Source organism: Hydractinia symbiolongicarpus, chromosome 6, assembly GCF_029227915.1.
Source record: "Hydractinia symbiolongicarpus strain clone_291-10 chromosome 6, HSymV2.1, whole genome shotgun sequence".
Taxonomy (NCBI): Eukaryota; Metazoa; Cnidaria; class Hydrozoa; order Anthoathecata; family Hydractiniidae; genus Hydractinia; species Hydractinia symbiolongicarpus.
The window spans coordinates 9,314,107-9,368,132 of NC_079880.1; the positions used below are offsets into that span (position 1 = coordinate 9,314,107).

The window sequence follows — 54,026 nt, forward strand, 5'->3', positions numbered from 1 at the left end:
TCAATACAATTTCAATACAATCTTAATACAAAGAACAAAAGAAATTGGCAAGTTGATATTTTTACCACATCCTTAAAGGCTTTAGAAGCAGAAACAGAAGCAGTAATGAACATTTGGAACAAGCGAATGCAAAACTATATGTGCAAACACCAAAAAGTTCAAAGATAACAAGGAACAGTTAGAAAATGTTAGATTATCTCATATATCTGCCTCCTAGGAATATTTGAGTCTGAAGATTATCGATAATTTGCACATGAAAGTTTGATTTACGATATCCGAGGTTAGACGCAAGTATTGGATACCTCAACTATGACGAACGATGAAAATGCACTTCACAAATTCTTTGTATGTGGACGTTTTCGTGCGATGGCGCTAACAAGACTGCGTTATTAGGAGAATTGTGAAGATAACCTACAGGTTAGTCATACACATATTGCGAGTTTAGCAGAAACGACGCGGAATAACTATCCACTGGGCTGTATCGAAGATGATGTGCAGTCAGTCTAACACTGAAAGTTATGTTTGATTGTCCAATTCACATTCCAAATGAAGAAGAATTAAATGATAATGCAAGTGCCGATTTGAAGATCCGATTTAAGTTATTAGAAGCATGGAGAAAAAAAGAATGTCGGGAAGATAAACCAATAATATTGGAGATATCTGAGCAAAAGACGCAATTTGTTCATCGTAAAAAGAAAATTAGCTTGAAAATAGGCGATGTAGTTACCATCAAAGAAGAAGAGACAGGATTGGAAGACAGGTATTGTAAAGAAACTGATTACTGAAAGAGACAAGAGGAGCACGGTTGCAAGCAGCAAGAGGTCATTTGGAGTGGGCAGTGGAACATCTTTATTCGCTAAATTTGACGTGCGATCGCACAATAGAGAATCAGCCAATGAGAAGCCATGAACAGACGAGCAATAGTAACTGCGATTTATTTAATTCATCAGTACTCTAATATAGATCAAAAATAAACGTAGCAGCACTTGCTAAAATGTTTGATGAAAATTACCAGCTACCATTGTGAATTGACACTCTCCAACTAGACAATATAGATAGACACTTTTCATCTAGACATTGTGGATTACCACTCTCAAGCCAGATATTTTGGATAGACACTCTCTAGCTAGACATTGTGGATAAACACTCTCCAGCTAAACATTGTGGATAGGCACTCTTCAACTAGATATTGTGGATACACAATCTCCTGCTAGGCATTGTGATTTGACACTCTCCAGCTAGACATTGTGGATTGACACTCTCCAGCTAGACATTGTGGATAGAGACTTTCCAGCTAGGTCGCTTTACAAGTCGTTAATAATGGAATACATAATTTTAAAAAGTGTTGTCTAAATTTGCAAGAGATGAGAACAGACTTGACAACGCTTTTTTCGGTGGACATTGGCATTTAATGTATCATAAGGCAAGTAAAGTATGATATGGAAGTCAAAGCAAATCCTTTTCTAAGAAAACATTTGATTTTTTTAATTTTAACGACGCACGTATCAATTAACAAAAAATACATGCGCTCACCGTAGAGTTTTGCGCATGATTGTTTTAGCGTGTTTAGGAATGACCTTCAAGGCTATCGTATATTTGATAACACATGTTGATTGAATAAAAGTATGTAGCTACCATGCAATATTGGCTTTCAGTACATTGAAAGCTGCAAACAAGGTATTTTATTTAACCAATTACTACTATGCAGAAGACGGCTTTTTTTGCTGAAAAACGTATAAATGATATAATTTTTAAAGCACAGTATGAAGAATTTTCTCCACTGTTACAGGTTAGACATAAACATAAACATAAAGCCATAAACAAATGACAATTTCACCCGAAGCCGCGTTGATTGCTCACATTCTTTGCGCTTGTTTCCAGCAAAAAAAATTGTGCAAAACCAAGGCACCAGTTTTGACAATGTTAGCCTTCTCAGGAGTCACGTTTAAAACGTCACTAAATACTCTCCCTCTGTTTGCCAGAATTCTAAACAAATTTTTCTGAAATACAAGTGAGTGTGGCGATAGTTGTAGACTCCTTTTTTCTGAGGTAAGATTTCTCTGTCGTATGGCTTCATTATATACGTTTTCAACGCAAAGGCATCATTTCCCACCAACACAAAAAAATATATTGAGGAAGTCATAAGGTAAGGGACTTGAATCAAGATTATCTAATGCTCCCGATCTTTTCCCGTGGATCAGAATTATTCCAAACTGCATTCAACCATTCATACTCCAGTCCTGCAGCACCAAACAAAATAATAAATAAAGTTTTTTGTAGTTGAAAAAACCCGGAACCTGCTGAGCCATTATTAACACTAAAAATTGGGAAAGTTCCACTCCTGGAGTAGAGTTGGAGAAGAAATTTTCGGTCATTCCTTTTGAGAGGATGATGTTCGTATAAAATCCTTCTCAACTTAATGCGCTATTGCTGCTAAAACTTGTTGAATAGATCGATAGAGTTCTTTCGGAAATCCGGAATTGGTAGCACAAGGAGCGATATGCCTCTCCAGTTTATAAAAAGCGCATGACCAACAAGAGTCTTTCTTGGGCACCTAAAGCGTTTTTGATGGGTACCGTATGGTTAGAAAGTTCCTGAATACTATCATAATCATTCTCATCATTTCTTTGTATGTTGCCGTATCCTCACCCCTCAATCCTTGAATTAGATTTCCAAATATTGTTCTCTTTTTGATTTAGTCCCTGTTTTTCTTGTTGTTTTGTTGACTATTATCATTTTCATCATCAGTGATCAATAGGAAAAGAAAACAAGCAGCTGGTTATTGATTTGACATTGCTTCAAATAGATGTTGTTATTTGAATGTTGCTGAAGGTGTCGTAAACCGCACGAACATGTTGGCCCCCTTTTGCGGCTGGCTTTAAACAACAAAAAGTGAAATAAAGAGGAAGAAACGAAATTTTCAAAAAATCAACAAATTTACTCTGTGCAATCAAACTTTGTACTTGTATATTATTAACTTTATTTCAACAAAATTTTCGGGCTTTTTCCGTCTATTTTAGAAAATTGAAATTTATCTTTGTGTATAGGGAATGCTTTATTTAAGAATAAAATGCAAACGCACCAAATTGCAAAATGAAAGAATGATCACATGCAGTTAGTCAAAAAGTATTCAGCCCTATCAGTCTGATAGAAGGCACTGGTTTAAACTTTCAAAACGCGTGATTGATCTCGAAAATACTTTTGTTTTGTGACAATGACTGTAAATACTTTAATAGATTTAAGAAAACAAAATCTTCCAGGAAGGGATACATCATTACCTACGCAATACATATCTTTTGTGTTCAGCTTCGGCCATAATTGTATTAGTATACTGAAGTCGTTTTCTCCATGTTGATAAAACCACAACCATTTTCCATACCTTACGTCTTTCTCTTAAAACTGTTTTCTTTATACGCCTGATATGTTGAAAAACAAATGAGACGTCATCTTCTTCATCCTGAAACTGTGTATTGGCAGAACTTTAAACCTACAAAAATAAAGGTGAAAGATGTGATGAACATAAACAAGTTGGCTACTTCTCAGCCACACAAAAATATGCCACTGGCTAGATATTCCTCTTATTATGTGCTGTTATAAATTGTCTGTTAACAGAAAAAAACAAACAAAAAAAAAACGCAGGCGACACAACACTATTTTGAATTTGTTGTATGTTGTCACTATAGGTACCTACACCATGGAGCATCTCTATTTCTACCTCCATGCTTACAGTAACAATCTGGGATCAATGGAACTAAAGATAAACAGCTTTACCTTAAAGCCTTTTCATTGGGTTAATATTATGATTTTTATTAGTTCAAGGTCACGCGACTGCTTTTCTTCTGCACTCAAAGGGGAAAGGGAGAGGAATAAACCTTATTTAGTAATATTTCTGCTCTGCAACTTTTCTCAATATTTATTCTGTAATCGCTATTTCAAACTCAGGAAATTCAATTTATTCAATAAAGAGTTCTAATTTCGTAAATACCATTGTTTTTTACTACACTGAGTCCAAAACTATCCCTCGAGGCGCCACTGGTGTATTGAAAAATAAAAAAGGATTGAAATCAGGGTTGAAAGTTAGTCGAGGTTTTCCAGCAAAACAATAATATGGGATGTGTTATCTCTATAATAATAAGCCAGTTCCGTGTGTCTGTAACAGGCAAAGTGGATGTCTTCATTTTCCTTTGATGTTGCCGAAAAATGCATGTCTAATATGTTAAATTTTCTGACGTTACGACGCGACGAAAATAACACTACTTTAACGTCAATATCCTATATTAAATTAATGAAGCCATTACAGTGCACCTAAAACTTTGAGGCCAAATAACTTGGAAACGAGGTGGTGACGTCAATGATTTTTCACCGCGTGGGTAACTAGGGACCAACTAGGACCAATTTGGGTAATTTTCCCAAACCTGGGTCCCCGAATCCGTTTCGGAATGGACGGGTTGATGACGTCATCGAAAAACCTTCAAATCCTAATATCTCTGCAACCGTTTGTCAAAAATACGCGATCCTATACATTTTCTTGCTCAGCGTTTCAAGATCTATACGATGAAGGCAACAGGCATACACATTTCTGAAAAAAAACATTTTGTGTTCTGACATGTCTCTGCTGACGTCATCAAAATTTAAATGACGGTTGTTTTTCTCTGTTATCCTGCCTAAGTGGATTTTTCCACGGGCCTTTTTGCGTTTTAACGGGCCATTGCTGACGTCAGCAAAATTTTAAAACCCTTTTATGTCTTTTGTTGTTCTTAGAAAAGTTATGATCCTATATTATTTTGATCAGCGTTTCAACCTCTACACGTTACAGGCAACGAATAAACTAAATTTTGCCAATTTTTTTTTTTTTTTTTTTGGATTTGCAATGCTGACGACAGCAAACCAACATTTTCAATGTCCTATTGCCTAAGTGGATTTCTCCACGGGTCTTTATCGACTAGTTTATTCTAATACACCTGTCACCTAACATCTGCTTCGGTAAGTGTAGATGATTTTGGTGAGATTTGTCTGTACGTCACAAATCCTTTTGTTTTAACCAGCAGAAGAACTGGGAAAACAAGGAATTAAGAACAATAAAAATATTTATATGCACTGGCATACCATAGAAACCATTGTAATTCGGCAAAGGGCATCAAAGGTCGGCAAAATATCGGCAAACACTTCTGTCTGAAGATTAAATTAGTAACCCGGAGTTTGAGGACGCAGAAGGATTCTTTGTGCGGTTAAGGTAAATGTTTTGTTCAATACTGAACGTGTTAAACATATTGTTTTTTACTTTACCAGTAAAGATAAAGAAAGTATAGATTTGTGAAGAAAGATGAAGCCACCATACTGTGCGTTCAATTAGTAGTAAAATGTTTCCGTTCCGTATATTTATTCAAATTAGGCGCCATCTCATTATAACAGCATTCATCGTTTGAAGCTCGTAGTATGTTATGAAAAAGGGACTTTAAACATGAAAAAAACATTGTTGTTGGTCATGAAGAATATTTCTTAAGTTCAGAAGAATTTAAACGAACGTTATAAAATGCTGTTACTACTATAGCACGTAAAAAACTCTTGGTTATCTCAAGTCAAAGATCTTACTTTTGATATTTACTGGTAAACACATCCAAAACCTACTTATTTCATCCCATACAGCCATGGAAATTCTGTAAAAACGTTGCTTGGAAGATACATAGATATATAGTCGCGATTTTTTTTCTTGCTTAAAATTTATTTTCTGGCTGCCACAAAATAATTTTTTTTCGCCTTTCCTTTAACTTTTAATTCGGTTTGTGTATTCACAAAACCTAAGTGAGAAAATTGCACAAGAGCAAAATCAGAACAGTTTATATTAGCTTATATTAAAAATTGTAGAGGAAAAGTTAACACCGTATATTAAAAAATTTGGTGAATACTTTACAGCGAGTAACATTATTTTATCACAGTACGCTACGTTCGCTTTAATCAAGGCGCAAGAATTAAAAGTTGTAGAAAATAAATCAAAGAACTAATTCTGTGATATAAGTGAATGCAATTACGAAAAAAACACTCATACCACTGTTCAATGCCTCCCTTACCTGTCTTTGTTCTTAAAAAAAAATTAGTAATCTTCAACTACTTCTGATTGTACCTAAAATCAAGAAATTAGAATGGTGTACTGAATATGGCATTTATTTTAATCGATCGACATAAAATCCTGTCACTTCACAAGGCTTCAAATATAGGAGATTGATTAACCTACGATTTACTCAAAAATAATGATAAAACTTGTCATGCTTCAAACTTGACACTTTTCCCTTTCATTTAACATTAACAAAGGCTTCTCCTTATCAACGTGAAATTAATTATTTTTTGTTGTTGGCTAGTTTGATCTGTTTTGCTCGATTAGATTTTATTAAAGGGTACCTTTAGAAGAGTTTCTTAACAGCACTTAGCGTAACCGTATTTTCATAAGAGAATTAAATAATTTTTTAAAAAACACATATTGCACGCAGCTATCACCCAAGTGAGATTTTAGGTGTGTTTATAATTTGTCGTTATTTTTTGTTTAACTTTAATTACGAATGGGCAATTTATGGTGTGCAGTTGAACAACGAAACTGGCGACTTTTATGTTTGCGGTCTTACCTACCCACAGTAATCGTTCAACTAGACAAACGTATAAGAGATCAATCCAATTCTCATGCCGAGCGCTAAGCAGAAAGGATAGATTCACGCTTTATAGTCTCTGGCATGACTCGGCCGGGGCATGAACCTAAGACATCCCGCACTGGAAGCGACCGCTCTACCACAAGGCTACCAGAATTCTAGAACTTCATTTTTCCATCTTGACTACTTTCAAATGTCGCATTTTTTAAAAAGGCTCTGCAGCTTTTGTTGCGACAGAAAACAAGCAAATTGATATTTTCTTTAATGACTTTCCATTTGCGCATGCGTGTTTATTAACGCATTGCATTACAGAATTCCTGTTACCCAAAGGACATTGTCCATTTTTAGTATATTAGTTTGTGTAAAAAATTTAAGATAATCTTGGTTGGAGATACTGTACAATTGCGTGTATTTCCTGTGCACTAAATAAAACTAATGTCGGACCACAACAAAAGCTACATGCACGTAAGGAAGACATTCTTATATTCCATGAAGTTTTGTTTTTCGTATTATTACATCTGACTATTCTGTTATGGTAAAATCAAATAACCATCACAATCTCCACGGACTTAAAAAGTCACGTCTGAGCAATTAAAAGCAAAAAAAAAACGAAACAAACACATTGTTGTTATTTTTTCAAAAAAATGTTTTAACACATTAGTAGAAAGTACTGAGTAGAAGTAAAACTAAAAGCATGAATATGCCCAACCACAAAGTGGAGAAAGTGTACTGGTCTAAAATAGTGATAATTTAATTTTGTTTTGATGACCCAGAAAAAATGTTTTTCAAATAATGCTACAAAAGATTTTCGCTGTGGCAATTTCTTAAAATTAAAAATGCAGCTAAGAAAAAAGGAAATTGAAAACAGGAAAACATGTGGCATATCGCGAAAGAATGAATACGATTTCAAAAAACTTTGTTCAAAACAACTGATACCAAGCAGACATCATGTTTGCTACAAGGCCCTACCAATAAACAAAAATAAAAATAATGAATTTGAAATGCCACATGCACGAATAAAAAAATACTGTACGGAAGTATTAAAAGCTTAGTAGTAAGCAACAAAATTGTTACAAAAGGTTTAAACCAGCACAATGCTGAAGGTGTGTTTTTAGTGTTCCTTTTATTTCCTATAGGACTTTGTATAAACTTTTCTTCTGTCCTTAATACTTTGACTTAAACTTGTTGTCTCAGTGCTTTTACACAGGCGGAAAAATTAATTTTAGTTTGCAATTTTTTAGAAGAAAGTTTTAGAAGAAAGTCTGAAATAATTACTGTTGAATTTGTTCCAATTTTTAAAATTTTATGTGCCAAAACAACAATGTTCTACAATCACCCCCTACGGAATCTAAACTAGTCAAGCTGAAATGGGTCACTTAGCTGCTATATCCATAAACTAGCTTAAAGGTCTGGTAATAAATAAATGTTTAAGAGTTATTTTTAGTTCTGATGGAATTTGTTTTGTAGTCTTATATTTATATGTTTAAAAGTTAAAGTTTAAAGGTACTTTGAGTTTGTTCCAATTTTTATAGTTCCTCGTGCCATAACAATGAGAACTTGTTAGGATTTGTTTTATAGTTTAAGATTTAAGTGTTACGATTAGAAGAAAGCTTGAAAAGTTACTTTGAGTTTGTTCTATTTTTGCTGTGCTTGCACGGCTTACGTATGTTAAACAGATGACTTAAATGCACACTGACCCCCTTTGCAGGAACCTTATTGATTATAATATCAATAGGAACTTAAGATGCCATCCAGGTGAATAATCGTAAATAATATTAAATAAAAATAGCTTATTGTTCCATAACAATGAAAATAATGATTACTCTTGTAATAGTCACTGGGGAAATTTTAGGGGTCATACCATCTACACTGGTCCAACCGGAATAGGTACCTCGCACAAATCACTATATTAATACCAAAGGTTCACATACTTGCTATTTCTACTTTTGTCGCAAAATGGGCTTAAGCTAGCATTACAGATATGCAACATAAAATATACCTGCGCTAGACTCCAACTTATTTTGCTCAAAATTATCTTTAAAATGTCATAAATATGTGTTTTAGCTTTAACGGTCAGAAACTGTACCTTTGAGAAACATTTAAACTTGGCTTTGTTGTTATGATGCGACAAAGGAAAGAAAATGAGAAAATTAATTTTTTCTTTAATGGCTTTCTATATGCACATGGGCGTTTAATTAACGCATTATAATACAGAATTCCTAATACACAAAGAATATTGTTCATTTTGAATATATTAGTTTGTGTAATAAATTTGAGAAATTCCTCGTTTGTTCCATTCACTGAATAAAGCTAGTGACGTGTTTGTCTAACCACATCAAAATCTACACACACGTAAAGAGGACATTCTTTTATTCCATGAAGTTTTATTATTCGTATTAATACATCTGACTGTCTTTTTATGTCAAAATCAATTAAACATCACAATCACAACGAACTTAAAAAATCACGTATGTGCAATTAAAAGCAAAAAAGTACGAAACAAACACATTTTTGTCCTTTCCAACAATTGTTTTACCATCATGTGTTTATTGTTAAAAAATAATATAATTTTTGCTCGTATTTGAGGGTGATAAAAAAACACTTGGGGCGCTGTTCCCTTTTGTTTTCCATCAACGTGATTTCCGAAGACTCTTTTACTAATAACTAGACCAACCGAAATGTTAAAGATATATGAACTTACAATTCTTGGATAACTAGTGTTTATTAAAACTTAAATAATTTCTTAAAAACAAGATTAATGTGCGTAGTCATCAGCTTTTGCTAAAATAAACAACGTGTTGTGTTTACAACAAAAATAAAGATTTAATGAATCGGAAAAAATCTGACAATTTCACCTTTTATCAAAAATTTACCTCGCGAAAGAAAAACGATCATTGGCGATTATTTAGTCAGTACAAACATTGTTAGTCGTCGATTCGGAAAAGTTTATGCACTAAATCTTCTAATACTTTCTTCTTTTACTTTCCATGTGCTCATTAAATTTTCGTAAAATCTGCATACTAAAACTAAATAAGAAGCTTGATTCTTGAAGACTTATGGAATGATTTTGTTTCAATTTTACGTACAATTTTATTTTTAATGCGTCTTACAAAGACTAGTTGTAAGCCTGTGGAAAATCCCACAAACTTACATAAGGTAATGAAATTTACTCGGATGAAGGCTATTATGAGTAATACAAACATAGAACTAAGACCCCAATAAGATAAACACATAGGAAGGCCTAATAAACACTGTGAAAAACGCAAATTAAACGGAATTAATTAAATGGAACACACATGCGCAATAGAATGAAGAACTAACGGAAAAAACACACAAACTCACTAAATTACTTTTTATAAACTACACATCACAGCTGTTATCATCAATATGAACAACTATTCACCACGTCACTGAAAATACTTCCTCTTATATATACGTTCAAACAAAAACCTGTGCAAAAGAAGAAAACAAGACTGAAAGTAAAACGTAACCTCAGTACAAATCTCCTTTATAAATATCCGCTTGTACTTGCCTGTAAAATAATCTTTAAAGTATCTTCTTTATATTAACGTTGCTTGTCGGCTAAAAGCAGTTGGTGTTAAACACGCATAAAATGCGAAATATTTTGCCGACTTTATTTTGACCACTCACACGTAGCAAACAAATGAAAGACTAAGCTCCCAGGTGCTGAGTTTTCCTCTTCTGAATACGATTTTTGGAGATAGAAAAATTTTAAATAAATTTTAGCTAGTTAGAGTCTTAGCCAAACAGCTAGCTATAGCTAGCTATTTGGAGTGTTTGGTTTCGTTTGGTATAAATGCACTTTGTTCTTACTAACTACATTCTTTCTTTTTGTTTCATCCTTAGCTAAAATGTGCCACAAGAGGACACAATTATGTGCTTGTATTCATAAAAAACTGCTACTGGATTTTTTATGCCTAGTTAACTGTGGTTTAGTAGCTGTTAAAAGAGATGTGTTATGTATTATTTTATCTTTCACATGTTACAGCACATTTTTTATATTTCTTATGTTTATTTTATGAGTTAAACATTACGCTTTTTTACAGCAGCACCTTTGATTGTTGATTACCTATTTAATGCTTAAGTGTAGCTAGGTGATACAACATTATATGGCTCACAATTAATTTCAGAACTTTTCTGTGATATAAAATGGTGATGATATGGAAGAGTGCAGAGTACTTGTTTTAAAACAGTATATGTGTCTATCATATTTGCTATGACAATTGTGACCTGTGCGTTTCTTGAAAAAACTTAGGATTGGTGGAACATTCACTAAATGGAATAACTTTTATTGTTCCCTTGAAAGTTTTACTTATCGAGCGGAATCTTAATAAATATTTGATGCTTTTAAAGGGTTTGTTTTTGTTAAAAAAACTGTAAACAAAGGCAGTGGCGTACAGGGATAACGATTGATTGAAGCCTGCGTTGATATTTAAACCAAAGTTAGAATGCGGTTTTAAAACTTTAGCGACAATTGGTTATGCAAATCAGATAGTGCCAGGCGAATGTTGAATGAGATGCTATCTTCGCCTTCGGTTTTCTACTTTTTGAATTTACAATATAATTTCTTTGTTTGCTTGAGAGGAAAATTACTTATGCTATGACGTAGAGACGGTTAATTAATAAATCTCTCTATCACGTAAACATAATCTCCTTCCTCCATTTACCTACCAACACATCTAAAATAAAATTTTCCCGTTAAATTTCTTTCGCGTCTTTACTCCTACTTGGAGAAAAAATTAATCCACAACATTGCTCGTTTGTAGGCACGCGGAGAATTTAAAGAGATTTGGCAAACTTCCATCAGCAATAAATGCTACGTCGGATATTTACGTAAATACCATTAAACTGGGTATTATCTCCGATTAATTTCATGTTATATTCGTTTCATACCAGTAATTGGTGACATCACTCTCTCCGATAATGTATAAAAATCGGTTAGAAACGCCTTCACTTGTCGTCAAAGTTTACAGAGTATCACCACGTAAATATGTTCACAAGGGTAATCCTTTTACTGGCTGTTTCACAGGTGAGAAGTTCTACAACAGAATTAATGTAAACTAACGAATGAAATGCTAGTAGATATTGGTGATAGTTATGCAATTTAGAAATGATTTTTTGAATTGTTTAAATTTTCACTGACTTTTTTAGTTCCACGCTAGGTAAAAACTATTGGCCACATCAATATTTAAACTTCTTTAAAATTACTCAGACGCATGTTCGTTAAGTTGCAATGCAATGTCTTTCTTAGACTTGTGTAAGAATTTACAACAATTTTATAAAATGTAAGAGTAAGTGTTGCGTGATAAAACAGTAATCATTTTGTTATGAGAAGAAATTACAAAAGAATTAAACTTGCAATAAATAACAATACCAACATGTGTGCGTTTAGTTATTTAGCACTTTTACAATTTATTGCTGATTGTATCCGTTGCCATACTGTTACTTATCAGACTATTCATAAAAATTGCGCAATTTATTTCCTTAATAAGTATTACGCTTTGTTAGCCCGTGGAGAGTTTCACGGGAAATCGCCTGTCGTACATGTTTCCCACGTCGTCCTTATTTCATACACTTGAACGAGGTTTATTACTATAACCATACGTTAGTACCCCATGGAAAGTTATACATATAATATCATTTTTGTCTAAAAGATTCTCGGTTTTTAATCTGATTTACAGACAGACAACATGTATTATGATTTAAACAAGTCAGTAGCCCGTATATGATCCCAAGGGTTAGCACGTCCTTTATTTACGCATTTCGTGTTTCTGTAACACGACATTTCATCCACCTACAAAATATACTAGTATGTGATACTAGTGTTATTAAAAGGATTAATGTGCATAACTTTTTACTTTATAGGTTGTCCAGGGAGAAAAAATTTACAGTTTGGTGCCATTCAACACTGCCAATGCCGCAACTAACAAAGCTTTCTTCCAAGTAATTCTACAATCGGATAACGACGACTATAAATTCTCTTCGACTGATTTTAATAACATTTTATTTGCAATGAGCGAGTGCAATCTACAGGAGGGATCCATTTGCCACACAAATAAAGTTATTAATTGGAAATTAAAAAACAAAATCACCATAATCATGGAACATAACAAATATAACATGAAAGTTGTCGGAATTGGGTTTTCCCTAAAAGCTTCCAAAACACAAAGAAGGAGAAGAAGACGAAGTAATAAAGACAGATTAGTACACGTTATAATCCGAATACGAAGGTCTGGCGAGATATTCTTTAAAAATGGTGAAGGTAGCTACAGGAATAAAACTTTTACTTCGCTTGATAACAACAATTCAACTGGTGAGTAGAAACATGGCTATTTAAAGTTAACTGTCTAAACATTTTTTGATCTACAAAGCTCTGAATCCTTTCGTTTGATTTGACAAAATTTCATCATCTTTTGAGGACTATATTTTTTTTATCTAACCTGCACTTACATTTCTTGCTGACCAAAATTCTTCATCTGTTTTAACCGATCAACGGTTTTCTGCAGTTAAGTTTTCGGTGATATTTATTCTTTATCTTTTTGGTGCGTTGACAATCAAAATACCTCAAAAACAGATAGATATTATATATTAAAAGAAGAATTTTTTAAACTTCCTTGCATGTATTATATATTTCATCAATTCACCAAGCATATACATTCAAAACAATGGTTTTTTCTATCCATGTTTTTTAAGTAGTTTTTGCCCTAGAAAAAAATTTCCCGGCTAATTTCTTTATAAGTTGATAAAACTCTGGCAATAAAAAGTGCCCAGGTATGCCATTTTTTTTGAATTTTTATTTTGGCTTTTTCTTTGCCGTTAACATAAGGTTTATTTCAAAGGTTTATGAACTTTCAAACTGTTTATTATTTTCTATCGCAATCAGCTTGGTTGAAAAAAAACACAATGAAATAACCAACCCATCGAATGATTTACATTTTACATCCACAAAATTACAATATTATTCACTTAAGCGTTCTAGTATATAAAATCAGTCACTTATTTAATAATAACACTTGCTTTCCTTATTATTTTCTTGTAAAAAACTCATATAAAAGTATCGTTCAGCAAAAATGAAGTGAAGTAAAGCCATATTAACTATGCCCATGGAAAAATCCAGTCAACATCTAAGAAAGGCAGTCACTCTTTATCGACTATAGCACAGCTTCGAATGTTTTTCTTCATTTAGGTGGAATAAATACTTCTGGAAATGGCTACTACAAACGGTGTTTGGTAAATGGTGTGTGGGTATTATGTCTCGGAACATGGACACCCAGACCAACCACTACCTGTCCGACTGGATTTACATGTTATGGTCGGGTCACCGGTGTTAAAAAGAAGGTTGTTTTATCAAAAAAATTGTCAAGCCAACCAGGAAAAAATGATTCACACAAAAATCAGAAAATCATGCGTAAACGGAGAAGCTTCCGACCCACGTTACCTGCACTGACAGTGAAACAAACCTTAACGCATTTAACTGTAGGTTTGAAATCTATACTACTTATCGTTAGATAATGTGTAAATATTTCAAGTAAGCCAATTTAATCGATGTTTAATACTATGTGTGCAGTCTGTAATACTAAAATTAATCTGAGCCACAGTGTGTCGTGTAAGTCCACATTGTATAAATTAAAGAAATTAATAAGTACAATCTGGTGAATTTTCTCTTTGTGAGAAGCACGAGATTGAACATCAAGCGTAATGTTTCTTAATTACATAACTATGTAAAAATGGCCCTATCAGCGCTTAAACTTAATTTCAACTTTAAGCATATGACAATCTCATGTTAGTATATTCGCGTATATATTGTTTATATATTTATCGAAAACTCATTATAGAATAACTTCCTTTTACCGGACACCTTTTGCACAACAAACTCCTTTCTCAGAACTGGTAAAATCTGTGTTAAACTCTCTAAAGAATACGTCCATGTGAGGGACATTTTATGAAGACGTGTTTTCAGAGTTCCAATTTACATTACGTCCGAGAACTAACCTCTCTATGACAGCCGGGCCTAAAATGAGTCATGAAAATTCCTAAAAAAATAAATGTCTTGATGTTCTAGCAAACAACGATATCTTTAAATCCTCCTGCAAAGCTTAGAGAAAAAGAAGTTGAAATAATTCTTTTATCACATATCAGGTGCCACTCTGTTTGGATAGTAATGTGAATCTCAAGAATAAAAAGAAAAGTATTTTGAAGTTAAAAAAAATACGTAATGACCAACTTTGTAAGGTCCACAACCCTAAATTCCAACAACGCTTCAAAATTCTTCTGGTTCAACATTGGTCAATAATGATAATTATAATAAAAAAGTTTATTTTTGATCAAATCATTCGAGTTTTTTATCATTAGGCAATTCATTTTACCTCATGCTGTGTGTGCAAAGTTCCCTTTTTTCTTAGGCGCTTCAAATCACTTTCCAAGTAAACTATCGAGGGGTCGTGTCAAACTCCAACCAGTAAACATGAGAATAAGAAGCCAGTTGTCTGTTGAGATAATGTCATAAAATATCCTAGATTATAGTTCTTAATTGTGTGGCCAGCGAAAGTTTTTAATGGCTTAAATGAATCTAGTTGGGATTCTTTATGAATTATTCCTTCTTTTTTGGGAGATCAGTTTCATATTCATATTACCGTGCATCAGATAATGCTGGTACATATACATATAAGAAAATACAACAAGTTGAGCATTTCTTTGTATACGATGTTAGAGCTATATAACAAATTTGTGCAAATGATACTTCAGAAAAACTAGACATTAATATTCATAAAAAAGTCAATTTATAGTTATAGTAACGGCTCATGATTGATACTATTAAGCCATAGTTTTGGTAACAGGGAAATTAGAAAGCATCTAATGGAATAACTACTAACTTTATTGCAGTAATTCATCGTTGCCCTGACATTCTGTTATACATAGCAACAAAAATAAACTTGCATCGAGCTGCATGCAAAGTAATTAAAACTTAAATACCACGAATATATCATACCTTACTTTGCTAAAAATAGAGCCTTAATTAAAGATTTTTTTTTGTTTTTATCAAACAGCGTAAAATATGCCACGAAATATAAACAAATTTCGCAGAATATTGAATTTCTGCCGATTTCTGCTGTCATATTTACTGGAGAAATTAAATTTTAGAATCTAAACATTGACCCTTGACACAGTGATTTAGCTATGGTTAAAACTTAAAACACGAAAGACTTAAAGTGGACTTTTATATTAAACTAGTTGATAAAGTCCGTTGAAAAATCCACTGAGGCAGGATAAAAATGAATAAGAAGCGTCAATTAAATTTTGATAACGTCAGCAACCCATCCACTAAAATAAATTTAGAATTTTGTTTTCACGTTGCCTCTATTGTGGAGAGCTTTAAGCGCTGATCAAGAAAATGTATATGAACTGATCGAAAAAATATGTATAATCATTTGCTTTTGATGAGCGATTAATGAGTTATAAGAGTTTAAAAATTTTGCTGACGTCAGCAATGGCTCAAACGCTGATTAAGAAAATGTATATAATCATGTGTTTTTGATGAATGGTTAAGGAAATGTAAGGGTTTTAAATTTCTGGGACGTCAGCAAAGAGCAGTCAAAGCACAAAAAAATTTATTTTAGAAGTTAGTATACCTGTTCCCTACATCGTAAAGATTTTGAAACGCTGATCAAGAAAATGTATAGGATCCTGTATTTTTGAAGAACGGTTGCCGAGATATTGGGGTTTGAAGGTTTTTTGATGACGTCATCAACCCGTTCATTCCAAAACGGATTCGGGGACAAAGGTTTGGGAAACATACCCAAATTGGTCCCAGGTGGTCCCTAGTTACCCACGCGGTGAAAAAACATTGACGTCACCACCTCGTTTCCAAGTTATTTGGCCTCTAAGTTTTAGGTGCACTGTAATGGATTCATTAATTTAATATAGGATATTGACGTTAAGGTAGTGTTATTTTCGTCGCGCCTTAACGTCAGAAAATATAACATATTAGACATAAGTTTTTCGGCGACATCAAAGGAAAATGACGATATCCACTTTGCCTGTTACAAACAAACACAGTCTCAGTATTATTATAAGAGACTAGTCGATAAAGCCCGCGGAGAAATCCACTTAGGCAGGAAAATATGAAGAAGAAGCGTCATTCGAATTTTGATCACGTCAGCAACCCATCCACAAAAAAAAGGAACCTTGTTTTCACGAGTTGCCTCTATCGTGTACAGCTTAAACTGCTGATCAAGAAAATGTATATGATCATGTTTTCTTGACGAACGGTTAAGAAGATATAAAGGTTTAAAAATTTTGCTTACGTCAGCAATGGCCAGTCAAAACCTTAAAAATTTTTTTTAGAAATTTGTATACCTGTGTCCTTCATCGTATAGATCTTGAAACGCTGATAAAGAAAAGTCCCAGGTAGTCCCTAGTTACCCACGCAGGAGATGACGTCAGTTATTTCCACCCGTTTTCAAGTTATTAAGCCTTGAATTTATAAGTGCAATGCAATGGCTTCACTAATCTTAATATACTTTCCTTTGACGTCAATATTGCTTTAACGTCAAAGTTTGCTAATTTACAGAACAAATTTATAGGCCATGTTTTATAGACTTTATCAAAGAAATTTTATCGACTTTGCAAAAATGACAGACAGACAGAACTGGCATATTATTATAGAGTTAAAACCTCAAAAATCTCCACCGTGGTTTAAGTTTCAAACTTAAAGCAGAAATCAACATCTCTTACATTTGTTAATGTACGATATGCCAAAATAACTGGATAGCTTCGGATTCCGCCGTCCCCTTTCGATCTTTTCTAAAAAAACTCTTTCTTTCTCAGCTGCATGGTTAGGATACTATCTAAATTTTAATATTAAACTATAAAGCACCTGTATGTCGAATGTTTAGTTCCCATACTTTTCGGAGATGTGGGTATTGGCTGTTATTCAAAACTACCCCCAAAATGTCTGTGAAAGCTTATAATCGGGAAATTATTATAAAATTGTGTAAGTTTTAGGCACGTGATTAATCCGATGGCTAACATAAGAATACATTTATTGCTGACATATTGCTTTTTTATGGCGTTTCGGAAGTGTACAAGTTTGGGTCAATTTGAACTAATTATTAAAAAAAAGTTATTAAATTCGCACACCCAACTCCTCCCGGTGATAATATGTTTAAAAAACCTCGTACCGAATAGGGGTAAAGGATGTCAGCGTGTGATATTCTGCATCAATTTTTAACCTCTTTAATCACTCTCTTTTAGTTCGATTTGCAACGCCCATATTATTTTATCTAGCTATAATTTCTTCCAATAATTTATTTCCAAAATAGCCTATAAAGTTAACAGCAGCAGGTGTACAGTTTTACTGTACGTTTTAGATAAAAGGTTATTTTATTAATAAAAATAAAGGAATGTATAACAACAGAAAAATATAATGCCATGTTGCAGTAAAATAATTATGAAGGAAAAATAGCTATTTGGGGTAGGGATGTACACTAAGGAATAAAAAGTATGAAGGATGATAAATCGAGACAGGGAATACAAATTAGGGAGAAAGGTTTAAAAATTAGGGAAGGATCACATGTTTGGTCAAGAAAGAACACGTGGTAAAGGTTAATTCGCATTTTAACATTCTTTTTCGAGAAAGTTTTTCTTAAAACATTACTTTATTAAATGTGCATGCAGAACGTGCTTGAGATATATTTCCACTGTTTTAACAGTAATGCCCACACAACGTCTGTTAGTAGTTTTTAAAGAAATTTTTACGTAAGTGAATGACGTTCACATTCTTGCAATTGCTCACAACGTGCCTTTAATTGCATTGTTTTGAGCAGTTGCTTTCTAATCATTAACAACCACAATAATTAGTCACTTTGAGCATGGGAGGTATTCCTCATTGTTAAGGAATTTTTTTTCATTAACTTGTCAACCTTATATTATTTACAATTTTAAGCCCGCCATTCCCCCAAAATCAATGTTGTAAATTGGTTATTCTTATTTGATTTGATTTGATGGAGGAAGCAATACTTCAAGGGGATGACAGGAGAGCAATATTGACTTTTTAATCAAATTTTCCTAAATATTTGTGTCAAGGTTGTATACTTGTCAAAGTGTGTATATTTTTCTTTTTTTTTGTTTTGCTAGTATACACTGTCGCATTGCATAGTCTAATACGCCATATCTCGCAGACTCATGTAAGTAGTACTAAAAGTAGTGTTGCTACATCTGAGCCATCTTCTCATGCTACGCATCAGCAAATCTGATCTCAAGAAAAACACGTGCTTCATGCAAGTTGAGTACCATTGCGAGATTATAGTTACTTTTTATATTTTCTGTAAGGTTTTTTGAGAGTATTTCATGCGAAATGACATTTGAGAATTCGTGTAAGATTTTAAGAACGTTTTTGGAAACAGTCTTTTTTGCATTTTCAGTTCAATTTTTTGGTAAAGGGCAGTATTTAATATACTAAAATATTTGCTGATGTCAATAAAATTTGAATGGCAGATATTTTCTATTGTTCTTCTGACGAAGTGGATTTTTCCACGTACCTTATTAACTATAATCTATAATTATAGTACGACTACCAGACAAACTACCAAACCCAACATAACCAATAATCAACAAAAGCAGAGAAGTAATTATTAGTTTCGGATAAAAAGGTTATCGAGACCATGGAAGATTCGTTGCGTCGAAATACTGCATTTTTTCCCGCTAGCATCGTGAACTTCACGCAAATTTATGCTTATGCTAAAAGCATACCGGGAAAAAAAATCCGAAAATAACCATATCTTGTAAAATAAAGTTGTAAGGAAATCTCAAGCTGTTAAAGTACTTTCAGGCTTGACATTTCTAGTTTTCTCAATAGTTCTTACGTAAGCGTGCATCCGAGCACGGGATAATCGGATATATTTGGATTAAAAATTATTTAATGAAGATTGACAGAAGGGGCAGGGTATTTTTTAATAACCAACCGTGTCTAAAACGTTGCCATAAGCGTTTACGGACGTTGAGAATAATTAACTTATATTATTCGTATATGCGTTTGGTATGCTTTACTGTAAAAGATCATAAAAATTTTCAAGTGATCTTTATGCATTGTCGAAATTTCGCTAAACAAATGTAATTCAAATTTGACTTTGCGAAAACAAAAGGTAAATTATAGTTCAATAAAACACACGGTTTGAACTTTAAAATTTCTGCATTTTGGCCTCAAATAATATAAAATTCTTAAGTGATTTAATTAAAACTGATACAAAATAGGATTGCAATAAAACAGGATCACACAGTTGATGAAAAAACAAATACTTAAGAAAAGAACTTTATATACAGCATAACAAAACCATGGATGTATTTTTGTCAGATTAAAAACGACTAATATTGATACGACTTCCAACTTATGCAAAAATGTTAGGGGCTTTGAGATCACAGGGTTCCTGGGAAGTGAAATGGCCCCTATGGGATTTCGTTTAGAGACAATTATAGTTTGTGTGTTTGAGTTGTCCCTTGTGGTGCGCTAATGTCATTGTGTGTGTTAGTCGTGCGTATCGTAGCTGTGCAGTAATTGTTATGTTTTTGTGTCACTTTTGTGTATAAAAAGAGTTGTATTTCTGTGTAAAACAGTTGCTTAGCGTTGTGAACAGCGAGAACAGTTTACTACGGATTTTGAGGATTTGTACTTTATTATTGGAAAGAAACTGTTAAATCTTACAAAATTCTGTCTTTTTATGTAAACCGAACAACAACGCGCAGTAACATAGTAGTAAACTTGCTGTAGTAGTGGTTCGAGAAAATTTATACGTGGTACAGGACGTGATAAGAAGAATTTACTCTCGACAAAAAAATGATCATCAAAGAAAGCAGAAAGATATTTCGGTGAGCAAATACAACAATTTTCTTTTAGTTTATCCGAAACAGAAGTCAGCGACTAAAACATCCTTCGTTTTTATTTCACGCCTGGTCACCAAACCCCTGACGTCACCTTATCTCCATCATATCCACATTTCGACGTGCTGTAATCTTGGTATTCCCGTGGTCCTGTGCTGTAGTGAGGCAATTTGTTTGTCTCGTGTTCTTCAACCAACGTTCATTTGGTTCTGCTTGGTTCAAGCTGCTGTAGTCTTGGTGACGTTATCTCCGCCATATCCACATTTCGACGTGCGGTAATCTTGGTATTCCCGTCGTCCTGTGCTGTAGTGAGGCAATTTGTTTGTCTCGTGTTCTTCAACCAACGTTCATTTGGTTCTGCTTGGTTCAAGCTGTTGTAGTCTTGGTGACGTTATCTCCGTCATATCCACATTTCGACGTGCTGCAATCTTGGTATTCCCGTCGTCCTGTGCTGTAGTGAGGCAATTTGTTTGTCTCGTGTCCTCCAACAAACGTTCATTTGGTTCTGCTTGGTTCCCAACGAACGTTCATTTGGTTCTGATTGGTTCAAGCTGTTGTAGTCTTGGTGACGTTATCTCCGTCATATCCACATTTCGACGTGCTGCAATCTTGGTATTCCCGTCGTCCTGTGCTGTAGTGAGGCAATTTGTTTGTCTCGTGTCCTCCAACAAACGTTCATTTGGTTCTGCTTGGTTCAAGCTGCTGTAGTCGTGGTGACGTTATCTCCATCATATTCACATTTTGACGTGCTGCAATCTTGTTATTCCCGTCGTCCTGTGCTGTAGTGAGGCAATTTGTTTGTCTCGTTTTCTCCAACCAACGTTCATTTGGTTCTGCTTGGTTCAAGCTGCTGTAGTCTTGGTGACGTTATCTCCGTCTTATCCACATTTCGACGTGCTGAAATCTTGGTATTCCCGTCGTCCTGTGCTGTAGTGAGGCAATTTGTTTGTCTCGTGTTCTTCAACCAACGTGCATTTGGTTTTGCTTGGTTCAGGCTGCTGTGGTCTTGGTGACGTTATCTCCGTCATATCCACATTTCGACGTGCTGCAATCTTGGTATTCCCGTCATCCTGTGCTGTTGTGAGGCAATTCTTTGTCTCGTGTTCTCCAACCAACGTTCATTTGGTTCTGCTTGGTTCAAGCTGCTGTAGTCTTGGTGACGTTATTTCCGTCATATCATGTCTTATTCAGATACTCTCCCACTTGCTCGGACTAAGAAAATGACTAGCAAGGGAAAGGAATATATATTTTCCTTGAAGGAATCTATCAAGGTGCTCCTTGAGATTGATCGACTGATTGCAGAAATGGATATTGCCTTATCGGATGAAAATTATGCCTTCATCTTTAACAACGTGGACATCCTTGGCGTAAAACTGTCTGAATTTTAAGCTTACAGCCATGAATGTATGGCATTAGCGAATTCAGGAGAACTGAAGGAAGATTTAAATGCAGAATTGACTAGACTCGACTCTTTCAGCATCATTGTAATGATTGGCTAAAAAGAAATGAATGGGCGTGGAACCAGTATGAAAAATCAAAGCTTCATGCTGACGAAAAGACAAATGCTCTGTTGAGAGATGACGCTCTTGGATTCACAACTCCTAAATCATCAAAGTTCCCCGTTGTTGATCGGGCAACTACCAGCCTAAAAGCTGATGTTATTATTCACCCGAAGTCAGTTGGAAAGTCGCATAGATCGCACAGATCGCCCTCGGAACGTTCGAAAGAGACAAGATCTTCAGGTCGTTCGCAAGTATCTTCCTTGCGTAGTCGTGCTGCGGATCAAAAGGCTGAGTTAGCGCAACTGAAGACAAAGGCGTCATTTTAAGAAGCAAAACTGGAAGCTGAAGCAAGCATGAAAAGATTGGAGCTTAAAGAGCAGGTTGCCTTGGCAGAAGCAAAACTCAGCATATATGAAGAAGCCAAGGACGAAGATGAAAAAAGTCATTTCTCAAGACCATTGGACACGGATGATGAACAAATCCGCCCACATGGGAAGTGCCAATCTTGGGTGAATAATGGTTGTATAGGTGTCATTGGCTCCGGTTATGAAGGCGCTAGAAGTCATCCAAAGTTGGTAAAGAAAATTCCCAAATTTCTTCTTGATGTGCCACAAAACACCGCGCAACCGCAAGTGGTCGATAATTCAGTTGATGTTAACAAAGACTGGAACATCAACAATGAGCAGGAATCTCCAAACCCATTTGGAAATAACACAGAAAGGGTGTTATGCGAATTACTGCTACAGCAAAGTGCACCAGACATCAAAATTGACCCATTTAATGGAAATGTGCTTGACTTCCAATACTTCATGACCACATTTGAAGCAGTTGTTGAGACCAAGATCAAAAAGTAATAAAGGTCGATTGACTCGCCTGATCAATTACACAACTGGTGAGCCAAAAGAATTGATCAAAAGCTGTATATATGATACATCAGAACATTGCTACTCAAGAGCAAAGGATCTTCTGAAGAAAACCTACGGTGATCAATTCAGAATTGCAAATGCCTACAGAAAGGAGCTCAGAGAATGGCCCACTCTCCGTGCTGGTGATTCTGAAGCGTTCAGAAAGTTCTATACGTTCCTCATAAAATGCTACGGTGGTTTGGAGAGACAAATAAAAAGCGAACTAAACTCTCCAGAAGTCCTCAGACAACTTCAATCAAAGCTCCCACAAGCCTTGCAACAAAGATGGAATCGGACGGTTCTCAACGTCCGTCGGAAAAACCATCACGAAGCGGAGCTGAGGGATTTTGTTGACTTCATGGAGCAAGAAACAACGCTTGAAAATGATCCCCTCTACTCTAGAGAAGCCATCAGTGAATTGAAGAATAAAAAGGATAATGACGTGAAAAACAAGAAATAACCACCCAAACTTAAAACAAACCTGACGGGCGTCACGAGAGATTGTCTTTACTGTTCGAACAAACATAAATTGGAAGATTGTCGAAAAATAATGAAAATAGACGTAGAGGAAAGAAACAAATTTGTTTGGGAGAAGAAGCTTTGTTTCGCGTGTTTGGAACCAATTACCAGCAATCACCAAGCAAGAAATTGCGAAAACAAATTGTCTTGCAAGACGTGCAAAAAGAGGCACCCAACCATTTTGCATGGTTTCATCCGACCAAAGAGGACCAACAAGAACGACAAGGAAAATAATGATAAAAAGGAAGATGAGGAGCCTGAAATCTCAAATGCATTTGCAAGAACGAAGAAATCTGTTTGTTGCAAGACAGATAACAGCGTAGAAATCATCAGCATGTCTGTAGTGCCTGTGGTGTTGTCGCATCCAAAGTCTGCTGAGTCAATCACCACCTATGCTATGTTGGATAATTGCAGTCAGGGTACGTTCATAACCGATGAAATCGTTCATCGCTTGAATTTAACCGGTATTTTGTCGACGATCGTCGTGAAGACTCTCACAAGCGAGAGTCGTGAAGATTCTTGTCTAATAACCGGCTTGATGGTAGAGCCCATTACACGAGATTTCAAAGTAACAATACAGAGTTGTTACAGTAGAAGACATCTTCCAATAGATCCCATGGAAATACCTACTCCCGAGAAAGTTGCTGAATGGCCTCATTTGCGACATATAAAGCATTCCTTTCACAAATACGATCCTGGAATACCGATTGGTTTGCTTATTGGAGCCAATTGCCCACAAGCGCTAGAACCGATAAAGGTAATTCCATCCGATGGAAATGGACCATATGGGTTAAAAACAAGGTTGGGATGGAGTCTTGTCGGACCTGTGCTTCGTCGCAAAGGGGAGAAGCAGAAAATTCGATGCAACAGAATTGCTGTGAAAGATTCATCCACTGACAAAGTTGCTGCACTTCACCTAATTCAACAAGATGAATTACGGGATGTAACAATTGAGGGGATGCTGAAAAGAATGTACGATGCTGATTTTTCAGAAATGAACGCATTCAAGAATATTAAAAGTGATTACGTATCCATTCACGACCAAAAATTTTTATCACTAATAAAAAAGGAAGTAAAATTTGTAAATGAAAAATATCAACTCCCGCTGCCTTTAATAAACCAACTTCCATTTCCAAATAATAAATGTCAGGCCTTGGCAAGGCTGAAATGGATCAAGAAGAAGCTTGAAAGTAATTCGATCTTCAGAGAGGATTACCTCACGTTCATGAACAACCTGACGACCCAAGGTTTCGCGGAGATGGTTCCAGAGCAGGAAGTTGAAGGGGAACCTGGTCATGTGTGGTATATTCCCCACCATGGAGTTTATCATCCGCGTAAGCCTGGGAAGATCAGAGTAGTATTTGATTGTACTGCTACATACAAAGGCGTCTCCCTGAACGGACGACTCATGCAAGGCCCAGATATGACAAATCTGCTAGTTGGAAATCTGTGTAGATTCCGGTTGGAACCAGTAGCGTTTATAGCGGATATCGAGTCCATGTTCTATCAGGTTAAGGTGCCGCCGAATCAACGGGATTATTTGCGATACCTTTGGTGGCCTGATGGGGATACCTCTAAAGATTTGGTAGATCATCGCATGACTGTCCATATATTCGGTGGAAATTCCTCCCCAAGTTGTTCCAACTATGCCCTGAAAAGAAGTGGAACAGACAACGAAAGTGAATTTGGTGAGGAGGCTGTGAAAGTTATTATGACGGATTTTTATGTCGACGATCTTTTGAAATCCGTGAAAAGTATCGAAGAAGCCATCAAAATCATCAAATCAACGATACAAATTTGCAGCAAAGGTGGCTTCCGCCTCACAAAGTTCATATCAAATAGCAGAGAGGTTATCAATTCCATTCCTACTGAAGAACGCGCAAAGAACAAAAAGTCCCTGGGATTTAAAAACGAATCGCTGCCGATCGAAAGGGCCCTCGGTGTTCATTGGTCGATAGAGGACGACAAACTAGGTTTTCGCATAACCATGCAAGACAAACCTCTGTCGAAGAGAGGGGTGTTGGCTACCATAAGCTCAATTTATGACCCGCTTGGATTAGCAGCGCCGTTCTTGTTGAAGGGTAGAAAAATTATGCAAAATCTTTGCAAAGAAAAAACATCATGGGACGAAGAGATCTCTGAACCTCTTCGAAGCGCTTGGGAAAGATGGCGATTAGATATCGTCCTTCTTGAAAAACTGGAAGTTAACCGATGCGTCAAGCCACTTCATTTCAAAGAGATCGAGTCAACGTCCCTCCATCATTTTTCAGACGCATCCAATGAAGGTTACGGAACTGCTACGTATCTTCGCATCAGAGATGTAGAAGGAAACGTCAACTGCTGCTTACTCCTTGGAAAATCGAGAGTAGCTCCAATAAAGATGGTTTCAATACCAAGGTTGAAGTTGACAGCAGCAACTGTGGCCGTAAAAGTCGGAGTAATGTTGAAGCAAGAAATGCCTGTCGTAGACTACGAATGTTATTGGACAGACAGCAACGTAGTACTGGGTTATATTAATAACGAATCAAGACGTTTTCATATTTTTGTGGCAAATAGAATTCAACAAATTCAAGAAAATACTTCGTTGGATCAATGGAATCGCGTTCCTTCCCATGAAAACCCAGCCGATGATGCCTCGAGAGGCATAAGTTTGAAACATGTAGAGAAGAGTAGTAGATGGTTCAAGGGACCTCAGTTTCTCTGGGAAGAAAGGAAAGCATGGCCAGCTGCCTACGATCCAGCGAAAAACAGTGTCACTGATGATCCCGAATTTAAACGTAGCGTTTCAGTATTTGTTTCAGCAACTGATTCTGGAATCTTATGTACATTCGAGAGAAGAATTTCCAGGCTACAGATACGAGTCATGGCCTTTATCGGTCGATTTATCGACATTCTGAGTGCTGTGCGTTGAAGATCTTCAACGAGCCGAAAAATGTTTAATAAAATTAGTACAACAACAACACTTTGCCTCTGAAATTAAAGCTCTTGCTTCAAAGGAATGGAGACAAGATCGACGAAACGACAAAATTAAGAAGTCTGCTTTGAAAGAATGCAGCAAATTATACAAATTGAGTTCTTTCATTGACGATGATGGAATTCTCAGAGTTGGTGGAAGATTGTGCAACATGGATGAAGCGTATCAATTCAAATATCCTGCTATTCTTCCCAAAGAAAGTTGGTTTTCCGAACTTGTGCTCCGATGGTGCCACGAAAACACTCACCATTCGGGGAGAGGAATAACATTGCAAGAAATTCGGCAACGTGGATATTGGATCATATACATTCAACTCAGCAGTACGACAGTTGATTCATCATTGTGTACGATGTAGAATATTGAGGGGAAGAGCTGGCCAGCAAGTCATGACAGATTTACCCAAAGATCGAGTAGACGCATGCCCACCTTTCACATACTGCACAGTGGATCTCTTTGGGCCATTGGTCATAAAACCATATCGAAAGTTTGTAATAAGATATGGCTGCCTCTTTACCTGTTTGGCGAGCAGAGCCGTCCATATTGAAGTTGTCAACACCTTGGAAACTGACTCCTTCATTCTAGCTTTGCGACGGTTTGTTGCTAGAAGAGGAAACATTCGAACGATGAGAAGCGACAACGGCACTAACTTTGTCGGCACCAAGACCGAGTTCATAAAAGCATTAAAACAAATGGACAATGCGAAAGTTAAACAATTCCTTCAAAGTGTTGGTTGTGATAGGATTCTCTGGAAGAGGAATACACCTGCTGCTTCGCACATGGGTGGAGTATGGGAGCGCCAGATTCGATCTGTGCGCGCAATATTAAAAGATCTTTTCAATCATAATGGCTCGCGTTTGAGTGAAGAATCGCTGCACACTATTTTAACAGAAGCAGAAAGTATCGTTAACTCTAGACCTTTATGCGTCGAAGCAATCAGCGATGCAAACAGTGCAACACCAATTTCACCACTTGCTCTTCTAACGATGAAATCAAAGGTAGTTTTACCGCCTCCTGGTAATTTTGAAGAAGCGTCGTTATATTGCAGGAAACAGTGGAAAAGAGCTCAGTATGTGTTGGATATGTTCTGGAGACGATGGAAATGCGAATATCTGTGTTCACTACAGACACAAACAAAGTGGAATAAAAACGAACGAAATTTTGCTGCCGGTGATATAGTGATGGTGCAAAATGAGGATTGTGAAAGAGGACGGTGGCCACTGGCAAGAGTGGTGGCTGTAAAAACGGGTGCATATGGAAAGGTTCGGAGTTGTAGCGTGAAGCTTGGTAGCCGCGCTGGTACAATATTGGATCGACCAATCACGAAATTGATACAATTGTTAGAATATCGAATCCCCGACGAGGAGCCACAATTTTCAAGATGAACTTGAGGGGAGCCAGATGAAATGGCCCCTATGGGATTTCGTTTAGAGACAATTATAGTTTGTGTGTTTGAGTTGTCCCTTGTGGTGCGCTAATGTCATTGTGTGTGTTAGTCGTGCGTATCGTAGCTGTGCAGTAATTGTTATGTTTTTGTGTCACTTTTGTGTATAAAAAGAGTTGTGTAAAACAGTTGCTTAGCGTTGTGAACAGCGAGAACAGTTTACTACGGATTTTGAGGATTTGTACTTTATTATTGGAAAGAAACTGTTGAATTTTACAAAATTCTGTCTTTTTATGTGAACCGAACAACAACGCGCAGTAACAGGAAGCGTTACTAATGTGGAGCAAGCTCTGCTTCAGTTTTTTTTCGCCTTGTTTGTTTTGGTAGCAAGTACTGGCTTGCATATCTTTGCCCTTTTATTCTCTTTGCTGTCTTCTGATTTGTTGAGTTTGTTTCCATAATTTTTGTGAGGCTATCAGTATATGTTTTTAACAAGCAGTTTAAGAAGGGCTAGCGTAAACTTAAAGATTTTAGGGGGGGATACGCTCTCATTAACAAATCTCTTTAACAACCTGTCATGTTACAAGGCTTCGAAACTAGGAGAACGATTAACCTACATTTTATTTAAAAATTTTCATGCTTCCAACTTGCCACTTACCAGTCCCATTCAACATGGCAAAGGTTTCTCCTTACACGCATGAAATCATTTTTCGTTGTTGGCTAGTTTGGTCTGTTTTGGCTTTTATTAAAGGGTGCTGTTAAAAAGGTTTCTAAATAGCACTTAGCCTAAAAGTATTTCCATAAAAGAATTGAATAGTTATTTTAAAAAAACATATCGCACGCAGTTTATCACCTCAGTGAGACTATCAAAGTGCTTGTAAATTGTCGTTATTTGTTGTTTAACTTTAGTTACGAATGGCTAAGTTATGGCATGGACTTGTCATGAGAGAATTTAGCCATTCGTAATTGACTTATTTATATTCACTTATGTATATTCACCCCCGCTCAATTAAACAGTCAAATCATGTTTTTCAAAAGAAACAATACAAGTCATTTGGTTTTAGCACTAAACCCGGCAGTTGAACAACGAAACTTTGTAAAATAAATTTCCTTAGCACATGTGTGTAACAAATTCTAAAAACCTGCTATTTACAAAGATTTCAGCACATTATATGTACATCTCGGGCGAAATGTGAATATAAAAATGTTTTCTTTCTGCGTGATATTAACAAAAAAATTTAACATATTAGCTATACTTTTCAAGTTTTCCAACTGTTCAAAAATATTGAATTCTAAAACTTCATATTTCCATCTTGACTACCGTCAAATGTCGCACTTTTTAGAGCATGGCTCTACAGCTTTTGTTGCCACAGAGAACAAGCAAATTATATTTTTTTAATGGCTTTTCATATGCACATGCGCGTTTATTAACGCAATGCAGTAGAGAATTCCTGTTACCCAAAGGAAATTGTCCATTTTGAGTATATTAGTTTATGTGATAAATTTGAAATTATCTTGGTTTGAAGGTAGTGTGCAATTGCTTGTGTTTTCCACCCACTGAATAAAGCCAATGACATCTTTGTCTGACCACAACAAAAACTACCTAAACGTAAACAGTACTTTCTTATATTTCGTGAAAATTTATCATTTGTATCATTACAGCCAACTGTCCTGTTATGCTAAAATGAATTAACTATCACAAACCCCACGAGACTTTGAAAGTCACGTATAAGCAAAAAAGGAAAAAAGTACGAAACAAACACATTGTTGTCACTTTTGTTGTTTCCAACAATTCTTGTTGAAGGATAATATATTTTTTGCTCGTATTTGAGGCTGCCAAAAAACACTTAAAAGACTGTTTCCTGTTGTTTTCCATCAACGTGATTTCCGAAGACTTTTTTACTAATAACTAGACCAACCGAAAGGTCAAAAGTATAGGAACTTACAATTCTTGGATAACTAGTGTTTATTAAAACTTAAACAATTTCTTAAAAACAAGATTAATGTGCGTAGTCATCAGCTTTTGCTAAAATAAACTACGTGTTGTTTTTGTTAGAACTGTAATGTTTACAAGGTGAATAAAGAATTAAGAATCGAAAAAAATCCGCAAATTTTGACTTTTATCAAAAATTTACCTCGCGAAAGAAAAACGATCATTGGCAATTACTTCGTCAGCACAAACATTTTTAATCGTAGATTCGCAAAACTTTATGCACTAAATCTTTTAAAAGAAGTAAGCCTAGCTTTAAAATCTTTTTACCTTTGTATTTTCAATATACTTGCATTTTATTAACCCGCTTATAATTTTTTATATGCTCATTAAATATTTATAAAATCTACATACCAAAGCTAAGTAAGAAGCTTGTTTTACTTTGAACTTGTGTATCAAAGACTAGTTGTTAGCCTGTCGAAAAGTGCACGAATTTTGCATAAAGTAATGAAATTTTCTTGGATAGGTGCTGTTATAATAAGTAAGAGTGATAAAAAAGTACGCAAATATATAAACATAGCACAAATAAGCATATAAGAAAGCCTAATAAACACTGTAAAAAACACAAATTAACAAAGAAACGTACATACGCAATGAAAACACAAAGAATTGAGAACTCAGAAAAAACAAAACACGCAAACCTAATAAATTCATTTTTATAAATCACATGTCACATTTGCCATTAACAATATGAACACTAACTATCCAACACTGAAAATAGATCCTCTTATATATACGTTAAAACAAAAATCTGTGCAAAAAAGGGGAAAAAGACTAACCTCAGTACAAATCTCCTTTATAAATATCCGCTTGTACTTGCCTGTAAATAAATCTTTAAAGTATCTTCTCTATATTAACGTTGTTTTTCAGCTAAAAACGGGTGGTGCTAAACACGCATAAAATGCGAAATACTTTACTACGGTCATTATGACCGCTCGTGCGTAGAAAACAAATTGGTGTTTAGGAATTATCAATAAAGGTTCTTTGTAGCCTCGGCATGATAACGAAGGAGCATGCAACAAAGAAGCATTCTTTCTTTGTGTTTCATCCTTAGCTAAAAAATATTAAATATGTGATTGTGTTTATAAAAAAACTCCTACCAGATTTTTTATGCCTAGTTAACTGTGGTTTAGTAGTTGCTAAAAGAGATATTTTATTTTTCGCATGTTATTACTTTTCGCTTACAGTAAAACCTTTGATCCTTGATGACCTGTTTAATGCTTAAGTGTAGCTAGGTGATACAACATTATATGGCTCACAATTAATTTCAGAACTTTTTTGTGATATAAAATGGTGATGATATGGAAGGGATATAGTACTTGTTTTAAAGCAGTATATGTGTCTATCATATTTGCTATGACAAGTGTGACCTGTGCGTTTCTTGAAAAAACTTAGGATAGTTGGAACTTTCCCTAAATGGAATAACTTTTTTTGTCTCCTTAAAAGTTCTACTTATCGAGTGCCAACTGTGGTCTGGATAAGTCTTTGATGCTTTTAAAAGAATTTGTTTTTGCTAAAGGTTTTGTAAACACTAAATTCTTGGACGGATTTACGAAAGGTTGTGTTTTAACCTGCTGTTGCAGGAAATGTCTTTTTTAATTAATAATATTGAAATAAATCATTGAAATACGCGTTGTCTGTCTGACGGATGAAATGATTTCGCAGAAGTTATTTTTTGAACGACGGTAGAGTAAATAGGAAGTATGTAGGACAAGGGAATTCTAGTGTGTTCTGTGATTCATGTTGTTGAAGTATTTTATAGTTTTTCATCCCAGATTGTTTTTTGAAGTAAGTTAACATTTTGTTGAAACAACACTTTATCTACTTTTTCCCTTCTAATCACAGGCAAGTTATTAATACACTTTTTGATTTTTGGAATTCATAAAACAATTATTTACCGTGATTTTTAAAATTACAGTTTAGTCTACTTGTGGGGGATTTGATGACTTATACTAATGTGGTCCCATTAGTGTTTAGCCTCTCCCTCGCGCGCGAATTTGTCTCCCCTAAAAACATTTTTTATATTATTTGTGTCAAAAGGGTGTGTCTTTATTGTCAAAAGTTATAACAACATCAAAATGCTTTTGAAATGACATTTTAAATAAGCAGTGACAAGGATTTGAACAATTAATTTTCTTAATTGCATTATTTCTTATCTTTCAAAACCATTTATGTAGCTATCACAATTAAGAAAAAGCTTAATTAAAATATAAAATTGATCTTATTTGTGGTTCTTGCAAAAAATACGTTGATTGGTTGATTTGCTTATCTGAAATCTCTATAGTAACTTCTCTTTTTCGATCCAATATGGCGCCAAATATCTCACTCATGTAAGTAATGCACGAAATATATATTTTTATGTAACAACTGCTTATAAAATGATATTTTTGTCTTCGATTTTCTGCTTTTCTAATTTAAAACATAATTTCTTAGTTTGCTTGAGATGAAAATTACCCAGGTTATGATATTGATACTCGGTTAATTAATGAATCTCTCTACACGTAAACATAATCTCCTTCTTTTATTTAAATATCAACACATTTAAAATAAACCATGTGTCTTTACTCCTATCTTGAGTGAAAATGTAATTTACAAAATTGCTGGTTTGTAGGCATGCAGAGAATTTGAATGGATTTGGCAAACTTCCATGAGCAACAAATGCCACGTCAGACATTTACGTTAATACCATTAAAGTGGGTATTATTTCTGATTAATTTCATGTTATTTTCGTTTAATACCACTAATTGGTGACATCACGCTCTCCGATTATGTATTACCATCTCGTTGAAAACACCTTCAGTTGTTGTCAAACTTTTCAGAGTATCACCACGTAAATATGTTCACAAGGGTAATCCTTTTAATGGCTGTTTCACAGGTGAGAAATTCTTAAACGAAATTAATGTGAATTTACATATGAAGTGCTAGTAATTATTGGTGATAGCTATGCAATTCAGAAATAATATCTGCATTGTTAAATTCTCACTGACTTTTTCAGTTCCACACTAGGTAATAACTATTGGCCACATCAATATTTAAACGTCTTAAAAAATACTCAGACGCATGTTCTTTAAGTTGCGATGCAATGTCTTTCTTAGACTTTTGTAATGATTTACAACAATTTTATAAAATGTAAAAGTAAGTGTTGCGTGATAAAACAGTAATCATTTTGTTATGAGAAGAAATTACAAAAGAATTAAACTTGCAATAAATAACAATACCGACATGTGTGCGTTTAGTTATTTAGCACATTTACAATTTATTGCTGATTGTATCCGTTGCTATACTGTTACTTATCAGACTATTCATAAAAATTGCGCAATTTATTACCTTAATAAGTATTACGCGTTGTTAGACCGTGGAGAGTTTCACGGGAAATCGCCTGTCGTACATGTTTCCCACGTCGTCTTTATTTCATACACTTGAACGAGATTTATTACTATGACCATACGTGTCAAAATAATAGCATTTTTGACTAAAAGATTCTCGGTTTATAATCTGCTTTACAGATAGACAGCAAGTATTATGATATAAACAAGTCGGTAGCCCGCATATGATTCCAAGGGTTAGTACGTCCTCTTTATATTGGATTTCGTGTTTCCTAACACGACATTTCCTCCATCTTCAAACAGGCAGACGGAATAATAGTATTATTAAAGTGATTAATGTGTACAAATTTTCACTTTATAGGTTGTTCAGGGAGAAAAGATATACAGTTTGGTGCCATTCAACACTGCCAATGCCGCAACTAACAAAGATTTCTTCCAAGTAGTTCTACAATCGGACAACGACGGCTATGAATTCTCTTCGACTGATTTTAAAAGCATTTTATTTGCAATGAGCGATTGCAATCTACAGGAGGGATCCATTTGCCACACAAATAAAGTTATTAATTGGAAATTAAAAAACAAAATCACCATAATCATTGACCAGAATAAACATAACATGAAAGTTGCTGGAATTGGGTTTTCCCAAAAAGCTCCCAAGAAACAAAGAAGGAGAAGAAGACGAAGTACCAAAGACAGATTAGTACACGTTAAAATCCGAATACGAAGGTCTGGCGAGGTATTGTTTAAAAATGGTGGAGGTAGCTACAGGAATAAAACTTTTACTTCGCTTAATAACAACAATTCAACTGGTGAGTAGAATAATGGCTATTTAAAGTTAACTGTCTGAATATTTTTTGATCTTCAAAGCTCTGAATCCTTTCGTTTGATTATTATTATTATTTTATTAAGTAATATTTACACAGAATAACCAGTACAATAGTTACAAATATTTTAAAACATTATAAGTCATTTGTACAAAATTTCATCATCTTTTGAGGACTATATTTTTTTTTCTCTAACCTGCACTTATATTTCTTGCTGAACAAAAGTCTTCATCTTTTTTAACCGATCAACGGTTTTCTGCAGTTAAGTTTTCGGCGTTATTTATTTTTTATCTTTTTGCTGCGTTGACAATCAAAATACCTCAAAAACAGATAGATATTATATATTAATGGAAAAATTTTTTAAACTTCCTTGCATGTAATATACATTTCATCAATTCACCAAGCATATACATTCAAAACAATGGATCTTTCTATCCATGTTTTTTTAAGTAGTTTTTGATCTAGAAAAAAAATTTTTTCCGGCTAATTTCTTTATAAGTTGATAAAACTCTGGCAATAAAAAGTGCCCAGGTATTGCAATTTTTTTGAATTTTTATTTCGGCTTTTTCTTTACCGATAACATAAGGTTTTTTTCAAAGCTTTATAAACTTTTAAACTGTTTATTTTTTTCTATCGCGATCAGCTTGGTTGAAAAAAACACACCATGAAATAACCACCCCATTGAATGATTTACATTTTACATCCACAAAATTACAATATTGTTTTACTTAAAGCGTTCTAGTATATAAAATCAGTCACTTATTTAACAATAACACTTGCTTTTCTTATTATTTTCTTGTAAAAAACTCATATAAAAGTATCGTTCAGCAAAAATGAAGTGAAGTAAAGCCATATTAACTATGATCATGGAAAAATCCAGTCAACATCTAAGAAAGTCAGTCACTCTTTATCGACCATAGCACAGCTTTCAATGTTTTTCTTCATTTAGGTGGAAGAAATACTTCTGGAAATGGCTACTACAAACGATGTTTGGTAAATGGTGTGTGGGTATTATGTCTCGGAACATGGACACCCAGACCAACCACTACCTGTCCGACTGGATTTACATGTTATGGTCGGGTCACTGGTGTTAAAAAGAAGGTCGTTTTATCAAAAAAATCGTCAAACCAACCAGGAAAAAATGATTCACACAAAAATCAGAAAATCATGCGTAAACGGAGAAGCTTCCGACCCGCGTTACCTGCACTGACAGTGAAACAAACCTTAACGCATTTAACTGTAGGTTTGAAATCTATACTATCGTTAGATAATGTGTAAATATTTTAAATGATCCAATTTGGTTGATGTTTAATACTATGTGTGCAGTCTGTAATACTAAAATTAATCTGAACCACAGGGTGTCGTGTAAGTAGGTTCCACATTGTATAAATTAAAGAAATTAATAAGTACAATCTGGTGAAATTTCTCTTTGTGAGAAGCACGAGATTGAACATCAAGCGTAATGTTTCTTAATGACATAGCTATGTAAACATGGCCCCATCAAGGCTCAAATTTAATTTTTTATTTAACAATGTGACACTATCATGTTAGTGTATTCGTGTATATATTGTTTATATAAATAGCGAAAACACATTATAGAAGAAACTCTTTGTAGTCTTCTCACAACAAACAAATTTCTCTGAACAGGTGAAATCTGGGTTAAACTAAGAATAGCTTCATGTTAGGGGCATTTTTTGAAACATTATTTTGAAGTTCCAATTTACATTACCTCCGAGAACTGACCTCTCTATGACAGTCAAGCCGGAAATGAGTCATGTAAATTCCTAAAACAACAAATGTGTCTTAAAGAATCCTGAAATTCCAGCAAACAACGATATATTTAAATCCTCCTGCAAAGCTGACAGAAAAAAAGTTAAAATGATCCTTTTATCAAATCTTAGGTGCCACTCTGTCTGAATAGAAATTTATCTTAAAATCTTAAAATGTATAAAAAAGGCAGTTTATAGTGATAAAAACGGCTCATGGACGATATCTTTTTATCATAGTTCTTGTAACAGGTAAATTCAAAAGCATGTAATGGAATTTCTACTAACTTAAGTGCAGTAAATCAACGTTGCAGTAGAATTAGTGAATCAAAACACGATTAGCTGTCAGACATAACAACAAAAATAAGCTGACATTCAGCTACATGCAGAGTAACTAAAACTGAAATAGACGATTTTATCATACCTTATTTCGCTGAACAATGGAGATTTAATCGATGGAAAAATGTTTTATTTTTTATAAAATATGCCACTAAATAAACAAGTTTCGCGAATTTTGTTGAATTTTTTAAGACCAAGTGTAAAAACAAATTTCTAGCGATGTCCTGTCCTGTCATAATTACTTAAAAGAAGAAATTTCGGGATCAAAATATTGGCCCTTCCCACAGTAATTTAGTTATCGTTTAAATTTAAAATACAGAAGACTTGTTCACAATGTGGGAGATTATTTGAATAGAAGGTAAGTTAACCCTATTCGGTGCGGGTGGTGGGGTGAAAGAGGCGGAATATTCCACCCTCACCTTTCGTTTTTTGAAACAAATTTTTTTGTCTGCTTGGCTTGGTTTGTTTATGATACTTCCTGAGTTTTATTATTCAACTATACAGAACCTGCATGCCATACTCCTGTGCATTAATTAGTAATCTTTTTATGCCACGATTTGTAATCTCTGCCTCAAATTGTAATCTCCTTTTTCCTCAATTTGTAATCTCTGCATCAATTATGATTTGTCAGCAGTTTTTGCAATGACTTAACGCTTGGTAAATAATCTAACGGTAATTAAGTTTTGCTTAAACGTATTAAAATTGTCTTTGCAGGCTAATAATAAGACGCCTGATGCTTTGTTAGGTTATTTTAAGGAGGACTAACAAAAAAAAAACTACATATATCTTCTATGAAAAAAAAACATTCTTATATGAAAACAACATGGCATAAAATTTTTCGCACTTAATTATGTCTAAATTTCATTCTCAAAAAGCAATAAGTACATTTAACGGTTCGCCGCCATTATCAAACAAAAGCAAACTGGGTTCGTACATATTTTGTTGATTTGTGACGTCACACGGCGTACATAGCTCAGCCAGCACTTGTGAGAATGCACTCACTTCTTTGTCTTTGAAGATAGATTAAAAACTATCGCGAGGTTTGAGCAACGAAGTGATAACTGTTGTCTAAAACTCTAAACTATACTTATAACGCTGAATCATTATTTTATTCTGGTAACGATATTTATTTCGAAATATCTTTAGCATTCCCTCGCTTCGTTTATTTAGAATGCGTTTGTTTACATCCACGCAGATTTACGTCACACAATATAGTATTTTCTAGGACAGAAAGCCCTTATTGTTATTGCGGGAGCCGTAGGACTACTTTGAGTCTCTAGAACCAAAGCTCACGGATATAACAAAATTAACACGGTTTATACTTAGATTATAATGAACATTTTAAGTACAACTTGTTATCAATCGTTAGTTCTCCTTTAAACTTAATCTTTTGATAAATTCCATAAATATTGGAATTTCATTTTAAAATGAAACTTTTTCTTACTTTATCGAGTTTTATTGTACGTTTTGGATACAAGATTATATTTCTAATAAATATACAAAAAACAAACAAACAGAAAAGAAAAGAAATAATGCTGCGTTGCAGTGAAGTAATAACAAGTGAACAATATCCATTTAGGGTAGAAATGTATTCAAAGGATAAAAAGTACAAAGACGGTTGATAAATCGAGACAGAGAATACAAATTGAGGGAGGGATTACCTGTTCGATACGGAACACTTGGTAGAGTTTAATTCGCATTTCAACATTCTTTTTAATTCGAATTTTCGTAGAAATTGTAATTTTGAGAGGAAAACACATCGCACCTGCAACAACAAAATGCCTGAAAAACGAAGGCTTTAATTGTGGTGGAATGTAAGATTTCTGCTGTTTTAACAGTAATCCTCACACAACGTCTGTTGGTAGTTTTAACACGATGTTTTTACTTTAATGAATGACGTGTCCTAATCACTGAAACTGAAAACGTGGTATTATAGTATTATTTAGATCAGTTGCTTTCTAATTATTAACAACCACAATAATTATTCAATATGGAATACTGGGGAAAGGAGAGATAATAAAGAGAGAATATGACACCAAAAATAACGAAAGATGCTGATTTTGTCCTTTTTTAATCCCATTTTCCTAAACTTTTTTTTCAAGGTTGTAGACTTGTCAGCTAAAGTATAACTCCATAAGTGCATATATTTTTCTTTTTTGTATAATTCATCTAAATAGTAATAAAAGTAGTGTTACGACATCTGAGCCATCTTCGCATGCTACGCCATCCAGAGCAGATAAAAGAGCAAATCTTATCTCAGAATACGTGCTTCATGCCAGTTGAGTACCACAGCTAGATTATAGTTATTTTCTATATTTTTTGTAAGGTTTTTTTAGAAATATTTCATGCAATTTGACATTTGACAATTCGTGTAAAATTTTAAGAACTTTTTTTAAAACAGTCTTTTTTTCCAATTTTACTTCATTTTTTTGGTAAAAAGTAATTCAATATTCAATATGCTGCAATATTTGCTGATGTTATTAAGATTTCAATGACAGATCTTTGCTATTGTTCTACTGCCCAGGAGGATTTTCCCGCGTGCCTTATCGACTATAATCTATAATTATAGTACGATTACCAGGCAAACTACCAAACCCAACATGACCAATAATCAACAAAAGCAGAGAAGTAATTAGTTTCGGATAAAAAGGTTATCGAGATCATAGAAGATTCGTTGCGTCAAAATATTGTAAAACACCCGTTCACGCGAATTTATGCTTGTAAGACAAAGGCAAAGCGGCAAAAAAATCTAAAAATAACCATATCTTGTAAATAAAAGAAAGTCAAAAACTGCTAAGGTAACGTTGAGCGTGACCTTTCTCTGCTTTTTTCAATAGTTCGTACACAAGCGTGCATCCGAGCACAGGTTAATCGAATTAACTCGGAGTTAAAATGATTTAATAAAGATGGACAGAAGGGACAGGGTATTTTTTAATAAGCAGTTTTCTCTGTAATGTTACCGTTCGCGACTATGGAAACAAAGCGGCTGAGTTGAGAACAAATTAAATTTTAACTTATAGCATTCGTACATGCGCTTTACTGTGAAAGATTATAATAATGTTTAAGTGACTTTTTGTGAATTGTAAAAAATGCGCGAAACAAATGTAATTCCTATCTAACTTTCCAAAAACAAAAGGTAAATTATATTCCGATATACACACGGTTCAAGCTTTAAAACTTCGGCGTTCTGAAGTGTTTTATTTAAAACTGTTACAAAATACGATTGCAATAAAACAGAATCACACAGTTGATGAAAAAACCAATACTCAACAAAAGAACTTTATATACAGCATAACAAAAACATGGATTTTGTTTTTGTCAGAATATCAACGACTAATATTAATACGACTACCAACCTATGCAAAAAATTTGTATTATTCGAATTTTACACGAAAAGTTTTTTGGTATTTGATGGCGAAGAATAAGAAGTATTAGATGAATAAAATTCACACGCACTTAAAATTTTAGAGGAATCAATGTGAAACTTAGTACCTTAAACAAGTCAAAAGGGAAACAATCGAAACCTTAGGAAGCCTTTATGGAAGTCATAATAGAAATGAGTGCTTCGTATATCCAACAGTGGAGTTATTTGACGCCTTTAAGGAAGTCTTATTAGATTCTTTACTTGAATGATTTTAAATGACTCACTCCAAGTCTTTATAGGTGTCAAATGTCCCTCCAAGAAAATCAACCGTAAGCAGTCTGCCAAATGGCTCTATTTTTTGTTCTTATAAGGAGGTAGGGAGAAATTAAGCTTTCATAACAACTACACACAGCGCGATAGCGTCTTTAAGTTCAAATGAAATAGTCCGAAATAATGACTAAAGAAATCTGTGCGGATATTTTGAATATTGCCGAGGGTGTACAAAAACAAAAAGGATGTTAGTTTATGTGAAATCACTTATGAATTTGACCATCATAATCACTCGGGACATAAAGACCTCTGTTAGGGGCATTAAGATGACAGGGCTTCTAGGAAGCGTAACTAATGTGGAGCGAGCTTTAGTTTTTCTTCGCCTTATTTATTTGGCGAGCAAGTACTGGCTTGCATATCTTTACCCCCTTTTTTTTCTGTCTCCTAATTTGTTGAGTTTGTTTCCATAGTTTTTGTGAGGTTATCAGTATATGTTTTTGAAAATATATACTGATAAACAAGCAGTTTAAGAAGAGCTTGCATAAATTTTACGAGTTTCACCTGAGATATATAGCTATCTCGGGCTAGTTCTACGCAGAGCAGGAGGATAGGTGTTTTTAGAAGGGGAGGGGAGTGGACTTTTATGAACAGCTTTGTGTCTCTATAATAATTACTGTATTCTGTCTGTCTGGTTGTCCGTAAGAAACACGTCATGTCAGGTCTATTTTTATATCTGCATGAAATATCAAATGCGATATATCATCATCAACTTTGTTTTAATCGTCCTCATATGGTTCGTCGAACGACATCAAATCCTGTCACGGCACAAGGCTTCGAAACTAGGAGATCGATTAACCTACGTTTTATTTAAAAATGAGAATCCCTTTCAGGCAAAAAGATTTCCGATTCTTGTTTGTGTGTAATTTTCCTATCGAGTTCATAAGTAGCCTGTTTTATACAGAACTTCTGCTGTTGTTCCATTATTTCTAATGAGTAGGTATTATCCCGTGGTATTATATTGAACTTGCAAAATGTTTATGCAGTACAAATATACAAAAAGTGATTTTTGAAAATTAATACTTTAATAAAACTGCAGTAACATTCTAAGAAAGAAACGAAGACATTTAAGCATATCAATTTATTAAATATTATTGCTTGTGGTGTAGCGATATTTTGAAAATGTTTCATTATACCTGAAATAAAAACACAGTTTACAACTTGTTGCTATCCTGTTAAATAGCAAAAATAGTTGGACAACCTTTATTTTTCAGAGAACGTTCCCGCTAATTGTTCAAAAATAAATATTACTCCTGCCAGAGGAATTAATATAGGCAAACAATGACACATATCCATATATGTAGGCATAATACCCCTTTCAAAAAAAACTTTATTGCAACTTCGGTTTAAATAAGAACATAGGAAAAACAGCCTTTCGTTATCTACCCTGTCCAGCTAAAATATCACTCAGCAATTCTAATTTGCAGAGTAATTTTTCATGACAGTAATAAAAGGTGTCGCTACCAACTAACTGCATTTAGCATAAGAAACAATGAGGAAGAATTTTGTTGTAGCTAGCCAAACTGCATTTGGCTACTTTTACTCTTCAGCTAGATGTAGCTAAATAGCTAGCTAAAAAGAAAGCCACAACCCCAACATAAAAATAAATAATGATGTACTAAACCTTAAAACAATAAGAATAGATAAGGGTAGCTACAGCTAGCTGACTTCAGGAGGATGCTGCCTTGAAATCTACGTCAGCTAGGTACAATCTTGAAATTGGTTTGTCTCAGATTTACACATGGCTAGAAAACGTGATGATTAATATGTAAAACATAGACACAATGAAAAGAATATCTTAAACGTTGGTAGAACTGAAATTAAGGCAGTTAAATAATTATACTAAATCATTCAAATATTCCTCTTTCTTCAAAACGATGTTGATTCGAAGCTTGGTGAAGAAGCCAGAGTATAACAAATATGGCGTGCTTGAACTCGGTCTCTCGAAAGAAACAACTCGTACCTTAACCCGTAGAGCTCGGTTTAGTTGAAAAAAATCCGCCGACTTAAAAACATAACTGGAAACGAAAATTTAAAGAAGTATCTAGCATAGTTCATCAAATAATTTTAAAATAACAGTCTTTAACAACTTTTGTAATTGAATTCGCAATGCAGTCTTCATTCTTTTCCTAACTTCCTAACGAATATCAAGATACGCACACAACTTGTGTAGGACTGGGTCGCGGGGTCAGGTCGGACTTTAAAAGTCGTGACGTAACGGCAATTCGTTGAAAAGTCGGGCGGAGAAGAAGAAAAAAAAGAAAAGACCGCTCGTTTTAATAAGATTTCTGATATACGTCCGAAATCTTAATAAAACTTTTCATGCTTCCAACTTGACACTTTTTGTTTAGTTTATATAACGAATGATTTATGGCATGCATTTATCATGAGGGATTTAGCACATCGTAAATGATTTATTAAAAGCTCACTTCTGAAGAATCACCCACGCTCCATTAAACAGTTAGATCATGTTTTTGAAAATAAACAAGAAAACTTAATTGGTTTTAACACTTAACCCGACAGTTGAACGACGAAACCGGCGACTTTTATGTTTGCACATCAACCATAACCTACCCATGCCAATGTTTCCATAAGTAAAGGTACACAAAGGCACTAGGTTTTATGACTTAAATATATTGCTTTGCAAAATAAATTTCCTTAGTACATGTTACACAAAAATTTTAAACCACCGCTATTTCAAAAGATTTCAGCACATTTTATGTACATTTTTAAATACATCTAGGGCGAAATGTAAAAGATGATAACTTTCTTAGTGATATTAGCAAAAATTTAATATATTAGCTATATTTGCCAAGTTTTCAGAGTGTTAAAAAATATCGATTATTATTATTATCATTCTTAATTATGAAATTATTTACCCAGGCTGACCTCTTCAGTTCCTTTTGATACTGCTAAAAACGAGGGTCCTGCGATGGAGCCTAGTGCAATTAAAGCTCCCATTTGAGCTACGAAAGTCGTTAAAGCACAACAATCGCTCAACTAGACAACCGCCTAAGATATCAACCCTTATTTGATGCTGAGCGCTAAGCAGAAAGGAAAAATTCACATTATTATGGTCCTTAGCATGATTCAGTTGGGGTTTGAACCCAAGACCTCCCGCACAAAGCGAACGCTCTACATCAAGAGTGTTGTTTTCCATCAACGTGATTTCCAAAGACTTTTTGCTAATAACTAGACCAACGGAAAGGTCAAAAGTATGTGAACTTACAATGATTGGATAACTAGTGTTTCTTAAAATTTAAATTTTTTTTTAAAAACAAGATCAATATCAATATGCGTAGTCATCAGCTTTTGCTAAAATAAACTACGTGAAACAAAAACGATCATTGGCGCTTATTTAATCAGCACATTTTTCATCGTTGATTCGCTAAACTTTATGCACTGAATCCTTTAAAAAAAAAGTAAGTCTAGTTTCACAATCTTTTTACCTTTAAATCTCTAGTATATTATTAAATAGCTCGCTTTCAACTTTTTATATGCTCATTAAAGTTTGTAAAATGAGAATATTAATGCTAAATAAGAAGCTTGTTTTACTTTGAACTTGTCTATCAAAGACTAGCTAGCCCGTGAAAAATTGCAAAAATTTACATAAAATAATAAAGTTTTCTTGGATAGAGGCTATTATGATAAAACAACTGATAAAAAAGTAGACAATTATATAAACGTAGCACAAATAAACATATAGGAAAGCTTTATAAGCACTGTAAAAAAAACGCAAATTAATAAAGGAACATACATACGCAATAAAAACACATAGAATTAAGAACTCAGAAAAAACAAAGCACACAAACTTAGTAAATTACTTTTTATAAACCACACGTCACACCTGCAATCAACAATATGAACACTAACTATCCAACACTGAAAATTCCTCCTCTTATACATACGTTCAAACAAAAACCTGTGCAAAAAAGGGGAACAAGACTAAATGTACAAACGGATCTCCTTTACAAATATGCGCCTGTACTTGCCTGTAAAATAATCTTTAAAGTATCTTCTCTATATAACGCTGCTTGTCGGCTGAAAGCAGTTGGTGTTAAACACGCATAAAATGCGAAATATTTTGCCGACTTCAGTTTGACCACTCGCGCGTAGCAAAGGAATTATCTTTTAGAAATTATCAATCCAATTTCTTTGTGGTCTAGGCATGCTAACGAAGGAGGATGCAACGAACAGAGCTCCTAGATGACGAAGGCCATTTTGGAATTTGTGCTAGGATTTTCTCTTCTGAATACGTTTCCTAGAAATGGAAAATTTTTAAACAAATACTTAGCTACCTAGTTGGAGTTGTACCTAGCTTGCTAGAGTGTTCGGTTTCGGCTGGTATAAATGCACTTTGTCCTTACCAACTACATTCTTTCTTTGTGTTTTATCCTTAGCTAAAGACTAATAAATATGTGATTGTGTCTATATACAAACTCCTACAATATTTTTCATGCCTAGTTAATCGTGGTTTAGTAGCTGTTAAAAGAAATATGTTATGTATTATTTTATTTTTAACATGTTAGGGCGCATAAAGAGTTAAATATTACGTTTTTTCACACTATCACCTTTGATTGTTGATTACCTGTTTAATGCTTAAGTGTACAACAATTTTTGGCTCACAAATAATTTCAAAACGTTTCTGTGATATAAACGGATGATGATAATGAAGTGATATAATACTTGTCTTAAAACAATATGTGTGTCTACCATATCTGCTATGCCAAGAGTGACCTGTGCATTTCTTGAAAAAACTTAAGATAAGTGGAAATTCACTAAATGGAACAACTTCTGTTGTTCCCTTGAAAGTTCTGCTTATCGAGCGGCAACTGTAGTCTCAATAAATCTTTGATACTTTTAAAGGGTTTAATTTGGCGAACAATTTTGTGAACACAGACACTCGTGTCCTCTGGCGTAAAAAAAATAAACACCTCGTGCATGTTTGTATTTATCCTTAGAAATTACCTAAACGAATAGGGTCTTTTGATCTAAAAAATAGCCGACTATGATGTGACAACTCCTTCCTTTTTTCTACGTGCATTTTCTCGATTTATGCTAATGGCATAGTGTTTACGACTAGTTGTGGTGCCAGTGAATTGTTAAGGTACAGCTCTTTCCACAGTAGCAACGTTACGTAAGCAGTTATTTAATAATATTAAGCTTCCCAACAATACTGGCAACGTTTGATTTCGTTTGGTTCTTGGTATGTTCCTCTTTTTTGACCATTAAAATAATAATGTCTTAGTGATAATTAATCTCTATATATGTGGACGGCCGAGATTATTTTCAATGCATAAAAATCTAATCAGTATTATTATTAAGGAAATAAATTAAGAAAGGTCAAAAAAGTTAAGAAAGGTCAGAAAATTATGTATACCCCTTGAGAATAAAAAAAGTACCACCTAAGGCAAAATGGCTATTGGTCTTACAGATTTCAAGAAAAAAAGGACCCAAAAGCAACTGGAATTGTTTTTCGTAGCTCTCAAGTTCTTTCTTCAGGAGTAAGTTTTATTCGTTTCTACTTAACTTGATTTTATTAAGTTGATTTTCTCTATTGCTGATAATTTTTTCGCATTTTTTTAAAAATCGCGAATTTAGGGCTCTTCTATCTCTGTTATAATAAGTTTTGACGCATGCCCAGATCAGCTGCGGTGAAATATTGTCGGCTGGTCAATGTCTCTCAAAAGAGACGAGTCTTGGCTACTTTAAATTTTGGTTTCAGCTTGCGAAATGCTTCGTAGCCTTTTTTTAATTTCCAGTGAGTATTTAAACGTTGCAGCGCTACGAGAACTAATTGACTCATTGCCGTATCTGCTACTGTTAGATAATAGCGCCTGGCCAATATGTCAACAGGGGCTAGGGACATATATTGGCTAGCTTAAAATTTGCTTACAACTGTCAAATAGCTTCGTAACTATTTTTTTTTTAAGTTTACACTGAATATTTAAACGTTACTGTGCTATGGGAATAAATTAATAGACGCCTTAAACTGTTTCATTTAACATTAAATCTATCAGCAGAATTTGTGAAAGTGAGAATCAATTTTACTGCATTAACAGTTATTATAAAATAATTATATATAATCCTTTCTAACATAAACTTTAGTAGGGTTGCCTACCAGCGATAATAAAGTTCGACCAGCAAACTTGTTTGGCACACAGCATGGTTTTGGAATGCGATGTGGGTTTTTTAGGCATTATAGATTGATTCATAGCATGGTTTGAGAATTTGACAGAAGAGTACAAATCCGAATACGTACATTCTCCAACGCAATAATTCCGCGGGAATGTTTTGGGATTGAGGTTAGGATTCCATCCCAAAGATTTAAGAGCTACGTCCAAGTCTACTTTTCGGCATTCAGTTTTGCGTATTTCTTTGCTTTTTTTTAGCCGGCTGTCCTTAGCTCTTTTACCAACTTGTTTGCAACACTTTGTAGATTGTTCAGTTGTTGCTAGTGTTTCATAGCTGTGATATTTTCCACTACATTTCCTACAAAATTAAATATGTAATAACATAATCAATGTAGAAAGGGTTGCAGAGAAGTTGCCAGGGCAAAGGCATTAAGAACGGCAAAGAAAAGGCATGGCATAGGGAGGCAAGGAAACAGGAAGAGAAATCAGCAAGGCAGGCAGCAAGGCAGGGAGAGACATGGCAAGCAAGTACATGGCAGGCACCACAAAAAGCATGGAAAGGGTAGGCAAAGGCAGGCAGGGATCTAATAGAAACTGTCCCCTCTACAACTCAAATATTAGGTATTCTCAATATATCTAAGTTATGTACCATGTTACTCCAGGATGATATAGTAAAATTTCGATGGCAAACATTTAAATTTGTTAAATTAGGGTATTTAGAACATAGAAGCAAAAACAAACAAGCAACTTAACGAATGTCCAATTTTGACCCCATGGCTCCCAGAAACTATACCTTATAGGGGAAAAAACAGGGTAAATTTTAGCCGTAAAAAAGTCACGAAACCCAAAACTTAGTCGGGTTTTTTTCTCGATAATGTGGAACCACGGATTACCCGGCTGTGTTTAGATGCATAGTTGTTCTTCCCATCCCCGTCCAGGATTCGAACCCGGATCTCTCATTTTCATGAGTGTCATAGCCATTAGACCTTGAATACGTCTCATGTCTTTTGAATATATAGAGGGGTGCTCATTCGAGACAGGCGATTTTTCAAATATATCATGACGAAAGGGACCGCTACTACTAGGGGAGGCGCTTTTTCGACTAATACGGTATATATCAATAATAAAGAAGTAAATTTCACTGAAGAGAAGATCTATATTCGCAAACGTAAAGTAATATGCGTAGCACAGTATGCAATCTTCAGAAAAATAGTTTTATACTATTTAAGTACCTAGTTTATGCTGCTAATAGCAGCTAATTTTATTTGGCAATTTCCAGGCGTAGCTAGCTAGCCGATTCGGTAGTGTTATACCAGCTCAGTTGAAGTTTTATGCCACATATGTTCATAGTTGCTGGATAGCTTTAGATCTGAGTGAGGCTGAGTGGAGGTTCAATACATATATAATATAGTGATATACTAGCTAGCTATGTATACTTTTTCGTCATTTTCCTGAAAATGTCCTTTCGTCTGTCTTCCGCTTGGCATCATCTTTTAAAAACAACAAACATTCTATCGCTTTGCTCCTCAATAAACACGTCTTGCTTACTAAAAATGTGCTGAAGAATGACAATAATAAATTGCTGGATTACTTTGATTTTTGCTTAAAATTTTATTATTCTGGACGTAAAGGGACAAAATGGTATAGAAACCCTGTATACTCTCCACCGTACTGAGCAAATGGGCTCCACTACGCTATTCTCCGCAAAAATAACATATACGGAAGCAACTGTTACCATGGTGTACTGGTGCGAAGACGCAAGCAAATATTCGGTTTAAAAGTTAAAGTGTACGATAAATCACGGTTTATAAAACTGGTTTATGGATTCCTTGCCTCTTAGTGTCCGGGTTTGGCCACTTTTAATCAAAAACCCCAAAATTTATTCCCCTCTATTTTACCCTGTCAGTGCCGATTTTACTACTTGCACAAGTTTTGCTGGGGTACGCTGTCTATCAAAGTAAATATTTGAAATTTTCCCTTTTATTACCAGCATACGGCCGGAACCTCGTCACAAATATATTTGACTGTTTCGTTAAGAACAGTTGTGGTTTGTTTACATTATTCTAAAACATTTTATATCATATATTTTATATACTTGGATCTAACGTGTATGTAGCCTGTCATTGAAGAGTTGTTATAGCTAAGGATACAGTTGGAAAGTTAAATATGATTTTTACTTCATTTTGTGACAATGTGTAAATTGCGCAGAATTCCAGGATACCATCTTTTAACGTTTATTTATATTGAATTCCTGAATTCCAATCAAATCTTAATTTACTTAATTTACTGTTTTAAGGTATTGCGTCGTCTAGTAATTGTCATGCCACGTGCTTGGTTAAAATTTAACAAAGTTAAACAAAACGCAGAAAGATGTCTGTTGGTATTTAATTTCTTAATGCTTAATGCGACACAACACCACTGTAGTTTATCTCCTTAACCTTTAACTCTCATTTTTTGTGCAGAAATTAAAGTTTAGTGATTACACATGCCATATAGTCACTAGCTTCATAGCTATCTAAAATTGTAAACCAATAACCAATACTCGTCTAGAAAAGACGTTTCATTTGGAGAGAAAGTAACAATTTTTCTAACAGAATAAGCGTTATCCTAAATAGATGAGCATAACACTCTCTACCTTGCACGCACACTCATGTTGCCAGGCGAGACGTCGCCCTTATCGTCTCAAATTACCTACCCAGCTCACTAAAACTAACCGTGGCAATCCAATTATATCCTTCCTTTATGACTAGTTTCGGTGAACCAACTTTATCTTATCCAAATCCCGCACAAGAAAACTGGAAACTGGAGTCAAATAATGCCCAAATGACACATGAACAAAAGTATAGTTATGAGGCACAGAAGTAATAATGTATCAATGCTATGAACGCTAGGGATTGCAGTTGATTTAGTTAAAATAACCCTTCTCGTTTTTTATCATTAAAAACTTTAAAGAAACAAACATACATCAGGTATTTTGAACCAACCAGAAAAGATCTGATGACTAGCCTATCAAATTTCTCCTTTTGGCATCGTTTTCGCCAAGCAGTTTTCAGTGATGTCCAAACATACCTCCAGAGATCTTCCCTGCCAAGGACGGTCATTCACATGCTTCAAAAATCCAAAAGAAGAGGTTTAAGTGGTGCTATGTTGTTTTATGGTCCTAAGAACAAATTTACTTTCGCGGATAGAAAAATCCAGCGAAACAATCCAGCAGACTGACTGACTAGCTGTCTAATATATGTATAACATATTTTCGACTTTTTAAAGTTTTAAAAGATTTATTTCGCCAAGTTATATAATGCAGACCAGATTCGGCTGCAGTTAGGTATTCTGATAATAAGAACTTTTTTGTGTTACGAAATTTTAAGCTTATCGAGAATTTATTTGATATTTTAATGGTCAATTATTTTACACTTTATAATTGATTCTCTGACGGGCATTACAGCTACTTACTAATAATAATAGCCATGGAATATCATGAATCGTACGGTCTTGCATTATTTCATAGACGGTTGTATCTACAAAAAAATGAGAAACTCTTACTTGTAGGTTGTTCATTCAATAACTTTTCGTTATCATGATACTTATGGACTTCACTGTCTTTAGTTTCTTCTCCTCTGCTTAAATTCAGATGTTTCAAAGAAATAAATAAAAATATAAGAACGAATTGGCCTAGAATATTTAAGTGTTTCGTTGTGTTTTCAAAGCATGCAATCCAAAAGTTCCGAATAAAGAGAATAATGCTCGTCTATTTGTGCTAAAAGTTGTTTGTATCTCTGCTCAATGTGAGCAGTTGCGTCTGTGCTATTATGATCTTAGAGCATCAGAACCTGTTTGTTCAATGCGTGACACTCACACACCAAAGAACAAGCATAGATTGTAAACATAATTAACCTTATTTGAGAATGTGAGATATGTTTTCACCCAGCCAAGTATCATAATACTAATTTGCTGAACACGATTGTACTCGTGGATTGCTAAAAATTAGGAGTCTCCAGCAAAAAAATTTACATCCATCAAAGAATATTATCGACTATGCAAATCAGCAAAACATATGTTGCACACTTGACAAAAGTGCGCTCACAAAGACAATTAAATGTCAATTCACAGCTCCAATCAAGCGTTCTTAAAATACATCATTTTCCCCTTACAATGCTCTAGTTGAGAATTAACAGGAAGTAGCTAATGACTTAAGTTACAAAGTTAGTATGCCCTGGGTAAGAAAAAATATATAATTATTTATTTGTGTAAAATTTTATTGAATAGCATTATTGTCAATTTCGTAATAAATTGATTTGCCATTAACTGATGATATTGCGCACTTAAAAGCCTCAATATACTCTCTGCTTGCTGTAGAGTACAGAACAGACAATAAGACCGCCATTATGGGATAGGGGTTGAAAGTATGGATATTTTAAGGAGAGCAGAAACATATGATAATAGTAAAATTGAAACAAACAGAACAGAAGGTAATATTCTAAAGATACATTTACAGATACTTTACTGCAAAAAGCTGTTACGTATTTCAGATTTCACCACAATATATCGTTTGCAATTCTATAAAATTTAAATCAAACTAAGTCTTTAGCATAAATATTTTTCTGTGGGTCTTTGTATTTTTGTTGTAGCTAATCAAAACAGAAGAATTTAAGTTAACTTAAGAACAGCAAAACGGTTAGTAATACATTGTGAACTGCATTTACCCCTGTCTTACGGTTAAAAATTACACGACTGTAATCTGTAGATGGACTTTAAAAGCAAGTGAGACTAAAATTCGACCGTTTGATCACTTTGAGGCCAAGCATACCCAAAATGTGTCTTACTTGTTTAAATGGCCACTGATCTCATGACTCATTAATTATTCATAATTGTACACCACTGTTTGATTGATGCTTTTTTAGCATGTGTTAAATTTTTTGTAATGATGTTAGCAATTAACATCAGTGAACAATGTCGTAAACACTTCATAAACAAAAGCTTTTCTCATTATACTCGCTTATTAGGCAGTGTATAAAAATTGGCTTATCAGTTTATTTTCATGCATGTTCACATACGAAGTTACAAGTATTAATGTAAGTACTTATGAGCAATTTTTTTAAGTACTAATGTGTTATTGTTTTTTAAACAGGGAATTTTTATTGTTACCGTTCAAAACTGTGTACAATATTACATTACCATATTGGTAACAGAGGTTTCGTATATAATTGGGCCTACTTTGTGCCAAAAGTTGACCAGGCCGCCTCACTTTGGCGAGATCTCACTATGTTTCCCAAAACTTTATAAATAATGTGTTCATATGAGAAGCAACCAATCCCGCCTCGTCGAGATCTCAGTTGTTTTTAACGAGATCCAGGCAGGCTGGAATGGAGTTTGTCGATATAAATACACCAGCCCTGCCGACTCAGTTAATTTCTTTTTTTTGTGCATGATCAAAATTGTTTCATTTGCAGGTTTTAGCACTTTTTATCTGTACGGGAATGCCAAAATTATTGAAGAATGAACTCTTTTGTGAACTTTTATAAACTTATCTATTTTGCGAAATTAATACTGTATAATGCATGGAAAACAAGAAATATATAAAAACGCTTCAGATGAAAAAAATATTCGTCAAATTTTATGGTGATATTTTCATTATTTTGACAAAAAAAGCATTACTCTCATTAAATTCTTTCTTTAAAGAATTTAATTTAGAACGCGCTGTAAAGGAAATAAATAAACCTTCTTGACTTTTTCCATTCCATCTATTTTGAGTGAATGCACTTTTTTGCAATACTGAATGGGTACGTTCTGTATAACAAAGGTTTGTTAAAAATGAATACAAAGACCTTGCACTGCTTTTATTATTATTTCATTTACAGTTCATATATTTAATTCTGAAAACTTTTTGAATGTCCAAAATAAGGATTGTTATTTTAGCTGTGCCATAGCAATAAATTGCCAAATCTAGTATTTATGCTATGATTTTCAGACACAAATCAACCTTAAAGTTAAAAGAAACCTCAAAATCATAGTATAGAAAGGGTGATATGAAAAAAATCAAAATATGTTTATAAAATGGTGGTATATATAATTAACAATGGAAGGAATATCAAAAAGCTGGAGAAAATTGCTTATGAAATAATAAGCTAAATTGTATATTCGGTACGTTGTAAAAATTTAAAAATTGGTACGCATTTTTTTGTTACTGGTCTTGTATCACAATGTGTAAAAACACTCTAAAGCTAATGAGAAGAAAACAAACTTTACAAATTCTAATTTGACTTGCACAACATACACACACAGAATAATTGTTTCAATAAGATACCTGACACAATCTGTCCCAACAAGTCTCAATTTTCTTTCCTACTCAAGTAATTTTTTTCAATGTAGTTGCTACTGTCTTTAATCTTCTTGTCTGTTATTTAACCAGCACGATTTTGTCTCGATTTCAGTGTACTTCTTAAGTATTATCAAATTTCAAATTCCCTACAATATTTTAAGGAATGGCATGTATAAATTAAATTTCAAAAGGATTATTTGCTTTTAACACACAAAACGTTTTTAAATGTTTTGCGTAGTTGTTAAGATTAACTCTTTAGCAGGGATGGTGTAGTGGTAGCGCTTTCGGCATGTAATCATAAGGTTTCAGGTTCGAGTCCCACTCTGGCGCAATTCAAATGTAGTGTTGCTCATTTGGTTCCATCAACTGACCACTAATTTGCTTTTGTGGCGGACAAGCAAGTTAGAGCAATGCTATACGTATCTCTAGCGGTAGAGCCACTTGTTACGACAGAATCCCCATAGACGTTAAGACTTACCTTTACTTACTTATTTACTTACTTTATAACCAGACGATGCACAACAGTGACATTGCTCCTTCGTCAAAATCCGTTTTGAGAATGTCCAAAACCTTACCATGACTACCAGATGAGAAAAACACTCTCTACCATGTAATTGTTCGTTATACTTATGGTACCAGGCAAAACGTCGACCTTATCATCCTAAGCTACCTGCCCAGCTCAATAACGTTGACCGTGGTAATCCGATTATATCTCTCCTTTATGAGTAGTTTCAGTCAACCAACTTTATCATATCCAAATGCCGCATAAATAAACTGAAAAATGGAGTCAAATAATGCCCAAATGACATATGAACAAAAGTAGTTATAATTAATTTGCAATATGAGGCAGAGAAGTATGAATGTATTAATGCCATAAATATTAGGCATTGCTGTTTGTTCAGTTAAAACAATCCTCGTTTTTATCATTAAGAATTTTAAGCAAACAGACACACAACAGTTATTTTTAACCAACCAGAAGACATCTTATGACTGCCCTATCAGATGTCATCTCTTGGTATCGTTTTTGCCAAGCAGTTTTCAGTGACGTACAAATATATCTCCAGAGCTCTTCCTTGCCCAGAAAGGTCATTACCATGCCATAACCATACAAAAGAAGAGGTTTAAGTGGCACTATTTTGTATTACGGTCCTGAGAACAAATTCATAGATAGGAAAATCAAGAGGAAAAACAAACGCTGACTCTCTCGGTGGTGTACAAAGGTAACGGCCGATTGAAACCTGTGTTGTTATTCAAAGCAAAGATAACTTATTCTGCAGAACGTAAAATATCGAGTGATTGCTACTGATGGGGTGGAGTAACGATAGGCTGTTTTTTAAGTTGCTTTTGCGGGAAAGTTCTTTTTTAATTAATTCAAATAGATATTTGGATACCCATTGCCAGTGCGCCTGTTGAAATGGTTTAGCCGAAGGTATTTTCTAAACGACGGCGGAGTAACTTGAACATGAAATAATGGCGATGGAAGTATGGCGGACAAGTGAATTCAACTGTTTTTTGTGTTTCATGTTGTTAGAGTATTTTATAATTTTTTAGCACACCTTGTGTTTTGAAGTGAGTTTACATTTTGTTGGAACAACACCTGATCTGCTTTTTCACTTTTGATCACGGCCATTATTTATAAAATTACGATTTAATTTACTTGTAGGGGAATAAATGACTTGTACTGATGTGGTCACATTAGTGTTTAGCCTCCCCCTTGCGCGCTAATTTGTCAAAATGTTATAACAAACATCAAAATGCTTTAAAATGACATTTTAAATATGCAGTCACAAGGTTTTGAAGAATTAGTTTCCTTAATTGCATT

General features: G+C 34.5%; 3 protein-coding genes across 3 annotated transcripts; all 3 read left to right on the forward strand.

Annotated features, from left to right (window-relative positions):
* Positions 1-11,582: 11,582 nt before the first annotated feature.
* LOC130647995 (uncharacterized) lies at positions 11,583-14,937 on the forward strand. The gene is made up of 3 exons (XM_057454013.1): positions 11,583-11,714; positions 12,525-12,972; positions 13,846-14,937. Exons 1-3 carry the CDS (start codon positions 11,583-11,585, stop codon positions 14,169-14,171), a joined length of 906 nt encoding a protein of 301 aa, XP_057309996.1. The 3' UTR covers positions 14,172-14,937.
* An 8,554-nt stretch (positions 14,938-23,491) lies between these two features.
* Positions 23,492-26,789, forward strand: LOC130647996 (uncharacterized). The gene is made up of 2 exons (XM_057454014.1): positions 23,492-26,282; positions 26,374-26,789. The coding sequence occupies exons 1-2, from the start codon at positions 23,492-23,494 to the stop codon at positions 26,787-26,789; spliced, it is 3,207 nt and encodes a 1,068-aa protein (XP_057309997.1).
* Positions 26,790-32,400: 5,611 nt separating this feature from the next.
* LOC130647181 (uncharacterized) lies at positions 32,401-35,566 on the forward strand. Its single transcript, XM_057452944.1, has 3 exons — positions 32,401-32,680; positions 33,493-33,940; positions 34,905-35,566. Exons 1-3 carry the CDS (start codon positions 32,642-32,644, stop codon positions 35,231-35,233), a joined length of 816 nt encoding a protein of 271 aa, XP_057308927.1. The 5' UTR covers positions 32,401-32,641; the 3' UTR covers positions 35,234-35,566.
* The last annotated feature ends 18,460 nt before the right edge of the window (positions 35,567-54,026 follow it).

Bases quoted from the DNA above. Each gene is read 5' to 3' on its own strand.
- LOC130647996 (XM_057454014.1), top strand. From the start codon at position 23,492: ATGAAAATAGACGTAGAGGAAAGAAACAAATTTGTTTGGGAGAAGAAG. The intron at 26,283-26,373 runs GTACATTCGAGA...TGTGCGTTGAAG, and splicing joins AACTGATTCTGGAATCTTAT to ATCTTCAACGAGCCGAAAAA.
- LOC130647995 (XM_057454013.1), top strand. From the start codon at position 11,583: ATGTATAAAAATCGGTTAGAAACGCCTTCACTTGTCGTCAAAGTTTAC. The intron at 11,715-12,524 runs GTAAACTAACGA...TTTACTTTATAG, and splicing joins AGTTCTACAACAGAATTAAT to GTTGTCCAGGGAGAAAAAAT. The intron at 12,973-13,845 runs GTGAGTAGAAAC...TTCTTCATTTAG, and splicing joins TGATAACAACAATTCAACTG to GTGGAATAAATACTTCTGGA.
- LOC130647181 (XM_057452944.1), top strand. From the start codon at position 32,642: ATGTTCACAAGGGTAATCCTTTTAATGGCTGTTTCACAG. The intron at 32,681-33,492 runs GTGAGAAATTCT...TTCACTTTATAG, and splicing joins TTTTAATGGCTGTTTCACAG to GTTGTTCAGGGAGAAAAGAT. The intron at 33,941-34,904 runs GTGAGTAGAATA...TTCTTCATTTAG, and splicing joins TAATAACAACAATTCAACTG to GTGGAAGAAATACTTCTGGA.